Source organism: Cricetulus griseus, chromosome 4 (genome assembly GCF_003668045.3).
Source record: "Cricetulus griseus strain 17A/GY chromosome 4, alternate assembly CriGri-PICRH-1.0, whole genome shotgun sequence".
Classification (NCBI taxonomy): Eukaryota; Metazoa; Chordata; class Mammalia; order Rodentia; family Cricetidae; genus Cricetulus; species Cricetulus griseus.
The window spans coordinates 179,694,087-179,766,175 of NC_048597.1; positions in this window are offsets into that span (position 1 = coordinate 179,694,087).

Consider the following 72,089-nt stretch of genomic DNA (forward strand, 5'->3'; position numbering starts at 1 on the left):
ATGAAAATATATTTTCCCAAGAAAGCATAAGCTGGCATTTAAACTCAAATTCTGAATTTAGCATGATAATTTGAAAAATCCTTTCCAGGGAGAATTTAGAAAAGGCGAGTGGAATTCTCTCTACAGATTTAGTATTGGAAGATTTTTTTTTCTATTTGGAAATATTGATTTCTTCTCTGCAGGGGTTTCTTTATGGGATGCATTGATTGACATGGTAGCCTTACAGTGGCAAGTCTGTTGTATTTTATTTTTTATCATTACTAAACATCTTGATTCAGGTCTTAGGGTCATTGATTGATGGTGTGTTGTCTTAGATATGGTGATGGGAAGTTTTGTTTTAAGATTTAACTGCTGTGGGTAAAGCAATGGGCAGGAGTCTATCATTTTACAGATTATACATCAAATGGTTAATTTTGTGACTATTCAAATTCCTATCATCTCTGATTATCTATGAAAGTGCTGGCAGAATCCTCCCACCACTGCTATGTAGGCCTCATGTATCTCAGGCTGACCTTGACCTCACCATGTAGCTAAGGGTGACCTTAAACTTCTGATTTCTTGCCTCTACCTACTAGTGCTGGGAGTGAAGACTTATACCACTATGACTGGCTTATATAGTGCTGGGAATTGAACCCAGGACTTTTAGCATGTTAGGCAAGCATCTTACTCAACTGTGTTATGTCCCCATCCTGGTAAATCTTTTTATTTCCTTCTTAGCAACAGCAAAGAATTTTAAGGAAACAAAAGACTTCCTATGTTTTTAGTGTCATGGGATATGGAAGGGATAGGGAGTCATTATGCCACAGAAAATGGCTCTGGTGAGTTAACTGAACTGTTGGACTGCCTATTAACTTAGAGACTGAGTAGAAAAACGCTATCATAAAGAACGTCTGAGCTCAAAGATTCCAGAAACAGAGTCAGTTATAATGGTGGAGTTGTATGTATGTAGTCCCAGTACTCAAGTGTCCATGAGTTAGAGATTAGCCTGAGACACAGAGTGAGGCCAACCCCTAAAAAGTATTACATAACCAGAAACATTAGGCATTTCCACTTTCACTTTAGTGTTCTAGTATATGAGGTATATAACTTCCTCACCATCTTACCATTCCCTAAGCCAAGATGTTTCTTTTAGGCCAAATATAACATACCTCATATACTCTTATTGCTTTCTCTACTCAAAAGTCCTTAGAGAAATTGTGTGTGTGTGTGTGTGTGTGTGTGTGTGTGTGTGTGTGTGTGTGTGTGTGTGTTGAGTTGAGTGTTTGGGAACTGAATTATTCTTTAATATTCTTGGCCACATCTTAATGGATTTTTAAGATGTTTCCTAAAATTGTTGATGTGGCTATACTCATTTAGATTTTCTGTTTTGTATCTACATTTCTTGGAAAAAACAAAACCATATTTGCTTAAAGAGTACAATGAGGATTTTTCTCCTTCTTCTCAATTGAATCAATGTCAAGTTTGGTGTATTCTCATTTTGAGACTTTAAAAATGCTCTTGGATTATTTTCAGGTTCTACAGAGATGTTTATTTTGCATGCTGCTTAGAATCCAGTGTTTTCTAACCCACACACAAGTAATCCACAAACAACTAAAGGCCTGACCTCTGTTCATCTCAGGCTACTCCTAAAATACTGTTCTGGGCTAGCTCTCACAGAAACAGTGTTTGGAAACTGTGGGCTGAAGGATTCTATTAGCAATTCCACACTTAGTCATACCCACCTGCCCTGGGGTACCCTCAGAATAACCTTGGCAATCTCCCCAAACCCCCTGCCTTAACGTGTTTGTCTCAGGCAAAAGTTTACCTAGTGTTTAAAATATCTCCACCTGGAGATGGCAGCCATCTTAACTTTCTACATACCTAGGATAGAGTCTTTAATCGTAAAGCAGTAAGTTTTCTTATAAGTGAGAATTTGTAAAACATTTTCTTTTTCTTTTTAGGCCAGGTCTCATCTACTCTAGGCTGGCCTTGAACTCACTATGAAGCCAAGAATAACCTTGAATTTCTGCATCAGCTGGCCTTGCCTCTTGGGTCCTGGGAACATAGACATATGCCAGCACCACAGCTGTATCATAATTAGTAGTTATCTTACTGAGACAGTGTTTTATAGGTAGGTTAAGCTGCATTGAAGTTAGCCCAGGTTGGACTCAAACTGATGATCCTCTTGCCTTAGCCTCCAAAGTTCTGGAGTTATAGACAAGTGCCACTACACCTAGATCTCAATATTGTTTTCATTGGTAAAAGTGCAATTTTTTGTATATGTGTGCATGTGTATTGTGTATGTGCACACACATGTACAAGTTTAAGTGTATGTGCATGTAGAGGTTTGTGGACAGCCTTAGGTATTGTCTTTAGGAACTGACTCCATCAATGTTGAACAGGGTCTGACCCTTGAGCTCACCAATTTGGCTAGACTGGCTGGCCAGTAAGCCCCAGGGGTCCTCCTGCCTCCATCTCCCCAGCACTGGGATTTTCAGCACCAAGCCTGGCAATTTTGTGTGGTTCTGGGGCTTGAACTCAGATCCTTGTCTTTGTGAAGAAGCAAGTACTTTCACTACTGAGCAATCCCACTAGCCCTACAATGTCTTTTGAGAAAGGCATGGTCATGATAAAATCACTTTCAGAAACATTAAATGTGAGTACTGTCACTGAAGACCCTAAAACATGCTGTCCCCAAGGGCTCCTGAGTGCACCAACCAGTCTGTTTTGTATGGGAAGCCATGGTGAGATAATATGAGTGAAAGTACCCTAAACATATAACATAAATAAGAAAGCATACTAAAATATGCAAACAGAATTTATATTTAAAGCATCTCAACAGCTGATTAGAGATACATGAAAATTAAGGATTCCATGGAAGGCTTGGAGGAGAAGCCCAAAGAATAAGATGAGGAATTTGGAACGAATGCTGGGGAACTCTTTTTGGATCTGAGTAGATTTGAATTGTTTATTTACTTGGCATTCCTACTGTGTGTTCTAGAATCATTAGTGCCTCATATGTAGAGAAATAAAAACACTTTGGAATGTAGATCTGACACATTCCATGCCCAGAGCTGATAGGTGAAGCAGAAAGTACACCGGAAGGAAGCAGCTCTATGTAGAAATGGACTGTGCAGGCACCCATAAGTAGCAGCTTCCATTCCTTCTCCATCTGCCCTGGTGCCAACCACATCTTTATTCCCAGAGGTAAAGGTGACATTTTCCCATCTCTTTTCCAAACCCTGTTTTAGGATCTCTGGCTTCAAAAGCACCATGTTCACAAGGAGCAAATTGGCAAACTTTCTAATTTAGTTAAAATTCTTGTGACTTAAGCAGCTAAAACGGCTCTCGGTACAGAACAGTCTTCCTGAGTATGGTCTCCATTGGCCTGATGACTATTTTTAGAGAGAATACTGGCAGGCAGCATCCTAATGAAAGGCCCAACTCAAGTCCCCCAAATGCCTGTCCTCTTTGTTTGGTGCAGAGAGAGAGAGAGGGAGAGAGAGAGAGAATAGGAGGGAGAGAGACAGAGAGAGACAGAGACACACACACACAAACACAGAGGGGAGAGAGAGAGAGAGAGAGAGAGAGAGAGAGAGAGAGAGAGAGAGAGAGAGAGAGCTGGTGCAGTCTTGCTTCCCTCAGTTCAAAGATTTCACATCCCTGGGCATATGCCTTATGGTTCAAAGAACTGCTGGGTTCCGAGGAGAGCCAAAAAAACCATTTGTAAATTCCTGGATTAAGAGCCACTGTTGGTTGGTCAGGAAGAATCAGAACCCTCTGGTTCAATGGAGGCTGGGTGGAGTAACACCCAAAAATTCAGTAAAACTGAAACCTAGTGATATGGGAACTGAGGATTTCTTTCTCTTGCAGGATATAATGTGTTTATTGTTATGGATGCCTTAGTCAAAGGCAAAAGATCTGCTTTGCTGCTGTTGGAATTAAGGATTTGACTTAAACAACAGGAAGGCATGGGCTGCCCATGGCTTTAGGTTTCTTGTGGCTCGGTTGCTTTAAGGAAATCTGGCTGGGGAGAGCAAAGGGCAGCAGGAGCCAGCCCTGGGAAGGCACAGTCTGGAGAGCAGGGCCAGTCAACCTCTGTCAAGCACTGTTTGGCATGACACCGAGGGAAAGTCATTGCCTTTGGGTTTCAGCTTCTTTTTCAGTGTGGACTGACATTTCCCACAGCCCACTGGACTCTGAGTGGGACTTGGTGTCTAATTGTTCAAACTTCCTCCCTTTTTTAGTTGACAACTTTTGAAAGTAATGACTCACTTGTCAAATAGCTGGGTCTTGCCCTGTCCTGAGTCTATGCTTCAAGAATGTAGTGGGCAAGTCCCATCTTCCATTGTGTCTTCTTACATAGAGGCTTAGCTTAGGCTGGCCTCAAACTCACTGTGTAGCTGAAGATAACCTTGTAATTCTTCTTTTTCTTAATTAAAAATCTTAATTATGTATATGTGGTGGTGGGGGGGGTCATGTGTACATGAGCACAGGTACCTGAGGAGGCCAGAAAAGGCACTGGATCTCTTGAGAGTGTAGATAAAGGAAGCTGTAAATCACCATAAGTATGTGCTTGGAACAGTCCTCTGAAAGAGCAGTATGACATCTGAACCACTGAACCATCTCTCAAGCCTTGACTTTGAACTTCTGACCTCCCCATCTTCACTTCTGGGATATGGGGATTACAGGCATGTACCACCCTGACACATTTGTACAGTGCCGGAGATTGAACCCTGGGCCTCCTACATGCTAGGTTAGTGCTCCCCCAACTGATTTTTAGCCTCTGTAATGTTAGTCATTCTCATTACGTTGCCTATCAGTAAGCTTGGTCTTGACTTTAGGATGTACCCTGTTGTCAGAAATGTTAAAACAGGATGCCTGAGGATGGTGTACTGCAGCAGCTGAAGTTCAGTGTGGAGAATAGGCTTTGAGGGAGTGACTGCTACTGTGTTTGGGGAAGGTGTTCCTGAAAGCCTTTGAAAGGTTCCTGTGTTCCCTGAGAGGCAGTGTGATGTTGGGACCTTGTCTGTCCCCTTGTGTTCTTGCCTTTTGCCCAATACCGGCTATGGGATTTAGGCAAGTGACTACATCTCTCTGTAGCTTAGTTTTCTCATCTGCAAGCATTAGTGAGGATAGTAATCCTTCCATGTGGCATGGATAAATGGTCCTTGTTAGGTACAATTTAAGTGTTACGATTGATGAGATTGTGTGATTGACGCTCACTCAAGAATATGAGCCCCAGGAGAACAAGGAATTGGTTGTCTTTATTTATAATAGTTCTAGTGCCCATCAAGGCTTGCTAGAAGATTAGGCTCAATAAATAATTACCAAATCAATGAATTTGCTAATTTTATTCTATGTTAGATGTTAGCTGATATCCCCCACTGCCCATGTCCATGACCACACATTCCATTCCTTGACCTCACTAGCATTGTATCCCGTCTCTACTCTGATGAAAGGAGTTCAAGCAAAGACCCACTGAAATTACTTCTGGTGTCATTAGGCTTAGAGAAGTATATTCTCAGGTCCTTGCAAATGATGGTTGGCTTTACATCCACAGCCTGCAGAGTCTGGACTACTAATAAGGACAAGAGTAGTTGCTAGAAATAAATGAGTAAGAAGACCCGCTGTTCTCACAGCTCAACTTTCTCAAGGCTGTGCTGATTGGAAGGCAGATGATGTCCTTGAGCGACTCCACAACCCAGATAAGGCTGTCTCAGACAAAGGGACTGTCCCTGCTTTGACAAATGGGGCTGACCTTCAGTCCTGCTAAAACATCCTGGTTTCAACAAAGTCAGTATCAGGTGGGAGATGATACATGGCTGCAAGGATGTAAATCTACAGCAGGTGTTAACTGGCTGCCTTGTTATGCAATTAACCCACAATTCATAAGCACAGCCCAGGAAGAAGGAAAGTCCCCGATTTGTTGTCTTTTCTGGCTCCTTAGTTAAGTGGCTGTATTAAGAAACACTTCTGAAGGAAGAAAGATTCATTAGTCGTAGATTCTAAGAGTCTCTGTCGGAATTAAGACTCTGTAATTTAGCCTCAAATAACACTTGTCTAAACATAAGATGACTCAATTAGTAGAATCAGAGGGATTCTGAGCTCCCTTTGTGTCTTTGTTGGTGCCACCTCCAGCAGTCAAAGAAGGTGACTAAGCATGCGGACGTCTTTAGTCTATCGGGCTGGAAGCAAAGTGGCAACTGAAGAATGAGAATTTCACATTTAATTTGAGTCAAAAGAGAAAAAGACATCCTATGTTATTTGGTCCTGTGTCCTGAGTTTCAGATAGGAGCCTGCCTCCCAATCCATTATCTTTGTCTCATCCGATGTGTCAGTTTGTATCTCCTACTCTGAGGCTACATCAAATGGCTGTACTCTTCCCAAACTTGCAATTTAATGTCACTATATTTTCTTGGTGCTTAAAAATTTAAACTACTAATTGAAATTTTGATTCAATTTGTTAAACAGAGGACCTGGGAGGGTGCGATAATTATCTTTGACTACTCAGTAGTCTGTCAAGGGAAAGATGAAAAACATTGCTGGGTGAGGGTATAGAGCAAGGGACAGATGCTGAGGAGGGATTGTCTAATTCATTAGAAAGATGGATTGTTTGTTGACGGAGAATGAGCAAAGAGGAAATGGGGTATCCTCGGAGATGGCAGACTCTGCAGAGTAATGCCCAGATTCACCAGATTCACCAGAGATTGTGATTGGTGACTGTTAAGGTTGCTGGCATTATCTAGTTGTCTGTTCTATATTGTCATTCAAGGACCCTAATTCCTGTGCTCCTGGTGGTACAGTAACACCGGGTGACTAGTTCTGGCCTTTACAGATAGTCCATATTTGCATGGTTTATTTATTTACATTCATTTGCTTTTTGAGATCACAGGTGTATGCCACCAAGCTTGGTTTATGCAGTGCTGGAGATTGAACCCCTGGCTTCATGCATGTTAGAAAGTTCTCTACCAATTAAGCTATATCCTAAGCCCTATTGTCTGTGTTTAGTGACCGATGTGAGACTTCTAGACTGCTCAGTTCCTACTAGTGTAACCAAGAATGCACAGGTGTAGATGGTGTTTTTCTCAGCCTGGTCCCTAGAAGGATAGTAGTGGGCCATCTTGCTTTGAGCAATCTGCAAGAAGAAGCAATATACTGTGATTTTAAGCTACCACACTGTGCCTAACTAAGCTTGCATAGATAGGTATTCTGTTCAGACATTCTTGGGCATCCATAAGTTCAGGGAAGCAATTCTCCTCGCCTCAGGGTTTGGACTGTGATTAGCCACAGATAACTGTGGCACCCCCATCCCTATTCCCAAAGAAGAACCTACTCAGGGTTGACTGTTTGCCCACATTCTGGGCTGATAGACTAAAGGGCAGTCTTGGGTAGGGGAGCCAGCATTTGGGAAGGATATTGCTTTGTGATAAAAGCAGGAAAAACGGTGAGAAGAGGAATGATCGTTCTACCATTCACTGTTTAATGTGATGAAATCATGATGCTTGAAGAAGAGAAAGCCATAGTCCATTTCACATGCAGAGAGGGGACTCCAGAAGTGTCATTGGAAGACCCAGTTCCCGCCTTCCTGGTGGTACAGTGTCATCAAGGAGGCAGCACAAGCCAGCCTGCTTGAAATGCCTTTTACTTTTCCTGAGTCCAGGCCTAGCTGAATGATACTTCCATTTGCATAATTGGACTCATATTTAGAGCCTGTTTCTCTCTTTAGCTCTCCATCTCAGCTGAAGGAGCCATAGTCCTCCCTGTTACCCAGAACTGACTTTCTACACTTCCTCTCCCCTACCAGGTCTGCAAAGTTAGGTACCTGTCCACCCTCATCTGTCTCTTCTACAACAGCTCAGGCTACCTCATCTCTGCAATGGACATGTAGCTACTTGACTGGACTTTACCCAACTCTCCTCCAACTTAGGTCCACTGCACCCAGAAGGACCTTCCCAAAGCTGCTTGATCATATCTGCTATGGGCTTAAATCATTGTTATTCCTTAAGGCCCAAGTCTACAATGGCTGAGACTAAAGCGCTTTGCATAGCCTGCTGGGTTGTGTCTTTTATCTAAGACTGGTCATTCACATCACCTACAAGTCACAGAGGGCTGCACATTTCCCCCTTTCATGCTTCTTGAACATGCCAACCCCTTCTCTTGAAACAATCTGCCTTTTGTCTTGCCCAGATAACTGTCAACCTGCATCAGAGATGTTATTTCAGTTCCTTTTTGCTCAGGGGACCTTGCCCCCAACTCTCCAGGGTTGACATACTTGCCCCTCTGTACACCTGATGTCTGTTACCCTTAGTATTTTCACCATGGAGTGACACCTTCCTATCATTCCTTCAACTCTCACTAGATTGTAACCCCTACCCCCAAGGATGCTGATCACCGTTTCTATTGCAGGAGAAGCAGCTGACAGGTTTGAGGTCCCAACGATGGTTTATGTGTGCTGTTCATTATATGCATCTTTGCCAGACAGAAGCACTTGTCTGTGTATGTGGGCTTTGAGAATGCATCAAGCCAGGATGTGAGGCACATGAGACAATGATGCTGAGAGACATGCTGGGTATCACACCCATGTCCTCATATTTGCAAGGCAAGCACTTTGCTGACTGAGCCATCTCCTCAACACTTCACTTTCATTTTCTGTTATGAATTTCCCCTGACTGCCCTGCTCCTCTCTGTGCCTCCTTGTTGGTGCTCTATGGCCATTCTTCCTTAGTCTCATTGTTGTACCTCAATAGCAATGACCCATCGTTTGCAGCATCGAAGATGTTAGACAAAGCATGAGACGTGTTTAGGGAAGGTACCAGCTCCCCAGATGGGTCTTTATTGTCCTCAAGCAAGCCAGACTTTTGAACACTAACACATTTGGAATTAAACTTGATGTTCTTGGATTCCTTTCTGCTTTCAGGAGAATTTCTTTATAAACACCCATCTAATCACTTTTCCTCTTGCTTCTGTTTTCTTTAAAGGCTTGATACTTTGCCTCTCACGTAACACACACAGCTTCTCTTATTTTCTATTGTCTTTAGGAATTATGTGAAACCTGTCTCGCTCTATAAAGATTGTATAGCAGCTGAGGGAATTTTATAACAACTGAGAAAAATGTTTCCTGACCTGCCCTTAACAGTGACATGATACCAACAGAGAGGGCCTGGTAGTAAACACAGGGAATGGTCTCTTTCAATCTGTCAGCCATTCATTGTATAGTTATTGGGACCAACATTGCGTTTATAGAAAAGGGTTATAGTATATTGAGAAATGGGAAATATTCAAAAGGTAGTATACATGATTAAATCTCCACACACAGTTTTCACCTAACACATCACTAGACAAAAGGAAATCTAAGCAAGGGGGTGTGTGTGGTGTGGGGGTGCGTGAAGGTCAGGAGCAACTTGGGGAAGGGATTGTTGACTAGACAGTGCATCAGTGGGCTGCAAAGATTCTTACCTTTAGAATCAGTGTAGATGGGGTCATGTGGCCCCCGTGTTAACAGTAGGTCCTAGATGCTCTGCCTTCTAAGGTCCTTGGTATTTCATCTCCTGTAACCTCTGTATTAACTTAGTGCAGTCCAATTTACTGCTCTATCCAGTCCATAGAGGAGGGAACCAAAGTCCAGAGTGGTGCAAAGACCTACAGGGATAGAAGCAGCTGCACTGGGATTGGAATCCTGGTGCCTGGCATCATAGTCAGTGCGCCCTGCTAACCTGTGAATAGTGCTAGGCATGTGGGAAGAACCGTGTTTCCATATACTTAATACAGACAGGCTCAAAGGGAAGAGTTGGCAAAGTGTGTGGACATCTTCCCAAGTCACCTCTGAGCCTTGGCTGTGTTGGGATGCATCACACTGCATTCCCACAGCGCAACATTCTTTGTACCAGCTCTATGTCTGTTCTTTTAAGACTTGTCTTGGCCCCAGCCCCACCCTTCGCCAAAGCACTTTTTGCTCCTAGTGGGGGAACCCAGAGGCCTTTCACTCACTGTTGTGGCTTAATGCTTCTGCTCCGTACCAGCCTGGAGAGTACTTGGAGATGCTGACTGCCTCCTGATTAGCATATGCTCTGCCCTCCCTGCAAACTCTACTGAGAGATTTGTATTGAAACCCACACATCTTGGCAAAGGTCTGTTTGACTTGGCTTTTGGGGATGTATGCATGTGGTTTGTGTGTGTGAAAGAGGCAGGGGGAAGAGAGAAGAGATGAGAGAAAGAAGAGAGAAGAGAACTCTGAAAGGAAAACAGTGGCTACCTCTGGGGAAAGAGAATGGCTTCCTTAATAAAAGAAAAAATGGCCAAATGGGGGTAGGCTTGTGGCCGCTCCCCCACCCCCGTGATGAGAGTGAGTAAAGGCCATTTATTTAAATGGTAAATGGCTGAAAATGCAGATCAGATTTATAAGGCTCCCACAAATAATAAAAAATGCTTGTATACAGACGTACATGTAATAAGCCTGAATTGGCTATGAAATTTATCTTCATGAGTAAAGAGGGAAAGGACTGTTGATGCTGTTAGGATTTTTACCCCATCTTTCCAGGGAAGACAGGATTAATACCAGGAGAGATAAATCATGATGTGATTTTTGTATATATGCACGAGGCAAACACAATGAATATTTGATTTTTTCCAACTTCTGCAGGGCTAAATCAATTTGAAGAGATAATGGTAGGGGATTAAGTTATTGGAACGTGTGTAACTATAAAGTTTTGAATATAGTTAACTCACAAGTTATTACAATTTCAGCAGAACATCTGTTATCATTGAAATAACAGATGTGTTGTGTATTGTGAAACGTAGGGAAAATTGGATATGCACATGGTTTGCAAAATAAACCAGCCTCATATTAAATTTTTTTGTGAGATGCAATACTGTAAAAATTATTACAAAGAGTAGGCTCCCTGAAGAGATGTCCCCAGGTGAGGCTATAACACAAAGAATGCCCCTAATAGGCAGTCACCTTAACACACGAAGCCAACGAAGTGTTCTCTGGACTCTTTGGTGCTTTAGTGTCATAGAAGGGAGTTTACCATACTAAGAAGCACAGAGCAGTTTAAGACCTAAAGTGGAATGTAGCAATCCCAGAAAAGGCTTGGTGTAAAGAATACCAATTTCCCAGCGTCACTGCACAACTGCTTTTGCTTTATTTCCTCATCACAGTAACTAAACAGCAGGTTCCTCATGACCAGTGAGCTGTTTGAGTTCATCCTCTTTTCAGGGGTCATATTTTCTTCCTCCTCCTCCTTCCTTCCAGGTACCCCTCCCTCCCCCCCTTGTCAAGATCATTTTATACATCTTGAAGTCATGAGCCCCTTGCCCTAGTCTTGCAAGTCTTGGGATTATAGATACCTGCTTCCACACCTAGCTGAATCACATTTGTGTACATGCGCTCATGTATTTGTAGGTGTATGTGTATTTGTGTAGATATGGATGTACATATGAGCACATGTGCACAGAGGTCAAAGGACTCCTTTGGACACTGCCCATCTTGTGTTTTGAGGAATAATCTCTCACTGGTTTGAAACTCACTACATGGGCTAAGTGCACTGCCTAACCAAACATGCCTGAGGAAACCACTTGTCTCTACCTTCTCAGCTCTGACACGACAGGCAGGAACCCCACTGCCACAGTTGTTTTTGTTGTTATTTATTTGTTTTTTTTTAAACACGGGTTCATGGGATCCAACTTGAGTTTTCATGCTTGAAAGGCAAACACTTTACCAGATGTGCCATCTTCCTAGCCTCTGAGTTGTAAATCTTTTAAACCCAGAGTTGAATTAGTTCGTACATTTAGTAATGAGTGGTCACTTTGCCTGTGTTACCTAGCATAATGTCGACCTCAAAACTGAAGCCTAGAATCTGTCTGGTAGCTTGAACTTGAACTTGGCTTGGTGTCCCTTATGTACCCCTGTGAGCTGTGTGAGTTCATTATCATTATTACGTTATTAGTATCAGTTAGCAACTATTTTATGTAGAATTTGAAAATCTGTTGCTGCATTTTAACTTTCTTGACTTGTTCAATAAATGTGCCTTTCTTTTTTTTTTAATGTTTTGAGGAAATGAATCCTATCATACTGTTATTCATGGATTGGGGAAAAAATATACCAGGAATCTGGGGCTGGAGGTAGTGTGTGTGTAGGAGAGCTAATTAAGCTTGACTCTGTCTGGTTTTCAATTCTACTACCATTGACAGCTCACTCCTAGGAGGAAGAGGTCCCAGTTGGTCTCCACTACAAAAAAGGTTTTTAATAAAATATTCAAGATAGCTGAGGACCTTTAGAATGGGTAATTTTATTCAACACACACTATGATCTTCCTGCTGGTTGTGGGCTCTGGACCAATCCCCAGGAGCTCCTTGGGTGTGAACAGCGATTATGCATGACGTTGGAGGACCCTGAGAGCAGTCAATTTCCTACCAGTTAGATATACCACATTTTAACTTTGAGACTAAGAATCGTCTCTGGGGTTTAGTTTGCTGCCATGATTAAATCCTTACTGTTCTGAAAAACCTAGATTTATTTTTAACTGTTTCAATGCTGCATTTTTAGAAAGATTAATGGGTGGTTAAAATAAAGAGGGGGAAAAATTGAAGATTCAGGAGGAATACTCTGATAAAGTGCAAACTTTCATTAAATAGTGCCTGTAGTGAGTTTATCTGCCTTTGGCTTTGCCTCTGGTTTTGTGAGCTTGCCTACTGAGGCCTAGGACTTAATGAGGTGGCTCCCTTCAGTGTCTTAGACACTTAGCTCTCAAAAATCTCTATCTACAAACCAATTTTTCCCATCCATTACAAAATGAGCAAGAGAGATGGAATGTGTGGGTTGAAATCCCTGTTAATCAATTGTACTAGTCCCCTCTGGGTCGTGGTTGAAGAGCAAGTTTTCATTATCTCTAATAATTAGCATCATCGTTGGAGAAAATAGCTGAATGGACTGACATTGTAATCTGTGATGGGCATGTCATGTATCTTTTCATTGTTAACTTAGGGAGGTGGGAGACAGGTGACTGTGGGGGAAATGGTCTATGGGAATTCGTTTCTCATCTAGATGGCATTTCACAGAGGCATGGGGGTGAGTTTGTATTGATTTTAGATGATCTAGAAGTGTGATGGGCCTGGGCTTTGCACACATAATGGACAACTGGGGTTTTGTTCTTAGAGGTTACTTGGCGAGTAACACTAGACAGCTTCCTTACCTCTCTTAAGTCCAAGTGTCTGCCTTTATGAGAGGAAGACACCATTAATGTCCTTCTCATCAGGTCATACTGGAATTAGAAGGCTGATTACAAAAATAAGAGTGTTGTAAAGATTGAATGTGAGAACATACATAGGATTGTAATAATTTAGTAAGTGTATTATAGCTGTTATTACTTCAGCTGGCTTGTGTTATGCCCTCTCTGTCTTACATAAAAAATTCTTTTCTATTCATCTAATAGTGATGAATTAACTGTGCCATGATGCTTCCCACTCCTGACTAGGCACTGAGAGGCAAAAGGAGTATAAACAACCTTAAATGCCACCCTAGAGCCTTCATTCAGTAGCTGATGGAAGCAGAAGCAGAAGCAGAAGCAGAGATCCACAGCTAAGCACTGAAACAAACATCTGGAATCCAGTTGTAGAGAGGGAGGAATGATGAATAAAGGGGTCAAGACCATGCTGGGGAAGCCCACAGAAACAGCTGACCTGAGCAAATGGGAGCTCACGGACCCCAGTTGGACATCGTGGGAACCAGCATAGGACTGAATCAGGCCCCCTGAACGTGAGTGTCAGTTAGGAGGCCTGAGCAGTCTATGGAGCCTCTGTCAGTGGAAACAATATTTATCCCTAGTGCACAAATGGCCTTTGGGGACCCATTCCCTATAGAGGGATACTCTCTCAGTCTAGAGATACAGGGAAGTGCCTAGGCCCTGCCCCAAATGAGATGACAGACTTCAATGATCCCCTATGGAAGGTCTCACCCTCCCTGGGGAGTAGATGGGGGGTGGGGTGAGGTGGTTGGTGGGGAGCATGGGAGGAAGGGAGGAAGGGAGGAAGGGGGAACTGGGATTAATATGTAAAATAAGATTGTTTCTAATTTAAATAAAATTTTACATAAAAATTACAAAGAACAACAACAACAAAAAGGAGTCCAAACATCTCCCCAAACAGTATAAAGTGTGACCATAGGAGACTAAGGTAGTACGTGCTGAGGAGGGCTGTGTCTAGCTAAGAGCTGCTGATGGAAGCAGCCCTTCCATAAGGAGGTTGTGGTGGATCTACTGTATGATTTGGGGTGTAATCCCAGGCAGGAGAGGTGCCACACCTAGCTTTCCTTTTTGGGGTGTTACAGAGCAAATGTGTTCTTCCAAAGTTCATGTGTTGAAGTCCTACTCCCAAGTGTGAGGGGAGTGGGGCCTTTGGGGTACTTAGCTATAGATGACATCATGCAGAAGGGCTCCTGTGATGGGGTTGGTGCTCTTATGGGAAGAGAGAGATCACAGTGTGTGTGTGTGTGTGTGTGTGTGTGTGTGTGCGCGCGCGCGCGCGCGCGAGCGCGCGCGCGTGCATTAAGGCAGGGGAGGCATGGCAGAGTGGACCCAGAGCAGGAAGCTGACATACACAGAAAGCAGAAAGAGCAAATTTGGAAATGGGATGAGCTCTCAAAGCCTGCCCCCAGTGATGTACTTCCTACAGCAAGCCCACACTGCCTTCCTAAACAGTGGCACCAACTGGGGAGCAAGTGTCCAAATATCTGAGCCCATGGGGAATATTTCTCATTCAAACCACTACAGCACCCTTTGGAGCTGTGAGACGTAGATGCTGTTTAAGCCGGCAGAGGGTATTTTGTTACAGCAGCCGGAGCTAATTCTGGAACTTCTGAGAACACCCCACAGCCTCACACAGCCTTTAAAACCTGCTGCTGTCCACCAGAGCTTGTTATTTGCCTCTTGGAAGGGGACCAGCCTATCCCTCAGCACAGGATCTGCCCTCTCAGGCTGTGCTACGGCTTCCTTCTCAGGTCCTATGCCTGCCTGCCTGCCTTCAACAGGTTCATTCCTTCCAAGCCCAACCTATTCCACTCAGTGTAAATGGTGGTGGGGGGGGGTGGGGGTGTGGTGGTGGGGGTGGGGAGGTCTGGCCGGTCTTAATTACCACTGGGTAGCCTGGGACTGCAGACATTCTGAAAAGACTACTGGATCTAGAGATTGGGTCACCCTAAGTCTAGTTTGCAATAAGTATTACTCAAAGTAGAGCTTGGGGCAGAGCTAGACAAAGCGAGTAGATGAGAGCAGGATGGGCCTCAGAAAGGAGTGTGAGTGTGCTAGATGCCATGACTGACTCTAGAACACCTTTCTTTGGATAATAGAAAGCAGAGTACAGGCTGCCAAACACAGAGGGTAAGTCCTGAGCCAGGGTGGAACAGCTAGGAAAGAGTCAACGGAGAGGATTCAACAACCCCTCCTTTTGTTCCAATGTCACCAGAGTACTGATTGCTTTTTCTGGCTACAGGCTTTCAGCTGCTGGATAGACTATAAGACTGTGCGTGTGCGTGTGCGTGTGCGTGTGTGTGTGTGTGTGTGTGTGTGTGTGTGTGTGTGTGTGTGTTGTTAAGTGTTGTAAGTTATAACATCACAAGGGTGGAGATAAATAAGCATAAGGGAAAGAAAATGGAGGGGCGTCCAGAGATAGCTTTTGTTATCCTTATCCACACTCTTAGAAATCATCCTCTTCAATCCTTTTTCTTCTTTCCTCTCTCACTCCCTCCCTTTCTCCCACCCTTTCCTTTTGGGTTCACATACACCAGAATGTCCTCAACTCAATATGTAGCTGAGGATGACCTTGATCTCCCCAACTTCCTGTCTCCATCTCCCAAGTGCTAGGATTACAGGATGCCTGGTTTTGTGCAGTGGTGAGAATGGAATCCAGAGCCTGTGTGTGCATGGCAAACATTCTGCCTACTGAGTCCTAATGCTGGTCGAGTCCTGCTACCTCCTACAGTCAATGCTTTCTTCTGGTTACCTTTGCTGTCCTGCCAGTTCTCAATCATTTCTTTAGTGACATCAGGTCTTACAGTTTGTAATTCGTGTTATGGCATAACCCTCTTCTTCTGTTCTACCTTTTGTCTGAAATTTGGCTCATCCATACAAGAACCATAATGGCACTCATTAGTATTGGCAGGGCCAGCATCTTCTGGCTTCCTTAGAGCACAGCTATGCTCACGTGGGTCTTCCATCCTATGGCACACTGTCCATTTATGCAAAGTCATTACCAGTTCCTGTCCTCGTCTTCCTCCAGTCTCTCCACGCCTTTTCTGGCTTACCCATCCTTTGCAGGTCAGACTGCCTACCACAGCCCAAGCCCATTCTTTCTCCTTTCCTACCTACTAGGGATCCTATAGCCATATCCTTTGGTGCTGGCAACATCAAAGTGCAAACCTGGTGGCTATTTCCACCTGCTGTCAGCAGGGGTGGGGCAGCCACCATAGGATATAAGATGGGTAATGAGCACTGGCATCAGTGAACCGCTGCTCTTCATTCTTGCTGCATGGAGAGGCTGGGTGGCTAGGTCTGCCAAGTTCTCAACTAAGAAAACACTGTTTTCACTGGGCTTCACAATCGGAAGAAAACTGGCCCGGCAACTTTTTTGCATGAGGCTCATGTAACTTTAATGCCTCATCCTGGCACTGTTTGCTGGCCTGGCTGGCAGTGGCCCCTTTGTGTGGCATCCTGGAGGACAGGATTGGTTCAGTGCCTCCAGGGCATGACATCTCAGGTCAGCAGATGGCCCTCTGATTACTCTTTCAGCCCGTCTTACCTGACCATTCCTTCTCTGTATGAACAGCTGTCTCCTTCACTGTAGGGCTGCCCAACCGGATTGGTGATTTTTCTTCTGCCCTTTTGTTTGCACAGAACATAAATCTTTCTCTCTTTCTGACCTGGCCTGTGGTTCCATCCACCTGTGCCCGCCTTGAGCAATATATAACTCACCAGGTTCTGTTTCCTTTGCTGGCTTCAGCCTAGAAACCCAACTTTCTTCTTTCCTCCCCCTCTTCTGGGCTGATTCAGCACTCTCTTAGCACCTGGCTGCCAGTTAGCACTTAAACACAAAAAGTACATTATCGTGTGGGTCTGACCTGCTCTGGAAACTTCCGACAGAGTGAGATACCAGAAGAAATCTCCATCCCATTGGCCTCCTTTCTCTCTCTTCCCTGAATCTGAGGAGATTTCATTTACACCAGGTTGGCAACGACTGTGCTAATTGAAAATGAGTTAATTGAATAACATGGTACTTAGGAAGGATTTTGAGCTGTCAAAGGACAGTCAGTCAATTGAGTCAATCCAGTTAACGGTTTAGCAATGATCACAAAAATTGGATATGAACTTAAAGGAAAAGGGCCTTCTTTTCCCGAGAAGGGGTCTTTCGAATCCCAGAACGTTAGTGATGAAGTGCAATCGACCTTTTGGATTGCTTCAAGCAGTGTTTGGTTTTGCAAAATTGTTTTGCTTCCTGGGTTAGAGCAAAATCTCCCATGTGTTTTCTTGATGCCTTTGTGTCGTGACAGGTACACTACACCCTGGAGACACGGTTTCTTACTTTCAGCTGGAAACTAAGAGGATAAAGAACCTACACAATAAAATTTGGAGCAACAGACTCCTCAGCTAGAAGGCATTTACCTGTGGTTATGAGAAGCTTTGCAGTGAAATGATTAAGGTCTGCTACCAGACAATCTAGAACCTTCCAAGCTTGTATGTGTGCACCCGCAGCTGCTCCTAGGAGTTGACTGGCTGAGACTGTTTAGCAATCTTTTCATTTCTTCTAAATGTTAGGTGTGTGGGTTTCTAAGACCCTCTCCACTCCCCCTTTACTCTCCTTTTTCCAAGCTTGGCTTTGCAGTGGATCAAGAGCTGGTGTGCAAGTAAGCCTCCACAAAGAGTCACATGTGGTGGCTCATAGTTGTAATCTTAGCATTTACAAAACTGAGGTAGGAGGATCAAATCAAGGTGAGCATTGTCTGTGTAAAAAATTTGAGGACAATCTCCACTATAAGAAAGTCTGTTAAAAAATAAAACAAATTGAAACATAAAAACTGAATACACCCCCATCAGTGAGTGACGCTGGGAGAATCTGTGTTGTACCTGGAATGTTTTCAAACTGACTTGAGCATCTGCTAGAGGAGTTTCAGTATTCTGTCCCTTGGACATGTTAAATCTCACTCTAATTAGCTGGTCACCCCATCTCTTAATGACCTTTATGGTATTTGTATAGTAGTTTTATGCTTCAGTGTGCTTTTGCAGCTGTTATCTTTTTGCTCTCATGTCAACTCTGTGAGATAACACATGCAATCTTACTATTTCCTATATAGAGAAAGTCAGGTATGCCTGATATTACAGTTTTATGGTGTGTATTGTATGTTCAATGGTCCTCTGGCAGAACCAGATTCCAGGATGCCATCTGAGTTACTGAGTGAAGGATCTAGTATATGTCAAGTGGCACTGAGGATAAGAGCTAGCCATTGCCAGAGAACATCTTCCTCTGGTCCTTGTATTCATTTACGGGACTTACATCATTTGCCTTGTAGTCATGTGCGTGCTGATGAATAGGAACCAAAACCTGAGTGGCAACAAAGAGGAGAACCATTAGTGAGTGAATCAAGGCCCATGGAGAGCAGTAACTCTTAAGTCTTAGAACTACTTAGCAGCAGATTCCAGTACCTGTTCACCATGGGGTGATGTCAGAGACGTGAAGCCACACCCATCCAAGGGAAGGAGACATGGAAGCTTTCCTAGGGAGTCCTTGGATCCTTTTCATGGTAATAGAAGGTACAAATAAATTAGTATTTTATCTGTAATGTCTCTGTAAGGACAACCTTATCAAGATACATTTTTTATGGTTTTCTTAATTTTATTTATGTGTATGAGTGTTTGCCTGTGTGTATACATGTATATAATATATATGCAGTGCTCTTAGACACCAGAAGTGGGTCTTGGATCCTCTGGAAATGGAGTCACAATGATTGTGAGCTGCCATGTGGGTGCTGGGAACTGAACCCAGGTCCTCTGCAAGAGAAGATGGTACTTTTAACCCCTCAGCCATCTCTCCAGCTGCACTGTAAAAACACTTTCATTCATTTTAGAAGTGTGACATTCTTTATGCTTGCTTCCCCTTGAGAACTTATAATTCCCTTGGAACCTCGGAGCAGGTTATTTGTTTGGGAGTGAGGCTCCTGAAACCATTCGTCTCACATACCGAAAATGGTTAAATGTGCTGAAAACCTTCTCTGCCTCAGCACTTTGTTTCCTTTTTTCACTCAGTTTCCTTAAGCCTCCTATGAAATTGATACTGCAATAATACCATTGGGACTGCCCATTTGAAAATGCTAGTGTTTTAATTTAACAGGGTCTGAACTTCAAATCTATGATCTTAACATTGCTATGGTTGTATTTAAGAAAAATAACTGTAAGAAACTGTCAAAGTTGTTTGATTTCCTAAATAAGCACATGATAAGCTACAATTTGGAAGTACATGGTATATTGGTTAATATTGTCTGTGAAGGACTTCTGGTAACCTGGTAGTGGCTAAATAGATGCACTCTTGAGCTTATGGAAGAAGGCTGTACAGGCTGCTGACACTACATCTAACTTGTAGAAGGACATCTAGGAGTGAAACTTCTCTAGCATGTTCTAGACCTTAAAAGAAAATTCTAAGTGTACACATCAGGAGAACATTGCAGTCTTTCACAGCCTGAACATCTGTCTTTGGTAATGAAGATACATACTTACATAGGTGACAAGCAGTGTAGATGGTCCAGGAGTCCCATGAAACCAGTCTCTGTTTTTGAGTATGAATAAGGATAGTAGTTTACATACTTTTCTGCCCTCCCATTCATCCATTTGATTGACGTCATCAACTAAATTTTATATTCTAATTGCTGGAAACTCAGAGTGAACCATTTTATTGCTGTGAAGAGACACTGTGACAACAGCAACTCTTACAAAGAAAACACTTAATTGGGGCTGGCTTATAGTTCAGAGGTTTGTTTAGTCCATTGTCATCACGGCAGGAAGCATGCAGGTAGATATGGTGCTGAAGAGGTAGCTGAGAATAGAATTCTATATCCAGATCGGGAGGCTGTAGGCAGAGAGAGGCACTGGGCTTGGCTTAAGCATCTAAAACCTTAAAGACCCCCCCCCCACCACCACCCTGCTACCCCAGTGACACACTTCCTCTAACAAAGCCACACCTACTCCAACAAGGTCAAACCTCCTAATAGCCACTCTGGTGACCAAGCATTCAAATCTATGAGTCGGGGGGGGGGTCATTTCTTTTTAAACTACCACATGAACTATCGTGGCAGAAAGAACTTGGGGTTTTTTGTCTTTGAAACCTCGGCAGTTTAATAGAGAGCACAGAGAGTTTACATGAACTCCTCATGTCTCCTTTAAAGACCATTATCCTTTGTCTCAACACAAATTCCCTCAATAAACATGAACCTTAGCAAAAGCTACCTAAAATTTTTCTGTTTCTCATATTCTGTTTCCCTTTTTTAAGTTGCAAACTCAAGCCTTATTGTATTTGCACTCCAACCAAAAGACCCCCTAGGGCAAGAATCACATTATGGAAAGCTATTTATGAGTTTTAAATTATCCATATTAACATACTTAGTGTTCACCAGTTGAGGTCTCTTGATGCCAGATTTCATCCACAGTGTGGTCCCTGCATGGTTATACAGTTGGCTACAAAGATTCCCAGAGGAAGGAAATACACAGTGAAAGCTGAGGTCTGGAAGATTCCCCAGGGAGCTAACTAATCTATCCCCCTGCCTCTGGCACGACCAAAAGCAAAACCCACTTAGCGTATTTTTACAGGTCTATTTTCCTGTTCTGTTTGTAAAATCTGATTGGTACCATCTCTTTCCATTTTTTTGAATAAAAGCTATAGGCAAAATATGATTTGGTACATATAGACATAAATATATACAGCTTGTCCTTAATAATTATCTATTGGTATTCTTCTCCCTGTAAAGATAGCATGAAGCTCAGAAAGTTAACTCAGTAAGGGCAGAATACAGTTTATTGTTTAGGAAGAAATGACGCATACCACAAACATTTCAATTTCAATTGAGACAACCCTGGATTGTGTTGACATAAGTATTATAGAGGCCTGATGTGTGCTGGCGTAGGCAATTCTAATTGCATTCCCTTGGACTATTCGTTCTTTAGTACTTTTGTGTCCTTGGGAATTCATTCACAGCATTTTAAAATTACAAAACTTGATTTTAGAGAGTTTGGAGACATCCAATTTTCCTATCTTGAATGGTTTCCCAGAAATAGAACTACTCTCTATGCTTAGCCCACTACTAATGTCACCATTAGGACAGGTGTAAAAAGGAAAAAAAAAGGCTGAGTCACCATCTCCATGTGAGGCTGTACATATGTAAGGAAGCACTTCAACACTGAAGAGGAGTGGTTAACAGCTCTTCCATCCCATCTCTCTCCAAGTTACAGCTTATGTCAAATTTGAGAAGCAAGCATCCTGTAGAACTAAGAGAAGGAGAACTCTCTCTGCTGCCTTCTCTGGGCTCACTGTCCTGTTGAGGGAGGCAGCTACAATTTTCTCTGCTGCACTTGAGGATTAGACTCAGCTCCCCCAGCTTAAGGGGCCCCTGGTCATCTGACTGTTGGTGGGACCTGTGCACTCACTCAGCATTCTATGTCTTTAAACTTCATGGGGAATAAAATGCGGCACAGAGAACATACACTAACCTTGTGACGCTTTCCCAGCCGTCCACACACACACATCTGAATGGATGCTGGCTGGCTCTCTTGGCATAGGACAATGAAGCCACTTGGGAGGCAGATACCCAGATTACCTGGGTGTCACTGGACTATCTTCCCTGTCAATATGACTGTTGCTGTGATCTTTGTATGTTCTGGAGATGACACAGAGAAGACTCCATTGTATTATTTAAAACTCTACATCTTGTTTTCTGCCTTGCTGTAGAACAGTGGTTCTCAATCTGTGAGTTGTGACCCCTTTGGAGGTAGAATGACTCTTTCACCAGGGTAATATATTCGATATCCTATATATCAGATGTTTACATTATGGTTCATAACAGTAGCAACACAAATAATTTTATGGTTGTGGTCACCACAACATTAGGAACTATATTAAAGGGTGACAGCATTAGGAAGGTTGGGAATCACAGCTGTAGACAGAACATGTTTTGTATAGTGCTGGCATGGATTTAGGGCACCTGGGCATAAAGGCCAGCCCTTCAGGTCTCTGACTCTGTAGTCGATTGCATTGGCTGTTTCATTATGGATATCTGAGCCTGATACTGTCATCTACCTTTCTCCTTGCTCTGCAGGGATTGGTGATACCAATCCTGAAACTGGCTCAGTGATCTAAAGCATCCAGGATGAAGATGTGTTCGAGCCACCATGGCTCATTCCTCTGCAGTTGTAGAAAGTTTAATTGAAGGGAACTGGTTATAGGAACACATGCACAAAAACTACAGTCTGAGGAAGTTCAGAGTGCCACAACAAATGTCGTGTCATGGCTTTAAAACCTGACACTGATTTCTCGAAGTCCAGAAGGCTGAAGCCCAGGGTAAGGGCCTTTTTCTGGCTTGTAATGGTCAGGTTGTCTTCTTGCCATGTCTTCAAGGGGCTCTAGGAGGATGATATTCTATGTCTCATCTTTTAAGAGGTAGTCTTATTCAAGAGGGCTTTGTCATCAAGGGCCCCTCACTAATACCAAGGCCATCACATCAGGGACTGTAAACAGTCAATCCATATGGAGAACCGAGAGCATTATGAAAAGCAGTCACAATATCTATTTATTCAAAATGTAAATGAGAATGGGAAAGGCCAGTCTCTTGATGTTTGAAAGCCAATGCTTTGTTTGAAGTAACCTGTAACTCTCCAGGTCACCACCAAGGTCCTGGTGTACTCCTTGCTTTCTGCTCACCTCCATATCTCTATCATACTTCATGGTCATCTGTGTCAAGAGCAAAGACAAGGCAATGAACCCTAGGTTCCCTGATAGGAAAATACTGGTTTTATGTTTCTGTTTTTCAACTATCCAAACATATGACTATGTATTCTCAAACTATCCATTCACTAAGGGGCATATGCTCCTGGGCAAGAATCACTATTCAAAAGATTTAGTGTATGTGGAATTGTGGAAAGGATTATCTTGCAAAGATCGTGTTAGACATGGTGGAACACAAGGAGGCAGCTTTTTTCTAACACAGAGAATGGCAGAGGTGAGCTAATCAATTTCTGGTTTTGACTGGTTTTTCTTTCACCATTCCTTATAGGGAGACACTGTAGCACCATCTCCTAGGTGCCGCCTGTAGCCTGGCCACGCCTGTGAGGGCGTGGTCAGGGGAGGTTGAGGATGATGGGAGGGGGAAGAGGATTCTTAAGGGGCTGCAGACACTTGGGGAGCCCTTCTCTCTGGCCTCGCTAGCTTGCTGCCTCTGGGCACACTCTGGCTTGCGTTTGGCTGGTGTTTATATGAATAAAGATATCTTAACCTTACGGACTACAGATCGTCTTTGCTCTCATTATAATTACTCCTCCAAATTCCTCTATCAATCACATGCATTTATAGAAATTTAGATATTTCTTGTGTGTGTGTGTGTGCATGTGTGTTTTAAATGTATAGCTACACGTGTGTGTGAAGGCTAGAAGAAAATCTTGGTGATTCATTCATCAGGTGCCCTCCACCTTTCAGTTTTGAGACAGGCTTTCCCACTGCTCGGAAACTCACCGACTAGGTTGGGAGGCTAGCCACTGAGTCCTAAGGACCTTCACTTTCAAATCCCCAACTGGAATTATATGTACTTGACATCATGTCTGGCTTTGTACATGGGTTTTGGGGACTGCTTACTATGCTTGCACTTTACCAATTAAGCATTGCCCCTAAACCCAAATTTGGCTATTTTCAATTTCTGCTATCTGGCATGCTGGGATGCCTATCAGCATTGTGAATTTCTTTAATAAGAAACAAATTTATTTTCTCCCCTTGAAACTTAGGTTTGTACAACCCTCAAGAGAAAGGCTCTTCAGACAAGCAGTCTTTTTAAAGCAGACTTTGATGTGGGACTAGGAACAGAGCAAGAGAGACATGTGTGTCCCCCAAAGAGAAGAGAGATAGTATCAGCAGTCTAGCATTTGCTGTGTAGGAGTTTGAATGCTTGGATATTCTTGGCCACACACAGGAGGTAAAGGTCCCAATGATGACTCCACTCACATCTTTAGAACATTTGATGTATAGTAGATGCTCAATTATATCCAATGAATGGGTGAATTCTTACCGTCTATCACTTGATAGCCTTCTCTGAGTCTGCACTTGCCACACGAGAAGCCATGCTCAGTGGGCAAATGGTTCATAACAGCACAGAGATTTGATCTTCTGTAAGCATTTCTTTGGGGGCATTTGAAAAGAAGTTTTCAGAAAAAGTTAATTTCCACTAAATATCTGTAAGACATGCCATAGCAACGTAAGCCTGGCCATTACAATGCCAATGCTACCCTTGTGAAATCCTTTCATGGTTCAGTTCTTTGTCCATCAAAAAGGAGACATGAATATTTCAGAGAGCTTCTGTGAACAGTGAGGTGGATAGATGCTGTGGTTAGAAAGAGATGTGCCCCATAATCTTGGGAATTTGAATATTCGATCCTCAGTTGGTGGTGCTGTTTGAGTAGGTTTAGAGGCATGGCATTGCTGTCCCTAGAGGTGGGCTTTGAGAGTTAGAAGACTCCCATTATTCCCAAATCCTACTCTCTGCTTCCTGATTGCAGTTCAAGATGTGAACTCACAGCAAGAACAGTAGGTATTTTTATCCCAGCCTCAAATTTTAGGCAAAAAGTTTAAACAGTGCTTTCAGTAGCTGTTAGCTACTGATAGTCTCAAAATAAACATTTGGGTATCTAGAGCATGGGACATGAGTTTGTCAGAGGCAGGGACTGTGACTTTATGTTTGCACGCAGCATATCAAGTCTCTGTGCTCTTATATACCATTTGTCCACTGAGCATGGCTTCACATGTAGCAAGTGCAAAGAGTCAGAGAAGGATACTGTAGACTGTACAATGTCTAGCTAGAGCCTTTTCGGGACTGGTTAATGTTTGCTGAATACACATAATGAGGGGGATACCCAAGTGAAGGGCTACTCAGAAAAATGAACTAGAAAAGTGAAGATGACTGACAGAGGGCAGCCAGCAGAGAGGAAAGCTGGTGGCAGATGGGGAAAAGGTTACCACATTACACATGAAGAGCAGAGCAAAGGCTACCCAGGCCCATTTCCCCAGAGGTTTCTGTAATAGTATCCTCAGTTCTATAGGAACGGTATAGGATTCCCTAGTGGACATCTCCTTTGGCAGTGTGGGATAGATCTGGTCCATATCCAGGTCTTCAGAGTACCCTGGTCCACTTTAGAAAGCTGACTGGAGCAAAGGTTGTGTGTCTGTTTTCTGTTGCCAATAGCCAAGTAGCACACTGGGTAAGTTTTAGTGAGAAGAAGTTTATTTGAACACATACTTCTGGAAGTCAAGGTTGAGGGATTACATCTAGTGATGGCAGAATCCCAAGGCAGTGTCACATCTTCATGGTAAGAGAGACAGAGCATGGCCATCTGTCTCTGCTGGTCTCTCCATCTTCTGATGAAGCCACTAAGATTCAGGACAATATACCCTAATGCCCCGCCCCACTCTGAAACAATTAGACGAAATTTCCCCTTCATAGTCTCTCTCAATAGGGATGAAATTTAATAGTGTTCAAACCCTTTCCAAACCACAGCACCTGAGTGAGGATCAATTTTGATGCTAGAGTTTTTTGATGTCACTTGCATGGCTGCCCATTGCTATTTGGAGTGGGGACAGAAAAGCTGGAATGCCTACACTGTGTGAGGCGTCCTTAGATACACTTTAGATACATCTTTCTATACACTGCAGTCCAACTCTAATGCAGAAAGCTCTCATTATTATTATTTTAGTAGTGGCTCTGTCTCCCTCCTAACTCTGTCCTCTCCCCTGCCTCTCCCTTCCCCTTCTTTCTTCTCCTTGCCCCTCCTACTCCCCCTTTCCCTTTCTCTTCTCTTCTTCTCCTTCCCCCTTCATTTATTCCTCCTATCCCTGGATCCATCAGCATCCTTGTAAGCCATTACTCCTCATGGCTGGATCTCAGAGGTTCAGGACATGGGTGGACCAATACCTGTACATTGTTCATTTGTTTAGCCTTAAAACTTTTCTCCTGTGGAAAATATAGCTCTTTCTACACTCATCAAACGAGTTGATAGTTATCACATCCTAGAAACTTCCTGCCTTTGTAACTCATTTTGATAGGACAAAATCTGTGGATTTCCTTTTCAGAAATAGCTAATATTGGCAACCAAAATGCTGAGTAAGAGAATCGTGTGTGTGTGTGTGTGTGTGTGTGTGTGTGTGTGTGTGTGTGTGTGTGTGTGTGTGTACAGGTATCCTGCTCTGTCATTCTCTGTCTTACTCCCCTGAAAAAGGGTCTTTCATATACCTGGAACTAGGCTGTGCAGGAGATCCCTAAAATATCTGACACCTTACCAGGGTCAACATGTTAGGAAGAACCCCAGCTGTGGACTAAGGTAGTCAGTTCTGGGCTTAATACTTAGACCACCATCAGTAAGAATTTATTGAATTGAAAGACAATGAGATGACCTCCACTTAGTCTGCAGCTGAGGGTGGAGGCGTTCCTCCCCAAGATAAGTTCAAGTCCATCCTGATTCGTTCCTTCAGCCCATCTCAGGGAAGTCACTTGCATTATTATAAAGCACCAATTATCATTTTCAGTGAAGGTGATAGTGCTTCAAAATCTTGAAAAGTAATACTCCCGAATACATTATGAAAAGTTATCCTGGGCTTATTGAAGTCACAGATACTTTCAATGAATATTAATGAGTGGATATGCGACGGCAAGAGATACTGGGTTACAATACCAATGAGCCAAAATTGAGAAAGATAAATTTAAACAAAAATGATTAAAATAATTGATGCTAATATAATTTTTTATATGTTCTCAGTTTTTAAGAGGCAAGAAATTGCTGTGGAATTCAAGGTCAGCAGATTAAGTGTTTAAATGCCAGCTCATCTGCACCCATGTACTACCAACTTCCACACAGTACTGAAAAAAAAAATCTATGTGGGTCTGTTTCGATTTCCTCGTTTTGCTCTTTTGGGGAGAGAACAATTAACAGGGAGATATGTCACCAGGTTGGTATTTAGGCTTATAGCCGGCATGACCAGTGTAACATTTAAGATGCAAGGTGCAGAAGATGACGGATTATCTCCCATGTGGTGCTTCTACTGTAGCCCTCGGAATGCAGACATACAGACAAAAGTCAGCAGAGAACCCAATCGCTTAAAACGGCTAACAATTTCATTATCAGTCAAGCAAATAGCTGTCCTCTTCTTGGGGCCTGGGGTTGGTCTCCTCATGAGCCTGCCACCTGCCTTCTCTTCTGCTAGTCCATCTTCCCTTCCTCCGCATCAGTGGCCTCTCTGTTGCCCATGGGCTCTTCTGATCATTCAGAAAAATAGAGATGGTGATCACTTAATTGACTGCCACTGGCTAAATTATTGTCCCTGGGTGGTTTGTCTAGGGGACTTGGCTCTTACCTTGGGAGGTCTTTGCCTATTTCTTTTCACCACTCTGCCATCTTTAGTTTATTCATAGGGTCATGAAAAGGCATCTTCCTTTGAATGTGGCTGGCCCGCCCCTACTGTGTGGTCTTAGGATTGCATTAAGGTATATTGTAGTCTAGCATTTCTAGGTACAACAAAGAGCTTTTGGGGTATCTTTAGTTTGCTTTCTTTCCAAAACCACAGGCCCCATGCGATGCTGGTTTCTTCCTTTGGCTTTGCAGCACAGCTTCTAGAGAATTCTCAGCCTTCTCACAATCCCAAAGTGACACCTAGTTCCAGATCTTCGCACCAGCAAACCTCCCTGGAAAATGGTGGTCTTTACTGCTAACCATGCAGACACAGAGCCTACTCTCATGTTTATGGACATGTGGTGAAGGGGTGTTCCTAGATCCTATGGGGCAGTAGCTGAGGCCCTCCTATATCTATGGACAGCATGGTGGTCCATACTGTCCAAGCCATACATATAGTGATGGTATGCAGATTCAGGGAGCTGCTATATGGAAGTAGTGGAGAGTGTGTCAGCAGCAAGGACTTTGCTTTCTGATTTACCCAGACGTGTGTTTAAAGGGATGTGTTCAGGTGCTTGACATGTCAGAACATGGACTTGGCAACACTGGACCTATCAAAGGGGACAGAGAAAGAACATGACACATTGCTGTGTCTATATATTACTTCTGTTTTGTCCCAGGATGACCTTGGTATGTAGTTAGGATGAACTTGATCTTCTGATCTTTCAGCCTCTACATCACAAGTTCTCTGATTACGGACATATTACCACCACACACAGTTTTATGCAGTGCTATGGGTGGAAACTGGGTATTGTTCATTCTAGGCAAACACTCTACCAACTGAGGTACTTCTAGCCCAGATACAGAGCATCTCTGCCTAAAGATGGGAAATGTGATATGATCTGTTTTGATGTCCTTTAGATAAGGAAGGAATCTGTTGCAAGGACTTAAGAGTTCTGAAAGCCTAAAAGTAAAGATAGAAATCTGAGAACTTGTGACACCAGCAGTTGATAATGCTAGTTCTCTAACAATAACAACACAGATATGGATATAAGGCAAATTACCACTTATGAAACACATTGACATTCATTTGTATTTTAAACTATTATGCTTTTATGTATATGAATTTTTCCTGCATGTACGACTATGCTCCACATTTGTGTGTGCCCGGGGTCCACACAATGGAACTGGAGTATGGATAGTTGTGAGTATGGACCCTGGAACTGGAGTATGGATAGTTGTGAGACACCATGTGGGTGCTAGGAATTGAATCTAGGTCCTCTGCAAGAACTTATGCTCTTAAATACCGAGACGTCTATCAAGTCCCCCCATTTACATGTAATGTGTAGCTCTTATGATTTCCATTCCTATTATCAGGATCCTCACAAACATACAAGATAGCCCAGTGATTTGTAGAACTGATAGCTTGATATAAAATTAAGCATTCTTTTGTTATCTAAGCAAACGTGCATCTAATTACAGTACATTGATGACTCAGACTTTTATGGCCAGTGATATCTCTCATAAGGGAATTGAAAACCACACATATATTGAAAAGTAATAGAATACTTGAATAAATCAAGATGTATGTCTTCCATTGCATTATGGGTAGGTGATATTAAGATGCTGTTGTCCAAGAATGTGTGAAGGTGGAAAGGGCTCATTATATGTGAAAAAAGTAATTTGAAAGTTGCAATAAACTTACGTTCATTATGGTTTCAAAAATGAGCATGTGATGCTGAAGACTGCACACAATCACAGGAGCCATGGTTGACAGTTAGCAGTTCTTATGTAGATGGACAACCAAGTAGAATGGATACCTATTCTCAATCAGTTTGCTAAGTCTCAGTCCTCAAAAAATTATCATCAGTCACAAGATGAACAGGGATGCCTTTACTTCTTCTGTTTTGTCTTCAGATTTACTTATTTATGCGTATGTGCCTGTGTATGCATATGGTCATGTGTGTACAGAGGTCAGAGGACAACTTGTGAAAGTTGGTTCTCTCCTTCCACCATGTGAATTCTAGGGATCCAATTCACAACTTCAGGCTTGGTGGAAGGTCTCTTTACCAACTGAGTCACCTCTTCAATCCTCTTTTAGCCTTTAAAATATTTTGGGAAAACTGGAGAGATGGAACAATTGTTAAGAGCACTGACCTTTCTTCAGAGGACCCCAGTTCAGACCCTAGCACCCACAAGGCAGCTCCTCTCCTGGTCTTCTCCAGCACTTCACACATGGTGCACATACAACATACATAGATACACACAGGCAAAAATACTCATTAGCTAAAAACAAGCATCTAAAAAGAAAATTTGAAAACATTTTGGGTTTTGTTTTCCAAATTCTGCACATCAAGAATGTATTATTTATAACAAGCATAGAAACGAATAGAATCCCTAATATTCCCTTCTGTGAAAATTACAAATAATTTCTGACAGCTCCACTGTCTGTCTGTCTCTGATGTCCTTTCCCTCCTCTGAGTTTGTCTTCAGTCCCTGTATTTTGTAGAAAACACCAGGCATGGGCCAAACTAAACCAACACCGTGAAAAGAGTGATGTCTAAAGTCTCTCAGTGCTTACTGGGGAAAACCCACAAAGTGATCAGTTGTAGTGTTTGTGGAGAATCCATCCAGCTTCCACATGTCTGAAAGAATCTCCTCTGTCCACAGAGGAGGATCATTACAGCATCCATTTGACTTTTGCTGAGCATTGGGCTCTTCACTGTGTGCTTTCCTTAGATAATAACCCTCCCAACCACCCCATCAGGCAGGCAGGCAGGCTCTGTTATTGTTCTCATTTTATAGGCGAGCCTTGGAAAGGTCAAGTCATTTAGATGTGGTCACACAGCTAGCATGGTGATACAGACATGTGACTTGGGCTGAAGCCACAGTTTGGGTCCTTAGCCAGTACATGGTTCCAATGCTACTGCTTTATTGCACACACACACACACACACACACACACACACACACACACACACACACACTCAGTAGAAACCTATTTATTTAACCCATTGGCATTTAACACCTTTCCAGGAGACAATAGCTGTAGTATAGATACAACACAAGATCTTCAAAATGCAGAGCCTTACCAGTGTCCCTCACCTTTAAGGGCCATGTGAATCAAAGAAGCCACTGGATGAAGGCCCAGCACAAACAGAGATATGAATAAATACCTGCTGTCATTGCATTGTGTTGTGAGTTTTTAACTTAGAAACTGAGTAAGCTGCCGAAGGGGTCATTGTTGAGGCCCATTACTTGGAAGGTCGTCACAAACTCTCTGACCTTAAGCAGGAACATAGAGCATGTAGCCGCTGTCTTCATTTCCATGCCCACCATTTACTTGCACTCTGTATCTCAGATTTCCCCTGAAATAACCTCATTCCACAGATCCTGCTTTGCTCTGTGGTTTGGATAAGGAAAAGGAACAAATGCGTTTTCTAGAATCTGCCTTTCTGTGGATTAAGAGGAGTCAGAGTGAGTTCTGGCAGGTCTGGTTTCCATGACTGATTGGAAGTTCTGTCCTGTTCATCATGTGGCTGAAGAGGAGAGCAGTTTGTCCAGTGGTTTGAAATTGGCAGGCTGTGAGGCTAACTTACTGAGCAGGGAATGCCTAATTGGGAAGCTCAGAGGACTCATGCTGGTCCTGTGGGGATGAAGGTACCTGGGGGATGCTGGGTTGTGGGGAGGAGGGTGACCTAGCCTGTTCCTCTCTGCCCTTTGTTGCTTCCCATTGAACCTTGTGTTTCCAAATGTTCTAGGCAAGTGGCAGCTGTGGGGATAGAGACCCTGATCTGTGGAGGTTAAGAGCTGGCAAGAAAATCTCTGTCCTTTCTTGGGGACAAGGAAGACCAGCCAGTAATTTCTGGGACAGGCGATGGCTAAACCACGGAGTGGCCCCTGATTAACATTTATAGGAAATGGGGATATATTTAAAATTCAAACATCTAATTTTGACTATTTCCAGCCTCCCATATGTGTATCACCAAAAGTGAATTTTGGGAGCAGTGGTGGGAAAATACTGCCTGGGGAAAAAGAAAAGTTACTGCGGAAGCCTGCTTTCGAGAATAATTTATTTCACAATAAGAGCAAATCCCTTTCCCCAGGGGAATATTTGACACAGTAATTGCACTGGGGAACAGTCACTGTTTCGTTTCATTTTCTCTCTCTTTTTAAAAACTTTCTTTGTAAAGCGAAATGCTGTAAGTCTTCCTGAAAGAACAACTTAACAGGAAGAGGTTGTAAGGTGGGTATTTTATGTGTGTGTGTGTGTGTGTGTGTGTGTGTGTGTGTGTGTGTGTGTGTGTGTGTACGCACACACAGGACATGAATATATAGCCATTTATTCATTGTTGGACTTGAGAGTAACATCTTAGACAATAAAATAGAAAATTAGATATACAGAATGTAGAGACACTATGAAAAACATCTTTACAGATTGAAAACAGACGGGAACACAGCCATCTGCCTGGCACAGATCAAAAACCTGAGCTCAGTTGGAGTCACCTCTGACCATAGAGTAGTTATTTGATGGTTTCTGATTTCTTTTAAGAATGCAGAATTCACTGGGTGGTAACACACACCTTTAATCCCAGCACTTGAGAGGCAGAGACAGGCAGATCTCTGTGAGTTCAAGGCCAGCCTGGTCTACAGAGTGAGTTTCAGGACAGCCAAGGCTACACTAAGAAACCCTGTCTCCAAAAAAAAAAAAAAAGAAAAGAAAAAATTTGTTGTTAATACAATGCAGTATTCACAATGCATGCATGTACAATGGAAACTATAAGGAGAAATGCAGATATGTAATTGATGTGTCACAAAGATATGTGACAACGGCTGAGGTAACATCAATGTAGGATACTTGATGTGTACACCAAGATTTCTGTTTTTCCAGTTTCATGTAGTCATGTATGCACATTTGAATGTGCATGCACAGATGTACTCCTGCATATAGAAGCTCACAATTGATGTTAAGAATCATTCTCAGTTACTCTTCTGCTCTATTCACCGAGGCAAGGTCTCTCAGCCAAACCCAAAGCTCACAGGTAAGGCTAGTTTTGTTAGCCAGCTTGCTCTAGGGATCCCATTTCTGAGTTCCAAGGCTAGAATTAAAGGTGGACTACCATGCCTTCTGGACATTGGTATGGATCCTAAGGGTCCAAAATCCAGTCTACATGCTTGTGCAACAGCATTTTAACTACGGAACCACCTCTCCTAGTCGCCAAGATTTCTATATTTTCTAAGGATTCATTGACATATATCTGCCGATGCATTCAACATGGCTATACTATTTATATTAATTTTTAAGGTTAGCATACAAAGAAGTGGGTTTCTTCATGGTACCTTCACAAACACTTCTAAATATTTTTTAAATGAACATTGTGTTTATTTATAATGAATATTTTAATGTTTTTACTTATTCTTTGAGAATTTTATTCACTATATTTTGACCATGTTTATTCCCCCAACTCCTCCCAGATCCTCTACTCAGCTTCATGTCCCACTGCTCTATTTAAAAAAGAAAAAGAAAAGCAAAGTTTGTGTTGGCTTACTCCTGGGCACAGGGCGGGGGCTGCCTTGGAGTGTGGTTGACAAACCAGATATCATCCATTCTCAGTAGCAAATACCAATAGCTCCTTGGCCAGGACTGGGACTTTGCGCTCACCCCCATTCCTCAATGCTGGGACTTCTGTCTGGCTTGAGCTTGTGTAGGCATTTTGTACACTGTCATGGTCTCTAGTTCATATGTGCATCTCCTCTGTTGCATCTGGAAAACATTATTTCCTGGAAGTCACCCGCTACTTCTGGCTCTTAAATCTTTCTACCCCTCCTCTAGTCTTAAGGGAAGGAGTGTGATCTAGACAGTCCATTTATGGCAGAGAATAAAGCATATTTTAAGCAAAAGACTTCTGTGTGATGGTTTTAATGGTTGACACCCATGAAATATCCGTGTAGTTTAAATATCCATGCTTTAAGGTAGAGGAGTTGGAGAAGTGTGTCTTTGTCTAAAATGAATCCTGTGGGGTTCAGCAGCCTCCAAGCTCCAGGATCCCTCAGCATCATCAGGGTGATGATGCCGTCACAGGTTCTGGTACCTTCAGGAACATCTACAATAAATTCAGTTGCACTAAAATTTAGGGGCACCAATTGCTGTTTCTCTGGTAGCTTTTGTAAGGGGGTTGGATGCTACCAACAGAGGAAATGGGGGAATGGTGAAGTGTCACTCTCTGAGGAAGAGTAGAATATCATGTGTGAGGATCACATGTCCCCAGGCAGGAAGTTTCCTTGCATAACTCTGTTGTGATCTCCAGGAAGCATGCCAAGGAGTTCACAGGCTGCCGTTCTGCAAAGAAGAAAACTCAAACATCACAGCAGTTTTCCAAAGTGAGAGAGGGGATCCACAGGCCATGGGAAAATGAGAAAAGAAATAAACAAAACCCATGCTGGTTGTGACAAGATTAATATTCCCTAAAGAAGTTAGATTATCTCTTATTTTATATCACTAGTATTTCCATTACTATACAAATGATATGATATGGTAGGAAGTTGTGAAATGGAAAGAATACACAATCCTTCCTCCAACAGGAAAAATACTCTTAAAACATTTTTGTTTCATTATGTAGATGAGAAAACTAATATTTAGATTGGTGGTGCACACCTATAATCCCAGCATTCAGGGGGCTGAGGTAGGAGGATTGCAAATCCAAGGTCAGTCTGGGCTGTTTGGTGAGAACCGCTGCCAAAAAGAAAGTTAAACAAGCCAAGCAAATGGACAACTCAAAAGTAACAAATATGTAGGGAAGTCAACTGGCATGCCTATATGCCACAGTTCCTATAGAACTCACCAGATCTGACAGGACACACATTAAGCTCAGCCAAGAATCTATTTTGAGAGAAACTGGCTGATTTTTTTTCAGTGTTGCCAATGCATGCCAACCTGTATCTATGAGTGTCTCCATGACTGGAGCCTTCTGACTTGGAGTGCCTTGTCTTTGGCTCGATGATGGGACAACTCTTCATAGACACCTCTGTGGTGTAGAATCAGGATGCGATAAGACTCTAGAGGCCCAACCCTGAGCCCAGACTTGCCCTACTCCTCTTGGCAACTTTAGACTTGTAAGTCTAGATTGACATTGGTGGGTACTCAACTCACCTATAGCTGAGCACTCATGGTCACTTTTTTTTAGAACTTTGACAAGCTATGCATGTCTGCATTGGTCACTCCCACCACAAAGGATGCTTTTCTTGAAGCAAGAAAGATGGATCAACAGCTAAGAGCATGAGCTGCTCTTCCAGAGGACCAGGGCTTGTTAATCCATTGGGTTCACATTGTGGTCAGTTCCCATTTGGGAAAATGTTTGCCTATTAAGCAGAGACAAGACGATTCCAAAGCTGAGTTTGTGCTTGAAAGAGCATCTTAATCTGGCAAAACATTGAATAGAGGGGACTAGGGAACATGAGTCTCACTGGTTTTCTACTCTCCTCATTGCATTTGAGAACATGTAACCCACTTGAGCCCACACATGTGTAAACACATACACATGCAGGAGAAAAATGAAAAGGAGATTATTTTTGCAAGCCACCTCTGGGAACATCCATACAGTGGCCCAATAATAGCCTTCATGGGGAACTTCTCATTTAGGCTTAGACAAATTATACCAAAGGACCTAATCTAGCCTATAATCCTCCTCATCCTGCCTTCCAGCTCTACTGGAGCACAGTAATGCCCATCCCTTCATTCATGGGCCATTGGAAGAGCCAGCTGACCCAATCCCTTCTTAATGAAGATGTTCCTTGAAGGCAGCCCTCCCCTACAACTCTCCCTTTTCAGCATCAGCAGCCTTGAAGGCTCATCCTGAGAAGGAAGCAGCATGGACACGAAAGGCAGAATCTCTGGGTGCATTTGGGACTGCAGAGTTGGGTCACTCAGGTTGTACTTCGGTGACAGCATCTAAAGACACCAGACACAGCTTTGTTGCTGGGACACTAAAGCACAGCTTTTTCACACAGTTCTCTAGGTCACTGGAGTGGCATTCTCAAACCAGAAAGAAGGAGAGATGGAGGACAGTAGGATAATTTGGTGGCTGTAGCTTTCCCCTTGAGCCTGTTAGTATCTTCTTAGAATGCTGAGTGCAGCCATCTTGGCTAATCCTTAAAGCTAAAGACAACTATGTATGTAAAGAGCTATGCTCTGCTGCTCCTTTGAGTAAGTACTAGTCAGGTCTGTTTGCCTACCTTGCTGATGCCTGTGAGAGAAAGCTTTGGGGCCGTGTTCTTTGTGTATGTGTCATCATGTGTGTACTATGGTGTGCATATGGTTGTTCATCTTCTTTGTTTGAAGCAGGTCTTTTGTTTGCTCTCATAGCCTGCTATACCAGGCTGCCTGGCAGCGGGGGAGCTGGGGGTTCTCCTGTCTCTGCCTCCCATATTGCCATAGGAGTTCCTGGATTAGATGCCACCTCAGCTGGTTTTACTTGGGATTTGAGGATCTGAAGGCCATCTTCACACCTGCACAGCCATCTCCCTAACCCGGAGTCACATTCCGAGGTTGACTCTCTTGACCGCAGTCTTCTGAGTAGAGACAAGAAGGACACCCCCATCCCTTCTCAGGCACCAGCTCCCCCAGTGTCTGTTTGTAAGACACACACCCTCCCTTGGTTGTGCTAACCCCTCTGCCCAGGCTTGTCATCATCTTTCTCCATCTTCAGCTAGTCCACCCCCATCGCCTTCCATTCCCAGGCCCAATATCTTTTCTGCAGTGCATCTTTCCCAGACAGACGCTCTCCTCTTGCTGCGACCTGAGAATATTTTTCCTACCCTTTCATAGCCTCTCTCAGATGGTGGATTTGCATTTTTATGTCTCACTTCCCCAGACAGTGGGCGAAGACAGTCCCTTTCATTTTTGCGTCCTTGGTTCCCAGAGCTGTATTCTAGCACATGAGCCACAAGCAAGACCAGGAAATGCAATGAAATGTAAAGGTGCAGAGTCGGAGTTAGATATGCAGTGCCCTGGGAGGGCCCTCACCTGTGCGAGCCTCACTTCCTCAGCTGTGGTAGGGGAACAACAGCAGTTCTGGGTCAGGGGTCAATGTGAAGATCAAGCAAATGGATTCTTACAGGGTTTAGCCCAGAACCTACTTCAGAGTAAAGACTCAGTGTTAGATGCTGCTTTTCATAATACTTCCAGTTTTTTCTTAAAATTATATTTTAATTTATCTCCTTTGTGGGGAGGCACATGCCAAGACATGTGTAGATATCAGAGGACAACTTGCAGGAGTCAGTTTTCTTTTTCTACCGTATGTGTTCCTAGGGCTCAAACTTAGGTTATCGGGTTTCGCAGCAGGCATTTTTACGCCCCCCCCCCCCCCCCCAGTCACCTCACAGGGCCCATGCCCCATTTCTTTAATATGTGATAGTAAAAATTTGTACCTACAATAACTGCTTTTTGTGGCTCCTCGCCTTTCTTTGTTGAGGCCACCACGATAAAGCAGAGCACCGCCTAAATGGCAAAGCTGTACCTGGCAGGGAGCGAATCTGTTTTCATTTTCTGAAGGGCCTTCTCCCTACTTGGGCCAAGTTGAGAGTCTCTGAACTTACTTTTTGTTCAATCAGGTCAAGCAGTCCTGTGCAGGGAGGAATCACACCAAAGGCCAAGGAATGGATTCCAGTACCAAAGCTCATTAATACCATCCCATCCTAACAAATGGGAGGCCGGCAAGCCAGACCGTGCGGCCACTTGGTCACAAGGCGGGGGTCTGCCCCGGGGCCCTGCGCACATTGAGTGGACGGGCACAAGCGCCATCCATATTTCTCTGCACAGCTCTGGCCCCCACCTCCCATGTCAGCCTGCTGAGCCGGCTTGGCCAAGCTTCCTGGGCTTCACACAGAAGATTTATTCTTCAAGACTGACCTACATGGACGTATGTATCTAAATTCACAAACGCTTGAGTTTGATGGCAAGCAACAAAAGGTCAGAGGAAAAACAGGCAAGGCATTTAAATCAAAATGATGAAACTGGGTAATTTCATTAGCAACAGTTGTATTTACTGGAAGTCACAGATGGTGCAGTTTAGCTCATAGCCAAGTTTTTAGGACAAAATAAGAATGAAGAAAGAAATATTTCAAGGGAGAGGTGGTTAAAAATTAAATAGGCACCAGATGGTTCAAGATTGTCTTTCCTATAAATTTGGTGAACGAAGGCAGGCTGGATCCAAAGGCTTTCTGAATGGGATTGGAGTTTGAAAAAGGACTTTGGACTATATATATATAAATAAGGCCTTTTAAAGTCAGAGATATTAAGTCTGGGATGATATTGAGTGGAGGTGACAATCACACAAACCACATTAAATCTAACTTAGCTGTTTGGTATCCATTAATTTCCTATATTTAACATTCTGGAGAACCTACTGTGTGCTAGAGCCTATTTTATGTGTAGGTGTAGGTGTATGTATGTGTCATGTGGTGTGTATATGTGTGCATGGGTGCACATACATGTGTATAGTTTGAGGTCAGAGGTCAATGTTGGGTATTTATTTCTCCTCCTTAGTGTTTTTAACTAATTATTAGTGTGTGTATATATGATGTACATGTTTGAGTGTGTGTGTGTGTGTGTGTGTGTGTGTGTGTGTGTACAGGATTGATTGCACATGTGGAGGTCAGAAGACAGTGTTCAGGAGTCAGTTCTTTCCTTCCACCATTATGAGAGTCCTGGGGATCAAACTCAGGAGGTCAGACTTATGCAGCAAGTGCTTTTCCTTGCCTTCTCATCTCCCTTATCCATCTGCCTTGATTGTTTTGAGACAGTCTCTCATTGACCCTGGAACACACGGACTTTTAAGTTGCAGTCCAGGAAGGCCAGGGACCCTCCTGTCTCCCCCTGTGCAGGGATTACAGATGTGTGCCATGTCCACATCTGAATGTTCAGGGTTCTGGGGATCAGACTCAGGTCCCCATGCTCCAGTAGAAAGACCTTTACCAACAGAGCTCTCTCCCCAGTCCAAGAGCCCATTTTTAAATATCCTTGAGAGGGAAAATGGAAGTTTGTACTCTTTCTTTCTGGAATGTTGGGAAGTTTCTTGCCCAGACCTAGAGAGAGAGAAAATGTAGCTTGGAAACACTCTATCTGCGAAGGCATACTTGTCACTCTCCTCTGGACCACATTGTAAGAACGGCTCTGCCAGTTTCTCACATTATAGAGATTAAAGTCTAGACCTTTTTCCATGCCCAAAGCCCTTTGAGAGCCACTCTGTGGCCCATGCTGGACCCATACTTCTCAAAGCTGGCTTGCATTACATCGTTGAGGAACTGGGCTCTAGCAAGCAGTGTAGCTGCTTCTGCTGAGCATGGTGATTGGAGAGCAAACATTACAGGCTCCTGCCCACCTCTCATCTTACTTCCTCCTGAACTCTTTGGGAACTCTGCTACTCTCTCACCTGTATTTGCTGTCTCCCTGTCTGCTCTTACCCTCTGCTTATCTCTGGCTCCAGCATTGCCTCTGTAACACCTTCCCTCCAAAGGGTCTGGACCTTATAGAGAGCCATGCCCAAACCTCATCCAGCAGTGAGGATGTGGGGTGGTCTTTTGCAGGGCTTTTTATAGAAAATAATGAGATTCGGCATGTGTTTAACTGACCACAGGATGGTTTGGATGCTGGTAGTGAGACTGTGGTGTCTGTCGGGGTGTTCCTCCTATTGTATGAATTATCTGTTACATAAGCAATGGAAGGTGTCTAGGAGCAATATGTGGCAGGTGAAGACTGAAAGAATGCTGTCCTGCGAAAGCAGGTCATGGTATCAGCTCCTCTCTAGAGGGTTCAGCCTGGTCTATGCAATGAAGTCAAGCAGGAAGTGACAGGCACACTTCTGCGGGAGTGTCTAGTCACCAGCCACTGAGGAAGGCTGTGCTGGGCAGGGATGCAGGGGATAGTTTCTCTTCATTCCCTGGAGGACTTCTAAATGGTGTGTGTAATCACAGGGAAAGAACTTGGGCTCCTAGAGGACAAGCAGCAGCCAGATCTTGAAAGTTTCATCAGAGCCTTTTGCACTTGTGATTGTCTGCAAAAGGGAGGGTAGGACTTAGAGGGAATGGGTCAACCTTGACATGTTGTTTAAAATGCCAGAAAGAACAGCAGTTAGCAAAAAGTTACATGCTAGGACACAGGAGCTAAGATTTATCTGCCCTAGCATTGTCTAAGCTTCCTCTAGCTCAAGGTGATCACTGGCAATTAAGCATCTATGAGAGTAAACCTTGGCATTTATCCTAGGAAGTGGTTCATCTGGCTACAATTTCCCTTACACAGGATTCTGGGAGCATGTGCTTTAAAGATTTTTTTATATTCTTTGCTTACTTATTGTGCAAATCCATTGAGAAAACAATTCTCCTTTGTTAAACAATTTCAAATTAGGTAACATCACCCTGTAAGTGCTTTGATCATCAGGGTTATCAAATCCAATAGCCAGACACAATTCAATCACTTCTAATGTTATTGGCTGATATAGTGAGAAGCCGTATACTTTGTCTCCTTATATGTTTTTCAGTAGCTCTGGCTTTGTTTAATACTATTCTAGTTTGACTCTGTCTTTGGAAAAAAAAATTTGTGAGTACTAATCTATGGATTTTTAGCAGACCTGGTTTTGTTTGGTAACATTATTTTAATTTTGACTTACTTTTGAGCTTTTCATGCATGAGGACTATATTTACATCCCTTTTACCTTTTCCTCTCCAACCCCAGTCCCTCCTACAACCCCACCTTTTTCTATCAAGTTCCTGACCTCTTCTGTAATTCTTCTATAATTCTTGTTAAACACGCATGCGCACATGTGCGCACATGCACGCGCATGCACACACACACACACACACACACACACACACACACACACACACACACACACACACAGAGCCTACCAAGCCTATTTGTGTACCTCTTGTGCACATGTATTTGAGACTGACCATTTGAGATTGGAGAACTTACACAGTAGATGGTCCCTAAGAAGACTGCTTCTCCAACTCAGTAGTCCTTGATTCCCCATAGCTCTTCATCTTGGGGTGAACATCCTCATCCTTGAGTTCCTACAATGTTTGGTGATTTTCTCAAGCCTTGGTATAGTGGTTGCACTGTAGAGGTCTGACTGGGCATTCCATAGTCATTTATTCTCTGCACTTTGACTGGTTGTGGATCTATCTTAATTGGTAATTTCATTCTAGATATACACACTGCTTCTATTATTTTAGCCTCTCTGAAGTCTAGCTGCTACCAGTTTTGTTCGTCTCTAATTCAGCTACTTACTTTCAAGGCCAGTCATAGACATTATTATCACTGAGAGCTGTGACACATTGGATTCTCTCAATCTCACACTTCACCCCTCTGGCCAGGACCCTCTCTCTTTCTAGTCTACATCTTCCTCACATCAGCACCCACAGACCTTAACCCGCAATGTGATCATTCTACACAGTACCTTCCTCTCATTTTCCAGAACCCTCTTTCACATCTCAACCATTACCTTACTCTTATGCAGTTTCATCATTCTGACTTAATTGTGCCCAACCCTGATTAAACCCAACACTTTGTCTACCCCAGTTTTTGCTGGTGTAACTAGTTGGAACAAAAACCAAGCTGAGGGTTTCAAAGGCTCCTTTGGAGTCAGTTTCTCTCTTACTCTGGGAGACAGCGGTGTCTGCCTTCTCCTTTCTTCTGAGGCTCCTTTTATCTCTCCCTCCCTTCCACCCAGCCCTTGCTACCTGATGGAAATGAAACACCTCACAAGAAGAAACATCAGAGGATGTCCATAGATTCTCCACAAACCATAATGTTCTTGCTTTCTCTGCCCCCTAGCTCAACATATACATATACACCGCCTGCAGCCTTGCCCTTCTGCTTTTCTCCTGATGGTAGTACCCCCTCTTTTCTCTTCCCTCCTAGAGCATCACATGCATCCCTCCCCACTGGCTCACTCCTCGTGGGGACAGTAGTACCTTAAACCTAGCCCTGGACTCATCCCCCAAAATACATAAAGCAACAGGGTGTGGTGGCAGGTGCCTGTAGTTCAGTCTGGTTACATAGTGAATTTAGTACCAGCCCTAGTTACATGAAACCCTGTTTCACAAACCAAACCCAAAACAAAGTTTTAACTGGCTCTTCCCTTCAGACAGTGCTGTCCCCTCAGCAGTGTCCCAGCATTCCCCAGGAAGCCACCCTGTTCTGTCTCTAGCTGCTGATTATTGGGAACTCTCTCTTCTTGTGACAGTCTTAGGACACTAGACCAGGCAATGTTCCGAATGCTGCCCTTTCCTTCTTCTCAAACGACACTATCTTTTGGTGGAGCTATGGGTGATACTGATTTTCTTCCTTTTACTTATTCGTTCTTTCTAAATTCTCCGTGATGAATATGCAATGCTCTGGATAAAATGGGAAACAATAAAATCACTTCAAAAGAAACACCATATTTTATGAATAATTTACAATCAATTGCATCTTTATAGCAAAAATTGGCAGTGGGTTGGAGCAGAGTTGGCAATGGCCAGTTCTACTCCTGACTTGCTCTTGAGCAGCCACTTAAATTACAGATTTTTAGTTGTGAAGGGGAGAAACTGCCTTTTTCCTACTCTTCCTTTCTGTAATATTATGAGCATCTTAAAAGAAAACAGATGTGTCCGTCTTTGTGGGGTGATACAAATGTAAGCCCCTCATAATGCCCAATGGAACTATTTACTGTGAGATACCTGGTAAATATCTTTTCTGTAATCAAGAGATGGAAGTTCTGAGATGTGGTAGCTTTAAAAACTGCATCAAGGGAACTGGGGAGATGGTTCAGAGGTTAACAGAACTGGCTGTTCTTCCATAGGTTCTGAGTTCAATTCCCAGCAACCACATGATAAATAAGTAAATAAATCCTTTAAAAAATGCATCAAAGAACACTCATTAGACCACTCTTGGTGTGCTGCTTAAGCCAAGTTCTTTTTCTGTGTCCAGTTTCTCATTTTAAGTTTCTTAAAATTCCGTGTTTATGTGTCCCTGTGTGTGAGTGCAGGTACACTATGAGGCCAGAGGTATCAGATCCCCTGGAGCTGGAGTTCCTGGTGCTTGTCAGTCACGTGCTGTGTATGCTAGGATCTGGACTCAGGTCCTCTGCAAGAGAGATCTGTGCTCTTAATTATTGAGTCATCTATCTTGCCTCCATATCCACTGTCTTTATTTACCTTTCCCCCCAAAATATCCAGTAAGATGGATGCTGTCCCTCCATAGGAAATGGATGTTGGATAGGATGGACAGGAAGGAGGCTATGAAGGCATCTTGAGCTCCAGAGTCTGGAAGTGTGGGTTGGAATCACAGAAGGGTAGTGCACTGGCTTTTTAATACCTGTTGGAGAAGACACCTTAGCCTTGAGACCTCCAAGAAGTTGCGGTAACATTGTTTCCTTGTTACATCACATCCTGCTTGAGTGTGGCTGCTCTGACTGAGGGCTACAGAGCTTGGAGTGTTCACGCTCAGTCTTTCTCTTTGCCTTTTCTTTGAGTTCTTCCACTAGAGTGGTTTGGATTTTATTCAATAGGAGAGGGAAACCTCCCTGGTACTTCAAAGGGAATAAATTGAGTTCATCTTCAGACAGAATCCACTCATCATATTAATCACCTGCTAGGCAGAAGGACTTTTCTTCCTTTCAACACTTGTCCCTAAACCCAGCTTTGGGTCTCCTATTAGTCCAAGGTTTTTGCAGAAGTCCCCGTCTCCACTGGGATGGGTAATTTTGAAGACATTGAGCTGGCAAATTATTGTCTTTCTCTGCCCAGTAGTCTGTGGTTTGGCTTACAGTTTGGTCCTCATCACCTAGATTACCCTTGATTTCTTCAAATCACCTTCCCCATCTTTCTCATTGGTGTTTGTCTCCTTTGTGCCAATGATACCCACAGACATGGCTTCTTGCAGCACTCGGGATAGCAGTCTTCTCTAAGGTAATCACCAGCTTTGAAACTCTTTGGCCCTGTTGCATAGGATGTAGAAATGAATGGACCCTTAGGAAGCTAAGAAGCCACTGAACTAGAATTAGAAGCCAACTCCGTGCTTCCAATAGAGAGCTTTTCCCGTCGCTTCAGGCAGGCTTCCCGAGGCTTTTTTTCTTCAGTGTTTTCTCTGACAACCTTTCCCCCTCACCCCTTTAAGACAAATGCAACAGTTGCCTCAGCCACCCGACCTCCACCTTTCCCTGATGAGGAACAAACATATTTTAAGGTTTGCCCTCAAGCATACTGGGAAGCTAGCCAAATCTATCCAGACAGGGACATGGAGCAGCTTCATGCTGAACAGAAGAGTTTCCTGGGGGAGGAGTATCCCCACACCCAAGGCTTAGAAATGACATGTTGGTTTTCTTGATAATTGGATTGTTAGAGTTTTCAAGGAAAGAGTGTGAATCCTGAGAAGTACAATCTAAATGTAAATGAATGTTTACATGGGTATTTGGAGGGACTCTGGGGTCGGAATACTGATGTGGGGATGTTTAATAACACCCATGGAGCTGACGATGGAGGTCCGGAGGTGGATGGATATTCAGTCTTCTCTGACTGTTCCCATTGGGTGTCAGAAATGAATCTTCTCAGACTGAAGGGCCTTGCTGAGCTTGCTGGAGCCTTGTACATCAGCCGGTAAAACAACCAAGATGGAAAAGCACTTACAAATCTGAAACAGAAGCTGTAGAAATATCTCTCGACTTGCTATCATTACAGTCCAGCCACACTGGCCTCTGCAGATCTCTATGATCTCATGTGACCACCACGTTTGTCCCTCACACCTCTGCTATTCTTTCCACTCTGCTCAGTCTGCAGGATCCAAGGACTAAAGATTTCAGCCCTTGGCTTACCTCCTTTCTCTGAAATAGCTCATCTGTCTTCTTGGCTCCATGGCTCTTTTAACTGTTAGTTCTCCCAAAGCTTTGACTTGTAGTTGTAGCATCCTTCTGCCTGAGCATCTTGATTTCTTTAAATCACTTTCCCCACCTTTCTCATTGGTGTATGTCTCCTTTGTGCCAACAATACTCACAGATATGGCTTCTTGCAACACTTGGGATAGTAGTTCTCTCTAAGGTAATTAACTGCCAGTATAGTCAAGGATAACCTTGACTATCTAGGCAGGGCTCGTGTCTGATGGATGCTATTGACACCCAGAGTCAGTAGTAGAAGCTCAAATACTTTGTTTTTAATTCCCCCCAAAATGAACAGTATTCTGCCTCGTGCTCAGGTAATGAATTTGGATGGGCAGGGCAAATGGTTTAAGATTAACACATTGTGACAGATCATAAATTTTCTTAATCTGTTTATGGTGCTGAAACAGAATCCTGTCAATAGAGAGATGTGAAAGCAGTGGAGATTTCATTCTCACAATTGTGGAGATGATGACATCAGAGATCAAGTTCAGTGTCTGGGGCGGGCTACTCTCTGCTTCTAACATGGCTCCTGGTCCCTGCATTCTGCTGAGAAGATGGTTGCTGCATCCTTTGTGTAGCATGAAGAGGGTCAAAAGGGGTAAAGGCTTTTATAATAAAGGGTGAAGGAGTTACTATTACAGGGCCTTATTCTCCTTCACTTGAGAGGAGCCCTTACAACCCAATCACCTCTGAATACATTACACTGGGATTAAATCTCCACATGGACTTTTAGATAGTGTGCAAACACTCAGACCACTGTAGATGTAAAACTGTATGGGCTCCTGTCCTGTCCCACTAGACTAAATGTCTCCTCTGAGCTGGTGAGTAGGTATAAGACTAAGAATATAATGAATGTGAAAATATGGCTCAGTCAGGAAAGTGTTTGCCACGCACACATGGAGACCTGAGTTCTACCCCCTAGAACCCTTGTGAAGGAGTCAAACTTAAGAGATGTATGCACTGGAGGTGATGGTGAAGCACAGCCCAGAGACAGGGTGATTCCTGGAGCCTACTGGCTCCCAGTCTAGCTGAATCAGTAAGATTAAGGTTCAGTGACTATGTCTCAAAAACAAGTGCAGAGGAGCTGAGGAAGACATCTGACTTTGACCACTAGTCTCCACATACATGTGCACACACATGCAAGCCCATGAACACATGTACACACACACATACACACACGTGAGTAAGTACACAAATAATATAATTAATGGGATAATAGGTCTTGTGTGTGTGTACATGTATGCATGCACATACATACTGAATCCACTAATTCTTAGACCTCTGTTATGTGATAGGCTGATCATGGGCAGGGTGAGTTGGGATTACATGCTGAACAGGAGGTGACCTTCCAGAAAGAGGAGCAGACAGGTTGGGGAGGTTTACAATGCCATGTGACAAACGATTGGCTCACAGCATAAGGATCTGCTGAGAGGCAAGAGAGGCTACAGCACAGAAGCAAATATTTGAGCATCATTGTAGAGGTTACATAGGAGTTTTCTTGGGAAGACTGAGGAAGAAGCATGTGAACCAAAGGTCACTATTTATTCAAAGATGAGGGATGAGCCAAGGCAGGGTTGTTTTGTCTTGTTTTGAGATTTACGATTATTACCAAAGCATCACAAAGACACCTGGGAGAACAGCAAGGGATGGGGACAGTTGCACCTGCAGCCCATCCTTAAAATCTCATGGCTATTCTGCTGGAGAGGGCTCATTGGAGGAGGGTGATGACCCCACGTTGCTATGAAAGGACAAGGCAAGGCTGTAGGGCCAGGGACCAGTTCCTATGGGATGGAAATAAGCAGGAGGCAGACTACGAAAGAGGAGAGATATTTCACAGATGATGCTTTTCTACACAAATGAGGAAGAAGAAGTAATAAGATGCTGCTCTCCATGATACATGCTTGCTCCTTCACCTCCTCCTGCAAGGAGCAACAGGGTTTGATGCATTATGGTCTCTTAATCAGTGTGTGAACAAACTTTGGATGACTTTGGAATTACTAAATAACAGCTAGTTCCTATGATTTGTCAAAACAAAGAGAGCTGTATCTTTAAAAAAATTTTATATTCATTTTGTGTGTGTATGCATGGGCCCTAGATTAGGCATGGAGGTCAGAGGACAACTTGCTGGAGTCGGTTCTCTCCTTCCACCATGTTTGCTCAGGTCTTCAGGTCTCTAGCCCAGAACTAGATCTTTGTGTAGAAAAATATGAGCCAACTGGTGGACCAGAAATGTTAGCACTCTGATGCACTAAGACCCAACAGGAGCATCTGCAGTTAAAGACTTGACCTCGGATGATGCAGCTACCTTATCCAAGCACTAATTGTCCTATCTGTCTCTAAGGTAGAAATGACACATTTTTTTCCCCTCACAGCAGTGCTGTGATCAAAAGAGAAAATGTGTGTTCAAATAGTTTGTAGCCCATGGAGGCTGCAGGATGTCACCATTCAGTACTGTGCTTTTCCTGGAGAGAGCCTTGGGTGCTGACCAACAGTGCTAATCTTGTAAAGTCAGCCAGGTCACCGAAGTGTTCTAGTCCAGGCGCTGGTCCCATAGAGTGATCAGAATCATATAGTTCCTGGAATGTCACCCTTTCACACCCGCCCACTCTGGTGCTCTTTTCTTGTTTCTAAATTTCTTCCTGCACCTGGTTTGTCTGTCCTACTCCCTTTACCCAAATGGTATGTTCTATTAGGTAATCCAGCTTGGCCCTAGAACCCTCAGCAACAAACCCTTAGAGGGAGGGGATCCCAAAAGCCAATCAGGACTGACATAGGAGTGGGGAAAGGGAGGCATAGTGAGGAAGGTGGATTGATTAGAATTCTCTAGAGGAACAGGATGGACTGAGTGGATAGATGTTATAAAAGGAGATTTATCAATTGTTTTACACAGAAGGGACTGGGTAGTCCCGCAATGGCCATCTGCCTACTGGAGAGGCTATGACCCTAGTAGCTTTCCGTGGACAAGATGCCTCAGCAATCCTGATAAGATGCTAAAGATCTGGAGGGTTCCTGGAGAGCTGCTGGTCTTCAGTTCATCGTGGGAGGCTGGCAAAGCTGGGTTCTGATGATAGCCAAGGATAGACCTACTCAACAGCAGGATGGGTAGGCCAGCACTGAAGGAGGCAACACTGAGGGGATCTATGATGAAATGCTTAATAAAGCACGTGTCACTCTGACACCACAAGTACACGTGCTTGTGGCAGAAATGGTTAAAAACAATGCAGAAAGGTTTAATGAAAAAAATCATAGAATCTTGCCAATTCAGGCAAATATTACTAACCTCAGTCATATTTCTTTTCCGTCTTTCTTTTAGATTGCTGATTGGGATTGCAATTCATATAGATCCATGTTGTAACAATTCAGTTATAATCTGTAGAATGATTACAATGTATCCCATTTTCCATTTAATATTATATTCAGCTGCCACTGTATGGCTTAAACACCATTACAAACTACAGTTTTTATTGGCTGTTTAATACTCTTTCCTGTGAGCACACTCAACTTCATGTAAAAATGCTCTATTTTTGGTCAAGTAGTCTGAGGAGAAATCTATAGTAGAGTCCAAACAAGTTGTAGCAAGTGCTGACTCCGTGTTTCAGAAATTTGACTCATTTTTAGATTAAATTCAAATAAAATACAGGGTCTGAGAGAGATGACGTCATATGTAAGAAATCACTATCTCTGAGTAGACCTACATTTTTTCTTATGCACTGGCGATCAAATCTGGGGCCTCTTGAATGCTAAGAGTACCTGTCTTTGAGGAGTTCAGAGTAGTATTAGGCTCAGAAGACAAGAACATGGGACAGGCTATGTAAGACAATACTCACTGCTAGGCCGAGGTGCTCACTGCTGGACTGAGGTGATGAATGGATTTACAGATGCAGAACTTCAGGGATGGAAACAGGTGCTCCAGACCCACCTCACACATGCCAACATGCCATTGTTTTGATAAAAGCCCAAGCCCAAGGCAACATACAGAAGGAAAGATTTATTTGGCTTATGGTTACAAAGGGACAAGAGTTTGCCACGGCAGAGAGGCAGAGAAGCAAGTAGCAGGCAGGGCATCTGGGACAGGAAGTTGAGTGTTCATTCACACCTTGAACTATAAGCAAGAAGGGGGAGTGTGTGAGGCTTTGCAACCTGAGTCCTGCCCCAGTGACCTACTTCCTCTAGCAAGGTCACACTTCCTAGACCTCCTCAAATATTACCACCAACTTGAGACTGGGAGTTCAAATATATAAGGCTATAGGAGGACATTCTCATTCAAGCTACCACAGTGAGGCTGTATGTTCAGTGGAGGTTGGGATGGGTCTTAGCTACAACATCTAACAGCAGATGAAGGCTTTCTACATATGCAACACTCTGACATGCTATACCAGAACCCCCATCACCTTCTAGAGGGCAGACTATCATAATGGTCAAAGACTTGCTAGCTGTTATGGGACATTTCATGGGCAGATGTGAACAATGTCTATTTATCCCAGATAGGGTGCCAGCAATGAATGAACCATTAACCTTGCTTAATGGGCCAGTGATATCACTAAGGTTCTATTCAGGAGAGTGGGTTAAGGGATGCTTCATCTCCAAAGCCCACTGCAGGATGTGTGACAACTTATGAAAGCTACTTCCCTGAATCTCGATGCAGCTCTTGCAGCCTCAATGCAGGATTTGCAGGCATCTCCTTGCCGGCAGCTCTACTGATTTAAGAGTCTCTTTCTCTTGAAACTGCTACAATTTACATAACCTTGGAGACTGGTTTTGCCAGGTTTCAGGAACTTCCTATGTCTTTTAAGTTTTTTTTTTTTTTTTTTTTTTTTGAGTTCCTGAGTCTTATCAAGCCTCCCTCCAGGAAAGAGTGTTTCAACTAGGAAGAGATAGCTAGCTATGTGACACTGGCTGTGTGCCTTCTGGCAAAATCTTTACACTTGCCTCTTTCTATTCTCTCAGAGTGGAAGATTGGTGAACCAGGTAAAGCACTAACACAGTGATTGATGTGGAGTATGTCTGCAAGGAAGGGACACTCTGTACTCAAGGCTCCTAGGAGACCTCCTTAGAGATCTGTTTTTATTTCCCTTTTATGGAGGCAGAAACAGAAGCATAGAGGTGCTAGGTGCCTTGTCTGAAGTCACAGAACAGTACTTGAGGGGGTGTGCTATGATGACCACCAGGACTTTTCTATTGGGGAATAAGGCATAGTGGGACACATTAACTCCCTCAAACTCTTTCTATCTGTGTCTCTGTCTGTCTCTCTCTTTTGTGTGTGTGTGTGTGTGTGTGTGTGTGTGTGTGTGTGAGAGAGAGAGAGAGAGAGAGAGAGAGAGAAGAGAGAGAGAGAGAGAGAGAGAGAGAGAGAGAGAGAGAGAGAGAGAGAGAGAGAGATAACACACATGTGGAGGTCAGAGGACAACTTTGTGACATTGATTCTTTCTTTCTCTCTTTAGGAAAGTGGTCCAGCTATAGAAGCCAGGTCACCAGGCTTGAACAGCAAAGCACTTCTCTCTCCTTTCAGCCTCCCACTTACTTTGGGACTCAGGTCTTAGAAGATGAAAACTGAGTCTGAAATGAAAGGGGAGACTAGAAATGTTTGTTTACTCGTGTTCCAGGAAATGGTGGAAGAATCTCTATAGCTGCCAGAAGCTGGGGACGCCAGCTGTTGTCTTCTGCTTTCCGAAAGGGAGAGGGTGGGAAAATGAACTCTTTTGGCTGCACCATGTGATGCTGGCTAAAGCAGCAACTGTCGTGTGTACAAATGGTTCAAATTTGGTGAAAGACAGCATTGTCCTTATCCTGGTGTCCTGGAGAGGCTCTGACTGGGGGCATTGGCCCGGGCAGAAGGCGTCAGAAGGAACTTGGCTTACTTTCAGTCTTTTACATTAGCCAAATTGAAGTCTTTATTTATAAATTTGTATTACATTTAAATTTATTTTATTTTATTTTACTTTCTGTGTGTATAAGTGTGGGCCCATATGTGCTATAGTACATGTGTTGAGGTCAGAGGGCAACCGACAAGATTCTGTTCTTGCACCATGTTCGTCCTAGGGATACAATGCAACTTGTCAGGGTTGGCAGTAGGTGTCTGTGCATTGAGACATTGATCCAGCCTCAAGCTGAAGTCTTATGGTATCTCTCTTCAATGTCACCCCCCCTACTTTCCTCTCTAGTGAGATGACTTCAGTATGGTTGGTATCTGTTTAGTTTTATGTTTCAGTCTATCCCTTGAACACATTAGCCACTCATCGTTTTACACAAAAACATCATGGCCATCTTAGTGTTCTGTCTTACTATGGTCTGTCATGTTGACATTGATTTCTCTCACTGGTTCACTGAGACTTCTGTCATGTACTCTGCCCATCCTATCATCATGGAAGAATGTTTCTGCTTCTTGACTGTGCATATTTCCGTTTTGAGGATACTAAATGTTTCTAGGAATACTGCAGTGATCATTTCTATTCTGTTCTCCTGGTAAATATGTGTAATTTTTTCTGGTTTTGGTATCAAGGATAACACCAACTTTGGCAATGAAATTACTATATTAAGTAAGATAATTTAAATTTTTTTCTTCAATTGTTTGAAACTCCAGCTAACAGAAAAAAAATCTTTTTTTTTTTTTTTTTTTTTTTTTTTTTTGGGAAGCGAAGGTGAGGCCTGATTACACTGATATTAAAAATCATTTTGGTTGGTTATTTTATTAAAAAGATTTATTAATTTTATGTTTGTGTGTCTGTGTATTTACATTTGTGTGTATGTGATCATGAATGCAGTATCTGAAGAGGCCAGAAGGTGCATTAGATATCATGCAACTGTAGATACATGTGGCTGTGAGCTGCCCAATGTGGTTGCTGGGAACCAAACAAGCACTCTTAATCAATAATACACCATCTTTCCACCCCAGCTAGTTAATTTTTAAAGGGGAAAGACAACTGGGTGAGATAGGAAGAAATAGACAAAGAATAGAATTGTTGAGATAGGTGTATTGTTGAATTCTTCTCTAAAAGTATTATACAAGTTATAGTTCTACCACTATTGTGTGAGTGTTATCACTTTATATTCTTCCCCAAAGTTGTCAGTATTCAATTTATCTGATTATATCCTGAGGTTTTAAATTTGTTCTAAACTCATAGTAGTGGCATTGTCTCCCTTTCTTATGAATAGTTTGTGCCTATAATATTTTCCTGTGATATATTTGTCTTTATATTAATGATATCAGGAATTTTTTGATAGCCTAATTAAAATCCATGTCATTACTAAGTATCTTTTCTGGTTAGTTGTTTGTTACATTGTCTTTTGCAATTCAGAAGTTTTAACTTTGACATAATTAATTTTAACACATTGTGTTTTCATAATCTTTGCTTTGGGGGCATCTCATTTAAGATACCATATTACCCCATCTTTCTAAAGATAATTCTTGAACATTTTATTACAGTATGTCTAAAAGCTGATACACAGGCATTTTTATGTGCAGTTCATTTTGTATTTAGTATGGATTAATGACTCAGTTATATATTCTTATATGCTGGAAATGGATTGTTAACTAGTAATTAGTTTATTTGAAGGTCCTGATCTCACTTAGATGTTCTAACATTTTTTTCTGTGTCAATTTGTGTGTGCATGTTTATATGTCTCTGTGTGTATGTCTGTGTCTCTGAGTGTGCATATGTGAGCACATGTGTCTATCATCTGCCAGTTATCTACCTGCTGATCATCTATCTACCTATCATCTATCTATATCTGTCTGTATCTCCATTTCTAGCTATAATTTTTCATGTCATTTGCATTTTTGATTTATAAGAATTTTCCTTTTTCATAACAACCTCTTATGTAAGTATAATTCATCCCCTTTTTAAAAATTGGACAGACTTACTTGAAGTTTGTCTTATGCCCTTTACATACCAGCTTTCAGTCTTGTTAAGTCTTTTAATATCTTTGCCATGTTTTATTCCTATCTTATCTATTTGTTTCTACGCTTTTGTTTTTAATCTGTTTTTCTCTTAGCTCTTAAAATGAATACTTAACTCAATTATTTTCAATATTTAATAGGTGAATGTAAGACTATAAATTTCCTCTAATCCTTGCTTTCATTGAATCTCATATATTTGATATACAATGCCTTCAGAGATGTTCACATCTAAGTATTTCAGCTCTCCACTGTGGATTTTACTTAACTCATTGTTTACCCAAGTGTGACTTTTTCTTTCTAAATTTTCTTTGTTTATCTTGCTCAATTTCCTCTTCTCTGTAATTATTTTGGAGTCAACTCATCATGCTATAAACAGACTGTATTTTCTCTGGTTGGTGGATTCTTTGTGCCATCAGTAGACTAAGATCAATGTTAATGCTCTTCATAGCAGTTTTTTTTTTTTTTTTTTTTTTTTTTTTTTTGCTAATCTGTCTTGTTTGGTTACTTACAAACAAACATGTGATAAAAACTTTACTAGCAGGTCTGGAGAGATGGCTCAGTGGATAAGAGCACTTGCTGCACAAGCATGAGGACCTAAGTTCTGATCTTAGCACCCACATAAAAGGGTATGAACGCACCTGCCACACAAGGACTGTGCTGGGTGGAGACACCAGGATCTGTAGCTTGCTGGCTACCAGAGCGAAACTCAGTCTCAAGGGAATGAGATGGAGAGTGATAAACAAGACACCTGATGTCCTCTTCCTATCTTGGTCTCTTTGTGCACGCACACATGCATGGACACACATGGACATACACACACACACACACACACACACACACACACACACACACACACACACACACACTTCCTATTGCCAGTGATTTGTTAACTTGGTGCAGTTCTGTCATTTTTGATTACATATGGAAACTTTGTTCCCCACATAGAAACCCAGACTTTGTGAATCTCCTTTGTGTGAACCTCCCTGGAGAGATTTTCTTTTGGGCAATGGTGATTTTTCCTTTGTGTCAGAGAGAATGCACACCCTACTGCTACTCTGGGTTGGGGACATTCAATCAGATCTAGAGAATGGCCTCTGCAACAGCGACCAGTGTCACCTCTGGGTGTCCCCTTCACCTCTCCCTCATCCTGCAGTGGTGATTTTCAGGGCATATGCATGGGATGTCCTAGTTAGGCTGTAGAGGTGGCCTCTCCCACCCAGAACCGGGCCTCAACCCTTGTCAGTCACAGCTGCTGGTGATGTCATCCTAAAACTGCCTCCTGCCATTTTGCTTTTCCCTGTAAATCCTCATTCCCCATCTTATCACCAGGACCCCTTCTTGTTCAGGCTCTGCCTACAGACTCCTATAGTCCACATCTTTGTACAAGCTGGCATTTAAAAATGTGCTTCATTGAAACAGGTCCAAACTTCCTATGGGAACTCTTGTTTATGAGCCAGAGAATGGAATTTATTGTGATGGCTGATCTGTTTGTTTGTGTTTTTGTCATTTTGCTTACATTTTAACAAGTTATTTTTCTTCCATTTTCTCTTTCCTGTCTTAATTTCCAATGAATTGCTTTGCTTTTCTGTATTTTCTTTCCTCTTATTTATTTTTTTTGTGCAACTCCTAAAATTTTAATATGCCATTTAAATGTGTTTTTATTACTGGATTTCCATTTTGTAATAATTTCAGGCTTATTAAAGGTTGTAAATAGTAGCAAGAATTCCACTATACACTTCTTCCTCAGCCCCTGATGTGAACATCTTACATAATACAGTAAAATGACCCAAACTAAATAATTACCACTGCTACAATTCTTCAAGCTTGTCTCTAGACATTGTCCACATTTTACAACCATCTTCCTAATATCCCTTTCCTGGAGCAGGGCCCAGTTCATCATCACTCTTGACCTTTAGATGCCTGGTCTCCTTAGTCCCTTTTAATCTGGAGTAGCTCTTCACTCTGTCTTTGTCTTTCATGACCTTGACATTTAGAAGAATGTTTGTCTAATAAATTTCATTGAACAATTTTCACTTTGGGTTGGTCTCCTGTCCCTTCTTGATGAAATTCAAGTTATGCATTTTGGCATAAGAGCTGGGGAGATAGCTAAGCTGGAAATGTGCTTGTCTTGCAAGCAGAAAGACCTGAATTTGGTCTCCAAAGCCTACATCTAAAACTATAAAAAGCCAAGTATGTATGCTTGTAATTCCAGAGCTAATGGAGCAGAGACAGGCAGATCCCTGGAGCTCACTGGTCAGCTAGCCTAGCTTACCAAGTGAGCTCTAGCCCAGTGAACAACCCTACAGCAATAAAAATGAAAAAAAAAAAGAGAAAGCAAGATTGTGCTCAAGGAATGGGCACCCAAAGTTTGTCCCCTGGCCTCCATATGCATGGGCTTATAGGCACATACATATACATCTGCATGCACACACATATGCATACACATATATGCACACACATACATGAACATTCATACATGCACATAAATCCTTCCAGACCCACATATATACATATACACACATACATATCTCCTCACACGCATACATCTTCATGCACACACATACATGCACGTACATTTGCACTTGCATACCTGTGCATGCATGCATGCACACACACACACACACACACACACACACACACACACACGCACACAAAAAAGAAAAGCATAAGCATGATGCTATATGGTACTTGGCACTGTGTAGTATTATTGGTTTGTCTCTTTACTGGGATTGTTATCATCTGTCACTTAGTTATTGTGATCTAGGTCCCATTTATTTTTCCTTTTTCAGTTGAGTTCTATCTGGGAGCTAGTCTGAGATATGCATGCATATTAGTGCTCTTGAATTACCTGCAACATTCACTGATGACTGTTATCTGTGACACTTAATGAGTGGTGTTTGTAAAATGTTTAGTTTTCTATTTCCATCATTTATATTTATTAATTGACATGCTGTGCGAAGGCGATAATCCTCTCCTACATTTACCAACTTAAATTTAATTTTTATCTTACATGTCTGTTTTGCCTTTGGCACAGAGCCCCTGTCATGACATATGGTAGTTACTAAAAAAGTCTCTAATTTGGACATGGTTTCCACCCACCATGTCCTTTGCACACACACCCGTGATGGTGTGAGCATTTCCTTTTTTTTTTTTAAGTGGCTACACAAATTGTTCAGAATCTCTTTCTCCTGTTTCTGTCTTAACTTGCCATTTATCCAAGGAATTGTAGTTCAAGTTTTAAGTTTTATTTATTTGCTTATTTTTTTATATTATCTATGTGTGTCAGAGTGTGCTGCTCCATCAATGCAGAGGCCAGACGTCAAGTGTCCTCCTCTGTCACTCTCAACTTTATTCCTATGAGATGGGGGGTTTCCCATTGTCCCTGGAGCTGAGACAGGGTTGCTCACTGAACCTGGAACTGAGACAGGGTCTCTCACTGAACCTGGAACTGAGACAGGGTCTCTCACTGAACCTGGAGCTGAGACAGAGTTTTTCACTGAACCTGGAGCTGAGACAGGGTCTCTCACTGAACCTGGAGCTAGGCTGGCAGTCGGAAGTAAACTCTATGATCCTTCTGTCTCTACCCTTTATATACCTGGGATTACAAGCACAAGGCACCACAGGTGGCTTTCCACCTGCCAGGGGTGCTTTGAACTCAAGTCTTCAAACTTGCACAGCAAGTGCTCATACCTGCTGAGCCATCTTCCCAGGTTGTTTCCAGTATTTTGCAATTAGGAACACTGCTGCAATGAATAACCTCATGCATGTGAGTTTTTTTCTTGTTGGAAGTGCATCTCAGAGAAAATTCCTACAGTTTGAAATGACACCTCTGAAGACAAGACTTGTCTTGTGTGCAGGTTGTTAGCTTTTGGTTTCTTCCAAGGCTTTGCACCCACTTCATGCTTCAATGATGCTTTGTCCATAGAACAGGCAATTCTTATTTGCTCTAATCTGATACATGAGAAGTGATACCTCATTTAAATACACATTTCTCAATTTAAGGATGAGTTTAATCTCTTTTATGCCTAAAGGCTGGATGTATAGTAAATTGCCTATTCAAATTCTTTAAATGTTATTGTGTGTGTGTGTGTGTGTGTGTGTGTGTGTGTGTGTGTGTGTGTGTGTAACACAACATGTGTGGTCAGAGGACATTTTTCAGGAATAAGTGTTGTCTTTATACTATATGGGTCTCAGGGATTAAGTTGAGGAGTCAGGCTTGGCAGCAAGTGTCTTTAAACCCTGAGCCATCTGATCAGTCCAAATTGTCTTTTTTCTTTTCTTTTTTTTTCTTGCTGTAGTCTTGGGAGTTTCTTGTTTAAATTTATAATGTCTTTTTCTATATAAGTGATATTGACATTTTCTAATATCTGGTAGAAATATTTTCTTCATTTTGTCAATTGTCTTTAGCTATTGCTTCTATTTTACTCTCACATAAAAACCAAAATTTTAGCAATTAATGTTGATTTTTTAAAACACGTTCTATTGATAAACTTGCCATGCTTTTGTATGGGAAATGTTAGCCATGCCCTCTTGGTGGCTGGTTAGGTGACGCATACCACGCACACTTGGGCGTGGTCAGAGTGACGTAGCAAGACCTTAAATATGAGGGTCATGCCCATGCGGCTCTCTCTCTGTTCTCTGACCTGCCTGGTGGTATAAGACTGACTCCGTCGTGTGAGTACTTTTCTAATAAACTTCTGCTCATCAAACTTGCTCTGACTCCATAGTGATCTGCATTTATTGCGTTTCACCACGCCCAAGTGTGCGTGGTCTGCATCACCTGTGCCAGCCCCCTAGAGGGTGTGGCTAGCATTTCCCCTATATGCTTTCTTTTATGACATGTAGGTTTTTGAGTCATGCTTACAATACTTTCCCCATACACCAAAGTTAGAGAAAAATTCACTTGTATTTTCTTTTAGTCCAGGGATGCTTGTTTGATTCCATGACCCAAGTGGGATTTTATTTTCCTGTATGGCATTAGGCAGAGACCTAATTTTGTCTTCCTCTGAAAGGCTACCTGTTTTGAGCACCACTGATCAACAGTCCATCTCTCTCCGCTGCCTTGGGTGCCACAGTTTCATGCATTCATATTCTGTTCCTGGTTTCTACTCACTGAGCAGTCTGTTTGGCCACTCAGGAGCCAACATCTCATCACTTTAATCTTTTTTCTTTGGGGGAGGAGTCGATACAGGGTTAGCTCTGGCTGTCATGGATGGAACTCCATCGTTAGAGCAAGCTGGGCTTGAACTCACAGAGACCCTCCTGCCTCTGCCTCCCAAGTGATAGGATTAAAGGTGTGTGCTACCACTGCCCGGCTACATTGCTTTCATCTTAAAGGTTTTACATTGTGTTTTAATATTTGACAAAATTACTCTACCTTTGTACTTTTTGTTTTTCTAAATTTGTTTATGTTTTTCTGGTTATTCTTATATATGTTTCCTGTCCATCTATAAGCTTCAGCATCCTTATCTAGCTCCCTATACATGCTTGTAAAAATTTTATTGAGGTCCAGTCATGGTGACCCATACTTTAATCCCAGCACCCAGGAGGCAGAGACAAGTAGTTCTTTGTGAGTTCAAGGCTAGCCTAGTCTACATAGTGAGTTCCAGGATAGCCAGGTACATAGTGAGATTCTGTCTGAGAGAGGGAGCAGGGAGAGAGAGAAAGGGAAAGAGAATTTGCCATCTTAGTGGATAAACCATTATTTGGATTAGAAATCTGAAATTTGAATTGCAGAAAACAATTTATTGAGCTTACATTAAATTGATCTAGCTAACAAAGGGAAATGAGCTACTTTTGTTGGCAAGGATCCTATAAAGAATGGCTCCTTCCCACTTGTTTGAGTTTATTTACCTTTGCGTCTTCGTGAGTGTTATGAGTTTCACTTAAATAACTTCTGCACAATTCCATGAATTTCATCTATCCCACTGAAGTTAGCCCCTCATTAATTCCTATAACTGGTTAATGTGTATATAAAAGCTGTGTTTCTCTATTAATATGCAGTTTGGATTCGTGAACACCAAGCTTCCGCTCTCAATGTCCTCCCCTGAACACTGTAAGAACACAGCCTGGCTTTTCTGCTTGTATCTCACTCATTTCCCCAGCGCTCAAGTTCCTCTGTATTGTCTTCCACTCAGTTTTTTACCATCATTTCCTGTCAGTGCTCATTTAGAGTTATCTAGAAGCTTGGCAGTACCTTTGCTTGCCATTGCTTTATAAAAATAATGTTTTTATACTTTGAATATTCCATACACTCTATATGTGCATATCAATAACATCCACCCACCACTACCTCACCCTACCTCTCCCCAGTGGACCCCTTACCCCCCCACAGCTTCTTGTCCAGTTTTGATTTTTATTATTTGTTATCAATAACCCCTGAATCCAATAGTGTTGCCCATATGCTCGTAGATGTGTGGCCCTACACTGCGCATGAGCAACCTAGTCACCCCCAGAAACTCCAAAGGGGGGTGATTCTCCCTCCCTTGGCAGCCATTCCAGTGGCTCTTCTGATGGGGATGGGCCGCGGGGTCCCTCCTCCATCCACACTGGAATTTTAGCAGGTGTGCTCTTGCCATAACTTTGGAAGTCTACTGTCTCTTTTCTTTCCTCTTCGCTCTTTATTGGCTATCCTCCTTCGGCACTCTGTTAGTGGGTCTGTTAGAAAGGGTTTGTGTATGGTGAGCTCTTAGTACGTCTCACACCCACTATTGATGGGTAGTTTAGTTTGCTCATACACCCTTCTGTCGCTGGCATCTCTTGGGGATCCGAGCCAGCCTAATGGTTGCTGCTTGTTGATTGTTCCTTTGGTCTCTCTGATGCCTCTTAAAGTCATCTTTTAAAAATAATACTTTTTCTGTTTTATTATGTTTGTGGAGTAGGCTTTTTAAAATTCCTTTCAGAGTTCTGTGTTTCTGAAAGGTAAGGATTTCTCTCTTAAATCATCAAAGCTCCCTAAATACTGTTTTGAATATTAACTCTTCCTACCCTTCCTGATCCAGGAAGGTCCTGTGTGCTCTTCTGACTGCATCCGAATGTGTCAAAATGTTCATTCTGATTTTGTGATTGCAGTTTGTTTGTTTTTAAATTACATTTGTTTATTCATTTCAGGGGCACTTGGAGGTCAGAAGACAACTTCTGGGAACTCATTCTCTTTACCTCCTAGGTCCTGGGGATTGAACTCAAGATTATCAGACTTGGTAGCAAGCACCTCTACCCACTGAGCCATCTTGCCAGCTCCACAAGCCAGTTTCTGGTCTCTTTATCTCTCAGTGTCTTCATTTAGTTTTCTGTTCAAAACTCTAATTTTTTTTTGGAAGGGGGGAACTGGCTCCTTATTTATTTTGTAAGTTTCACATTTGAATCTTTTTCAAATCTTTTCTTTTTCCATGCTTCCTATTTTGCCCTGTAATTTAGATTCCCGTTGTCTCTTTTGAGATAGGGGTAGGTCTTGTTTTCCTTTGGGAAAAAGCACACGTGACTATCTGGGTAACATAGTGAAAGTTTATTCAGGTGAGAAAAACAATAATAATAAAAAATTATGGATATGAAAAATTGACAATACACATTCCACAAACCCTAGAACTAATAATAATGTGCTTTCAATAGTTAGCTGTGTCTATGTTCCCCTAGATGACTGCTTCATGGGGTATTTATAATATTTTTTTTCTTAAAAGAAAGTAGCTTAGTATTTTCTATGATACAATTGATTAGAATCTAATCTTTATTCTTTGTACTTTAGGAAAATGAATTCTAGGCTCACACAGTCATTGGAAATGGAATGCAGTTTTAGGATTGTCAGTCTGGAGAAAGTGTTTTTGAGATTTCTTTTCTGGGTGCAGTGTTTAATCTGCACTGTCAGCCTGACTAGATTTGGAATCCCCCAGGGGACACATGTGGGTGTGTTATTGTTGAGCAGGAAGACTCTTCCTCCACCCTCTGGGCTGGGGTCCCAGGTTGAATAAGAGGAAGAAAGGGAAAAAGAATCTGTCTTTCTCCTCTTCCTGGCTGAGTCCTATGTGACCAGCCTCCTCAGGGTGCCAGAGCAGTGCTGTGACCTGCCCCCCTCAGGCTCTCACAGCAGCTGTGGCCAGCCCCTTCAGCCTCCCATGGCAGGCTTCCCTGCCACAATGGACCACATGCTTCTCAAGTGCAACCCAAAGTAAACCCTTTCTCTCTTAAGTTACCTTTTGTCAGTTATCTGGTCACAAAGATGAGAAAAGTAACTAAAAGTCTGAAAAATAAGAATTAAAAGGCCTTTCTTCATGTGAACCTCTAGCTTGAACACTGTTTTTTTTTTTTTTCCTTCTCCATATAATTATGGTGCAGAGTTGGCCAAATGTAGATGAATATGAACTCCAGCCAGGAACCCTATGCCACCCCATGGAAATGACTGTGACCCACATGACCAAGTTCTGGTAGATCTCAGACGAACACATCTTTAGTCTCTCCTGAGAACCCATTGTCTACAAAAGAAGAATGACAGTGAGCTTGATCAAGTGAGAGTGAACTTGATAGATTTATTCAAAATACTGCCAAGTCCCTCTCAGGGTTGTTGGGGAGCCTATGGCTGTGACAGGCTGGAAGCTATAGGCCTTGTCCACCCTGCTTTGGAACTCAGGATCATTTCAAGGGCTTTCTCAAGTGATTTTTTAGTATTTGTGGGCACAATAGTTAATAGTTATCTATGACTTTTTCTTTTATTATTTTTTAACTTGATTATCTGTAACCTTGGATTACAGAGTCAATACCTGTGAGATCCTGTTTTGTTGATCCAGTCTCATGGGCCTATTGGTCAATGTTGCTTTTTGACAGAGTACCTGGTCTCAACCTGTATTTATGTTAATGTTTCAGCTAATGTATATATACTTGTGCAACATTTTAAAAAATTATGTTTATTTTGAATTATGTGTAGGTATGTGTGTTGATGTGTGTAGGTATGTGTGTTGATGTGTGTAGGTATGTGTGTTTCTGTGTGTAGGTATGTCCATGTGAATGTCCTCAGGGACCAGAGGCAGCTGATCCCCGAGAACAAGAGTTACAGACAGTTGTTAGCGACCACACATGGGTGGGAACCAAACTAAGGCCCTCTGAAAAAGCATCAAGAGCTCTTAACCACTGAGCTATCCATCCAGTCCCTATGAATTTTGACTTGACCCATGACATAGCACAAACTGGAGCTTCCTGGTTCTTAAATGTAACTTTTCATGGCGATGTGTAGGTGTTAAGTTTCTTTTCTGCTTCTCTGGAATTAGTGACAAGTTCCTAGGGCAGACTCAGAGCTGAGAAGACCCTACATGTGCTGGCAAGGCCAATCCTATCATTTCAAGAACCTGAGGTCACTGGTATCTTTATTCTCTTGCCACACATCAAAAATCTATCTCCTAGCTCCCAGTATGTTGATCCAGACCAACAACCCCACAGACCATTTCATTTCAATTCTAGGACACAACCCTGACAGTGAACTATCTCTCGACTTTTATCACCTGTGTTGATGTCTTCTCCATGCATCTGGGAGTTCTTTGCTAGATTTTATATGACACGTTCAGATATTTGGAGTTGAATAAATATAGATGATTCAGCAACAGCTCATTTATTTGTTCTGTGCCACACTTACGGAGTTTCTCTGTATGCTTTATACTATTCTAGAGTGCTGATCATGCATTAGGACACAATTCACTCTCTCCATCATGTGGGGCTTATTTTCTAATAAATGTCAGCTATCTTGTTTGTGCCGAAAGGCCAAAGTGCCTGGCTCTTTTCTTTTCTTTTTTCCCCTGACTTATCTATTGTTACAAACATAAGCTCAAAAACTATGAATCTTGTTTGAGGATATTACGATCAACTCTAGATCTTCTCTATAGTTTTCATATTCCCCGATCTGTTTTTCCCACTGAGGATCCCTTTTATTTAGGAAGACTTCCTCTCCCAGGCTGTATCTATTTGACAGTGAAGTATCTGTTTGACTTTCTTTGGCCGATTTTTGCCATATAGCTACTTATTTGAACATTGTTTCTTTCTTATTCACTTTCCTTTTTTTTTAAAAAAAGAGTTCAATTTTGTTATTTTATGTATGTATATGTGTGATTGATACTGGTACAGGTGCCTGTGAAGGTCAAAAGAGGTTGTCAGATTCCTTGGAGCTGGAGTTACAGGCAGTTGTGAGCTGTCCGATATGAATGCTAGGAATTGAACTAAGGTTCTCTTCAAGAGCAGGAGATGCTCTTAACTGCTGAGCCAGCTCTCTAGCTCCCCTCAGTTTCCCCTTTATTTTAGAAAGAGCCATTATTATTATTATTATTATTATTATTATTATTATTATTATTATTATTTTATGCATATGTGAGTGCATGCATGTGTGCAACTCTCTCTCTCTCTCTCTCTCTCTCTCTCTCTCTCTCTCTCTCTCTCTCTGTATGTGTGTGTGTGTGTGTGTGTGTGGTGCTGTGGAAGCCACAAGAGGGCATCAGGTCCATTGGAGCTAGAGTTCAGGTGTTGTGAACTGCCAAGTGGTGCTGGGACTGGAACTAATATCCCCTGAAAGAGCAAGAAGTACTCTTACCTGCTGAGCCATCTCTCTAGCTCCTCACTTTTCTTTAAATTCTTAAAAATTCACCCTTTCTGGCACAATGCTAAGTAATTTGGTAAAGTATGCAGTCATATAATCACCAGCATCACTGAGGTGCCAATTTTTTTCACCTCAAATATTTTCCCAGCCCTACTCTGTAGATGGCACTGATTTTCCCTGTCAACCACTGACTTCTTCTCTTTTATTTCAGTTTTATCTTTTCAAGATGTCACGTCCTTTTCTGCCTGGCTCCTATCCCTTAGCACAGTCTATTTGAGATCCATTTACATGGTGGTGTGTGTCAGTAATTTGTTCTCTTTAGTTTTGAGAAAGGGTCCTAACTAGTGATTCACATTTGCAAAGCAAATAGGATCAATAAGAATTGATAAGGTACTTCTTGATGCTAAGATATCAGACTTTTCTTTATGATATATACCACCTTACAAAAACAATCGTTAGATTTCTGACTTAAAACACACACACACACACACACACACACACACACACACACACACACACACACACTGTAAACTAACAGCAAACACCCAGCTTAAAGTTGAGGAAATCCTAAAATCCCTGGCCAAGCCAAAGGAATGTGACAATGTTTTAGGAAACATGGGGCATCTGATAAGTGCTGGGAAATGTTTAAATTTGTTTTAGAACAACCGAAGCTCTCAGGTGCTGAACAAATACTTGTTGGATGTGTGGGGGATGGCAGGATGGAGCCTCATTGAATTTTAGGGAAATGTGGAGACGTATGAATTGGTCCCTTGCCTGAAAGATCACCTGCCTTTGATCCTGGACGTCTCAGCTGCTGTGTTCTATGATGCTGGACTGGAGAACTTCTGTGTATGCTCAACCTCACAGGCTTTGAAGCAGGCACAAGAGGACAGCCAGCCAATACACCACAGTTATCCAGCATCTCTCCAGAAGTCAGTGAGGGGTCGGCCTGCCAGCTGCACACCTGCTCCAGCTTGCCTGATGACGTGGCCCATTAAGCAGCAAGCTCCCTTACATGAGGTGGCTACACACCTGTTTTCTTTAGTCAGGCAAGAACATATGTCTATGTCATGAGCCAAATCTTTCCTTCAGAAAGGCACATAGTCCCCAGTCTTTGGTGACTGGAGGCAACAGCACCTCAGAACTGTGCTGTGCCCCTGTTGCTGGCAAAGATGATCTGTCCCCACACCTGTGTGCTTTATACACAAGCTGAAAGACTATAAGAAATACCATCATTGCTTTGAAGTAACCTATTGCCATTTTGGAAGCTGAGCACCATGGTTAAGGTTCTCATTATCTTTGATGAGGAAATAGGGCATCCTGGTTCTCCAGTCAAATGGCGCAGGTGTGTAGAGTCTCTCTGTGGCAGAGACCCATCAAACCACCCATGGGGTCACAGTGGCTTGGATGGCTATCTTTTTTTCTTTGCCTTTCTCCTGATGCATCCCACGAGGCAATTGTCATTGACACCATTGATTATGCCCCTCTTGGACATTCCAGCTATCTCAGGGGCAGCAGTATTACTGAGCCAGGCTCCAGCTCCAAGCACTTATAGAGACCTACTGAGAACAAGGGGGTGGTCAAGGGAGGAGATCTTGCTGCATCCAGTGCTCAATAGAGCTTGATTCATGGCCAGTTTCTGAATGGATTTTATTTAAGATCCCAGCTCCATAATTCATGTGGGAAAATGAGACCTACATGAGAATGAGTTGCTCCTCTTTGTCTTCATTTTTATATTTATGTTGATATGTATTTATATGTGTACATATACACATACATACATAGTTGTCATTGTTGCTAGGGAAAAATATGTTTCCTATTGTCTTTTTTGCCTATTTCCCCCTACTGATAGCAATGGCACATACTCTTGGCATTGAGTGTACAGAGGGAGACAGGAATGACTTCCTCCTGAGTGCCTGGAGTGTTTGGTAGGGTTTCATATAGGTCAGCTTTCTTCATTTGCTTTTTGAGCCCAGCCTTTAATGGCTGAGCCATCTCTCCAGCCCTTCACTTGTATTTTGAACAATATTATTTTTTCTTTTTAAAATTTGTTCTTAGAAATTTTCATACATATACACAATGCATCTTAGTTATCTCTATCCAGAATTCTGCCCAACCTACCCACTGCTCCCCTCAAACATCTCCTCCCCAACTTCATGTCCTTTAAAAATCATTATTATAATCCACTGAGTCCCATTAGTGAGTCCCAGATGTCCATAGGTGTGGAGCCACCCACCAGAGGCAGTCTACCAATGGTCACAGCCCCCATAAATTAACTCTTCCTCTCCCAGCAATCAATTGCCAACAGCTTCTCAGCTAAGGATGTGAGACCTTGGGAGCCCTTCCCCTGTCAATGCTGGGTTAATGACTGGCTTGGTCTTATGCAGGAAACTACAGCTGCTGTGGATTAATGTGTGCAATGGTGTGCCATGTCAGAAAACAATGTTTTACAGCATTCTTCCCCACTCTCTGGCTTTTATATTCTTCCCATTCTCCATCCCTTTATGTCCCCGAGTCTTGGGACAGGAGGTTGAAGTCACTGTCCCATTACAGCTGAACAGTCAGAGTTGCTAATTCCCAGCCCTTTGAATAGTTAGGAGTCTCTCCAAGACCCCACTACCCATTGCAATATGGAATGTTGCTGACCAAGGTTGAGGGCCGTGCAAATCTATGACATAAATGTAAACATTTAGAAGGCAGTTTGGACATTATTTGTGGACTATGACATTCTTAGGAAGATATTAGGCCAGACTTCATAAATTTACAAAAGTGGATTCTGTACTCTTTATAAACATCATATAAATCGCTATATGTACATATGCCACATGTCCTAGAGTTTACCTAACCTTCTACTGCTTTCTGATATTTAGAAGAGAGTTCTTTTCTATATTTTTTGCAGGTGCGTAAAGTAGGAAATCCACTCACATGTAATCAAGAGGTGATGGCATTTGATAGCTTTTAAGTGAGGCATAAAACATCTTGGAGAGGTGCTAAGGAGAGAGCTCAGGGTATAAAGTGATAGCCTTGTAACAATGAAGACCTGAGTTTGGTACCCAAAACCCATATAAGGAAAGCCATGTGTGGTAGCATGCACTTTTAATCCCAGCTGGGTGGAGGGCTATAGAGATGATCCACAAGTCTTGCTGGCTGGTTAACCTAGCCTGGTTGATGAGTTCCAGACCAATGAGAGAACTATCTCAAAAACCAGGGTAGGGAGGAAATCCTGAAGAATGACATTTGAGAAACAATACCTGTAATTGTTTCTCCTCCTCCCCCTCCCGGAATTAAGACACCTAAAAGCTACTATCAGGAGAAAGCCAGTGCATGTTTTCATTTCAAAATTTTAACAACAGGTAGTCATCAAAACACAAATGGAGGGCTGGAGAGGTGGCTGAGCAGGTAAAGGCACTTGCTGCCAAGCCTGACAACCTGAGTTCAATCTGTGGGATCCAAGTGGTGGAAGGAGAGAACCTCAAGTTATCTTCTGACTCTACAGTGACGCATACACATCACCCCTTACAAGTATAAAACAAAAACAACAAAAACCCCAACAACCCACAAATGATATTCAACGACTAAAATGCCTAATATAGTTTAAATATGAATTATCTATTAAACTATCTAGGCTTAATAAAGGTCACAATTAAGGTTGCTTTTCAGACACGGTTTTAGTAATGCCCAACTTGCAGAATGATGTTCACACTCATTAAAAGAGAGAACAGAAATGTGTTCTCCTGGTGTGGTCATAAAACCCCTAAACTGCCATTTTGTAGCAGTGTAGTGAATTGCTGTAGAGACTCAGACCCGAGGCAGCTTTGAGTCCAAATGCTGACACCGGTCGCAAAACTGATATTTTATTTAGATGTCCTTGTCGTGCAGAGCTATTGGAAAACATGTTTATAGCCTTCGTGCCACAGAAATACACGCCACTGTGTACGTTTTGGCAGGTAGTGCCCGATTTAGTTGTAATAATTCACAGAGCCGCTTCAGGGCTTCCATGTTGCTCCAGGCAAAAACCTGTATTAAAAATTATAGCACACAAAGCTGAATTTGACCTACCAGTTGATGCATAATAAACCGACTTAATTCTGAATATTAACTACACACTGTGGCCTAAAGGTTCTATGCTCTCCAAATGTAACAATAAATTATACAAGACTCTTCCTCTTGGGTAAGCCTAAATGTAAATAAACCCATAATCTTAATACTATGCCGAAAGACCAGTTACTATAGAGACCAGAGAGAATATATTAATCTTAAATAATACTGCTGAATAAAATAACTTTATGCCAGTACTAAGTACCTGAACTAATTAGAGAAACTTTAGGGAGAACTTTCCACACTTTAATAAACCTCTTTCCCATCTGTCACTTTTTTTGAGTGGTAAATTGAAAGACAGTACTTTGTATCTTCAGCAATCAATATAGGTAAAATGATTGTGTGTGTGTGTGTGTGTGTGTGTGTGTGTGTGTGTGTGTGTGTGTGTGTGTGTGTGTGTTTGGGGACAAGGGTGTCTGTGCATGTGCATACATGCAGATGCCCGAGGTTGGCATAGGCTGTGTCTTCCACAGTCACCCTCCACTTCATATTTTCAAGTTCTATTACTTGAACCCAGACTTGGCCACTGAGCTATGAATCCTCTTGACACTGCTTCACTAGCCCTAGACTTCCAGACACATGCCACTGTGCTCAGAGCTTTTAGGTAGGTTCTGGAGCAAGAGCACAGGTCCTCAGAGTTACATAGCAAGCACTTTATCTACTAAGTTATATCCCCAGCCAGGACAATCAAAGTTTTAAGACATCTCTAACTCTCGGTTCTAAATAGTAATGGTACCAGATAAGCCCTCAATCAATACTTGTGAGGGAAGGTAACTTAATCTGGTCAAAAAGTCTTAGATTTTTCTCTTATTGAAATTTGCAGGAAAATGGATGGAACTCGAAGAAACCATTCTGAGCGAGGTAACCCAATCACAAAAAGACAAACGTGATATGTCCTCACTCATATGTGGACCTGCTTTATGATACACAGTAGTGACCGTGCTTTATCAGAGCTGTTTTTAATGATGTTGCTCAGAATGGTTTCCTCCCATATGATGACTGAGAAACTAATTTTAAAAAAAAAATGGTGCCAAGTACCATAAGAGTAACAGAACTGTGCTGTCTTCTGGGATTTTTTTTTTTTTACTTTTTTTGTTGTTGTTTGTTTGTTTGTTTTTTGTTTTTGTTTGTTTTTTGTTTTTTAAAAATGGAGTGTGCTGGATGTCTCTACAATTTTGTTCAAAGGACTACAGAACCTGGAAAAGCTGTTGCTGCTATTGATGCATAACATATTGCCATTATTGCTCTTTATATATATATATATATATATATATATATATATTATATGTAAGCTAAAAAATAAAAAAGAAAGAGAAAAATAAAAAACTAGATTTTTTTTATACAATGTATTCTGGTTATGGTTTTCCTTCCCTCTGTTCCTCCCAGTTCCTTCCCCACCTCACCTTCTGTCTGGATCCACTCTCTTTCTACTTCTCAGTAGAAAGAAATGGGCATGATAGGATAGGATATGATAAAGAGAAAAGAATAACAAAAATTGTAATAGGGACAAAACAAACAGAAGGAAAAGAGCACAAGAAAGGACACAAGAAACGGATATAGACACAGAGACCCACTCCTTTGCACACTCAGGAATCCCATAAACACACAGATTGGAAGCTAAATATATATGCAAAGGACCTATAGGGTAAAAAATATTAATATAAATAAGTAAGTACATAAATAAAAACCCAACCAACATTTTGAAAGAAGGAACCTCCAAAGATGGTGTTGAGTTCATTTTTCATTGACCGTCTATTGCTGGGCATGCAGCCTACCTTGAGTGTAGTTTGTTTTCCCAGGGAGAGTCCCTTGAGAAACAAACTAAATTTTCATTTGCAAGTGGCTATCAGTTGGTGATAACTTCCTGGGTTAGTTAGAGAGGCATGTGTCCATGTCTTTCAGCTCTAGGACCTCATCAGGCACAGGCCTGGCCAGGCCCTGTGCACGCTGCCTAGGTCTCTGCAAGTTTGTATGTGTACCAGCCCTGTTGCATTGAGAAGGCCTTGTTTCCTTGGTGTCCTCTGCTCCTTCTGAATTTTCACACCCTTCCTGCCTCTCTGTAGCTTGGTGTCTTAGGTTGGTATTTCTGAGACATTTTGTTCCATATTTTCTGCCTTGTGTGATACTGAGCTGAGCTTTCTGCATCTCTTACTTACAAAAGGGAGGTCAGTTTGTGCCTAGTGGAGACTGTCATCTGTGGCAGAGTATTTTTCAGGGAATGTTACCTTCCCCAGCAAAGGTGTCTTATACTCGAGGAAGGAAGGGTGGTCTTTTTTTGCTTTGTGTGTGACCCAGCTTCTCCCCTCCCTGGTCACAGCTGATGGGAGACAAACATTTCTCTTTTGAGAATTTAAGCTGAGAGATTGGGAACCTAGGACTGGGTACATGATGCTACTTGAACCTGTAAGCATCACAAGCTTCTGGGAATCTGTCTCCATTTCTGTGAATGAACCCTGGTCCTAGTCACTATGCTGTGAAGAGACACCAGGACCAAGGCAACTCTTACAAAGGAAAGCATTTAATTGGGGACTTGCTTACAGTTCCAGAGGCTGAGTCCATGATCATCATGCCAGGGAGCATGGCAGCAGGCATGGCACATCATGCCAGGGAGCATGGCACAGCAGTCGCTGAGAGCTACATGCTGATCTGCAAACAGAAAGAGAGAGAGACTGGGCCTGCCATGGACTTTTGAAGCCTCAAAGCCAACCCACCCCCTGTGACACACTTCCTCCACCAAAAGCCATGCCTCCTAAGCCTTCCAATCCTATCAGAGTTCCACTGCTGATGACCAAGCATTTAAACATAGGAGCCTACGGGTAGCACCTTATTCAAACCACCACACCTGCTGTCTTCTGATCGTGTTGAATGAAGGAGTCAAAAAATGACAACGCAGGGGGCTGAGGAGACCTCAGCCAGAGAACACACACTGCTTTTCAAGAGCACCCGAGTCCTGTTCCCAGCACCCACATCAGGAGCCTCACAACTGCCTGGAATTCCAGCCCCAGAAGTCTGACCCCTTCAACCTGTGCAAGTGCATACCCACACACAGACACACATGTATTCATATAGTTAAAGTAGTACAAAGAAATCTGTCAAAATTACAATGCACATGAGAGGTACCAACACTTTGCCCTTGAATGGTATTTAATATGTCACACGAGGAACATTTCATATGTCAGAAAAGGAAGCCTTTATCATTCTCACTTCCATTTTGTAAATGAGAGAAAATCTAGACTCAGAGTATTTGAACAGTATCCCCAAGATTGCATGAAACAGTGAGGCAGCGACCAAAATGTTTTTTTTTTTTCTTTCAAGACTCGTGAAGGCCCTTCCTGTTTCTCTTTACTGCCTCATGTCATTGCTGCCTGCAGAATGAGTGGAACTGAGTCTTTGTGCTGCTTTTTCTTGAATTGTACAATGTTCCAGTGAAGAAAAAGCCTGTTGGGCTGTCACGCCATTCTCCACAACTTCCCAGGGAAGCACAGATGATGGTGGAGGGTGCAGGGTCGTGGAGGTTTCCTTGATCTGCCTGGAATATTTAAAATTCAGTCATTAATCATAAGAACTGCATCCTTGCTTCAAGTGATCAGCCACTAATGATTGCAGCATTCGGAGTTTTAGCATTTTCCATTAATTGTCTTTAAAAAAAAAAAAAAAACCCTGAAGAATGAATAATCCTGACTTCATTAAGGAGGAATCAATTTCTTTGCCTGTGTTAGTTGCTCTCAGCCTCCCTTTTTCTTTCAAAGTCTTTCTTTAGTTTGTTTGTTTTTAATATGATTCTTTTATCTTGTAAAAAAATTAACATGTATTTATTGTGTGCCTGGGCATGTGTCAACTTCTGTGGAGCCAATTTCATGGCTTACCGGTGGTCAGCTCTGTGTCATCGCCTACCTTAGTAGAAAGCATGGAATAATCCTCACCATCTATTGAGTGCCTATGATAAGTGGGGGACTTTGAAGGGCTGCAGTAGGTACCATATGTCCTCTAGAATAACATTGTAAAATGATGTATGCACTTCTGTCCCTATGGTTTAGAGAACTGAAACAGCCTAAGATATTGTGCATGGTTATGGTACATGGATGAATCTGCACTTTACAGTGTGTCAGGGTCCTGTCAGGAGGGTTGAGTCATTTGGAATCCTCCTCATGCAGAACTTCTGAACAGCCTCGCCCTAGTTAGACCCAGATAAATGGGAATCTTACCATTTGAAACTATCTTTAGCTCTGGTTGCTTTTCCAATTCAATATCACATCCAAAGGTCTGATCAATGGTCTGATGCCTTAGTTGGCATCCTGCTCCCTCCCTGCCCTGTTCCTTTCAACTCTGTCCTGGGGGACCAAGATCCTGACTTCAGTGTGTTGGTTTCTAGCTCTGGCCATACTCCCATTTGGGATTTCCTGTGTGAAGCAGGCTTACCTAGCAGATGTGTGTCGTGCTTCTGTTGACTTGACCTGCTTCCCCATGACAGGCTCAGCTTGAATCATGCCCTAAGCTTTTCAGGCCCACTTGGTCATCTGACTAACACTGTATATATAACCCTTAGGGAATATGATTGAGGTTGCCAAATATCATCACTGTAGGTAGGTGCTTCATTAATAATTAAATATTCATGAGCATCTATATTGCAAGGCATCATCCAATATGTTAGTTTAATATTAGTTAAATACTATAGCCGTGGCCTCTGCCCTCCTAGAATATTCTATTTTACCCTAGGACAGGTTTACTCCCCTATTCTAGAGGTCCTTTCACTGATTCCATATAGCCATGTTTTGTCGAACTGGAAAAAATAAACAAACAGTATGGAAATCTTTAGAATACTAGAGATGAAACTGAAAATTATCCCTTGAATTTCAAGTTAGAGGCTGTATTAGTTAATTTTGTTACATTTATGTAACCAAATACCTGGCAAGAAGCTAGTTGAAGGAGAAAAGTTTTTATTTTATCTTACACTTTCAGGGGAATACAGTT